General features: G+C 52.3%; 3 protein-coding genes across 3 annotated transcripts in view; 1 reads left to right on the top strand and 2 right to left on the bottom strand.

The window, feature by feature from the left end:
- The window catches only part of Crocc2 (ciliary rootlet coiled-coil, rootletin family member 2), a 57,782-nt gene extending 37,197 nt beyond the window's left edge, over window positions 1-20,585 (bottom strand). The window contains exons 1-9 of the mRNA XM_027397655.2: window positions 20,508-20,585; window positions 9,809-9,959; window positions 8,783-8,922; window positions 6,504-6,610; window positions 4,932-5,073; window positions 1,377-1,480; window positions 631-828; window positions 192-288; window positions 30-119 (exon numbers count right to left, since the gene is read on the bottom strand). Coding sequence (XP_027253456.1) covers window positions 30-119; window positions 192-288; window positions 631-828; window positions 1,377-1,480; window positions 4,932-5,073; window positions 6,504-6,610; window positions 8,783-8,922; window positions 9,809-9,959; window positions 20,508-20,585 — 1,107 coding nt within the window. The remainder of the gene's footprint in view (window positions 1-29; window positions 120-191; window positions 289-630; window positions 829-1,376; window positions 1,481-4,931; window positions 5,074-6,503; window positions 6,611-8,782; window positions 8,923-9,808; window positions 9,960-20,507) is intronic.
- Window positions 20,586-28,519: 7,934 nt separating this feature from the next.
- Mab21l4 (mab-21 like 4) lies at window positions 28,520-37,243 on the top strand. The gene is made up of 5 exons (XM_035439293.1): window positions 28,520-29,036; window positions 32,261-32,486; window positions 34,776-34,929; window positions 36,022-36,378; window positions 37,151-37,243. The coding sequence occupies exons 1-5, from the start codon at window positions 28,520-28,522 to the stop codon at window positions 37,241-37,243; spliced, it is 1,347 nt and encodes a 448-aa protein (XP_035295184.1).
- A 7,811-nt stretch (window positions 37,244-45,054) lies between these two features.
- On the bottom strand, window positions 45,055-54,815 carry Agxt (alanine--glyoxylate and serine--pyruvate aminotransferase). Its single transcript, XM_027397650.2, has 11 exons — window positions 54,585-54,815; window positions 54,300-54,492; window positions 52,930-52,994; window positions 52,290-52,390; window positions 51,062-51,132; window positions 50,011-50,095; window positions 49,001-49,096; window positions 48,276-48,345; window positions 45,994-46,089; window positions 45,566-45,694; window positions 45,055-45,162 (listed from the first exon to the last, which is right to left on the bottom strand). Exons 1-11 carry the CDS (start codon window positions 54,813-54,815, stop codon window positions 45,055-45,057), a joined length of 1,245 nt encoding a protein of 414 aa, XP_027253451.1.
- Window positions 54,816-69,738: the final 14,923 nt, after the last annotated feature.

Below are 69,738 nucleotides of genomic sequence, written 5' to 3'. Positions count from 1 at the left end.
AAACAAAAACAAAAACCAAAAACCCATACCTCCTTGATGCTGGCCAGAACACGGTGTAGGGCTTCAACCTCATCCCTCAGTTCATCTACCGCCACCTGGCCCCCACTGCGCCGGGATTTCTGTGGACAGAGAGGCCTTAGCCAAGCAGACGCGCACCCATGGGAAAGCACCCCATTTCCCAGCCCACAAACCAGTCTCTGGATGTCTGCCTTGAGGGCCAGGATGGATCTCTCTCCTTCTTCCTTCTGATCAGAGAGCTTCTGTACTAACAGTGTCTGCTCTGAAAGTCTGGAGAGAGACCAGGGTGATGATGAGACGCCCTGTGGGTGCTGTGGGTCCATCAGGACTCCTCCCGATGGTAGCCTCCCTGTAGTGCTAAGACGACACCCCAGTCCATGTCCCAACTGCCTGCTTTCTCTGCTGTACAATTCTGATAACTCCCGCTGTCTATCCTGGGAATAAAACAACAATTCTAAGCTCAGCTGTCATGGTTCACGCTCTCCAACTCAGATCTGCAGCCCCATGTCAGAATTCTGGGTGTGATCACCCAGAAAAGGAAACTGCTCCCTCCATCTCAAGTCCATGCCTCTTGGGCATCCTTGCACTAGCCAGCCAGAGCCCATGGCCCACCTGGCTTGTAGCTCCACCTTCTCAGCAGCCCAGTGGCTCTGCAGCTGCAGCATTTCCCTGGCCTGCTCCCTCAGCCGCTGCTCCAGGTCACTGGTCATGCTGCTGGCTGTCAGCCGCTGGTGGGAGTCGAGGCTCAGGCAGGCTACATGCAAGCGCTGGGCTGTCCGGGCCATGTCGGCCTGAACATCAGTGAGACCCCTGGGATACAAAAGCAATACCTGGGCTGAGCATCATGACCCTGCTGTGTGACCTTGAGGCCCAGGATGCTGTCTGCTAGACCTCAGAGGGAGAGGCAGGTCTCATGAACAACTCCCATTTTTAGGAGAAGCCCTACTGTATGCTATGAATTGGCTTCTATGTCAGAACGGCATGGCGAGGGTAGAGCCAAGGAAGATAGATCAGGGATGGCCCTGACCAGAAATGGTGACTCTGAGTAAGACACTGACTTCTGGGCCTTCGTTTCCTCCTGTGTAAATGGGGATGCAATTACATCGCGCCACTGGACATGACTAGGCCAGATCCCCATGAGGTGTCCGGAAAGGACTGGATGGATTCCTGAAACTTTATGAAGGACAGTGTCCACCTGTCACACACGTGCCTGTGCCCTGCCCTCCTTCCACCATTTCTTCCCCTCCCCCTCTCCTCTCCAGCTATCCACCTTCTCAGGACCAGAGCCAGCATGACTGCAGCCCGGGGGGAACCTCGGCCTACCACTCAGGCGCCACGAGGTGGGCACTTGTGCTTACCTCTCGGTGGCTGCCCGAAGCTCAGCCAGGTGTGTCTGCAGAGCCTTGGCCTGTCTCCACAGGGGGAGGATGTCCCTGGGCTCTCTCAGGCCCGACCTTTGGGTCTGATAACAAGAGGCTTTGTTTATTCAGGCACATCGCTCTGTCTCCTACCACCCCACCATGGGCTGGAAGGGGAACCTGTGCCACCTGTTAAGTATCCAAGTCTCATAGCCATCCCAGGGGCCTCCCAATCCCACGTGGGAGACACTGCCCTGCCCTCCAAGAGAGGACGGTTCCCAGATCCTGCCATGGCAGCAGGGAGTACTGTCCCACAGGAGGCAGGGCTGCTGAGAACAGAAGGGTTCTCCAAGGAACCGGTGCTGCCCTCTGAGGGAGGGGCTCCTCCTCTGTCCCCTCAGGGCATGGGAGGTCTAATGCTGGGGGCTCTACAAGATGTCCAGGACCCCCAGGGTAGTGTAGCTAGTAGCAGCAGGGGTTATCAGAGAAGCCAGGCAGGGGAAGGGGGCTGGTGATGGTGAAGTGACACTGGCGATCATAGCATGTGCCCAGCCTTTAGGGAACAGTGACACTGCCCATCATAGTATGTGCCCAGCCTTTAGGGACCAGTGGGGCCCAGAGGGCTCTTGGGGGTCTATGTGTTACCCTCCTGTCATCATACCCCACTGTGTCCTGTATGCTGACTTCTGGGACCCACAGGGTTGCAGGTACCAATTGCTTCCCTTTAGCTCCCTGCCAGTCCCTGAAGGATTAGGTCCACCCAAGGCTCTTCAGCATGGCTTTCAGAGGGACACACTCTCCTTATGCCTGTCTAAAAGCCACACCTCTTCCTGTATGAGGCCATTCCTGACTCTTCAGCAGACCCTGCGTCTGAGCCCTTTGTGGCCCTGATCCCAGGACCACGTTTCTATACACCTTGGGGTAGAGCAGGGGACACTCGATTGCTCTCTGTCACATCCCAGGGATGAAACAGCTTGGCTCCTGCCTCATGGGAGCATGAAATTCTAAGACTTTTCCCTTCTTGACAAGGCTGAGTGGGCTAGCACAGGGAGAGCCTGCAGCCAGGACGTGGTGCAGGACAGGAACCCAGCTCCATGCACCATTTTCCTAAAAGGGGCAACTTGAGCATCAATTTCTTTCCTCTGGGAGCTGAGCAATGCCCAAAGTGGGGGTCTTCTCAAACATGGTGGATATCCCAAAGCTGCACCCAACACAATGAAGGCGAGCGGGCTAGAGCGTGAGCAAGAACACATCTGACACGCCACAAGCACACACTCATACATTCATCCTACTCTCATATACCAACACTCACACAGAGCCACAGACATGCAGATTCACATTGCACACAAATTCAGACCCACACAAACACCACACTCCAACACACTATACTCACACAGCCCATACACACACCACTCTCATTCACCACAATAGACTCCACGTGCACACATACCACACATACACAATACACTTATATCTTCACATATACAAGCTTACACATACCACACGCCATACACACAGGCTCACACACCACTCACATCATATTTACAGGCTTGTACACCACACACACACAACACACACACACACACACACACACACACACACACACAGACACACACACACTGTCTTGCAGAGAAACTGCCTGCCTGGAATGTTAGAGCTGAACAAAAGAAACAGCTCTTCCCCGTGCCAGGAACCATGGTGAAACGTCATGAGTCTAAACACACACAACCTAGGCTTTCACAAACACAGAGGCTGAAAGCCCGCTGCACTATGGCTCAAGACTGCTGGAGCCTCTGGGCACCCATCAAAAGCAGCTGAAAATACTTTAAGGAAAAAAGCCCGCATTCACCCCAGTTTCAAAGAATTTTCACAAAGTTCCAAGGAAAATAATCAGCTCCCTGTTAAAGTATAAAATATACCAGTGACACAAGGTGACAATGCAGGAAGATTAGGAGTCAGCAGAAACAACGGGGCAACGGCAGGCGGTGGAGCATCAGACACCAAGCGCAAGACAGCCGCTTGGGATGCATGCTAACGAGGGATGTAGAGTATTTGGAAAAGACTCCATTCATTCTCCTAAAGACGAAAAACCTGATATTTGTTACTTAAGAGGAGGAGTCAGCGTCCAAGGCAATTAGATGTCAGAAGGAATAGTGACGAGCAAGATCACCCATCTGAAGAAATTAGCCTGGCTCAGGGTAAAACTCAGAATGGTTCTGAGCACTAGAGATGGTCTAAGATTGGCACAGACACCTCGTTGGCATGAGAGGAGGGGAGATGGGCATAGGTAACCCTGAAAAGGTTAAGGGTCCTTCTAGTCGTAAGGAAGGCTAGATGCTGGAGAAGCCTTAAGCAGGATAAACAGGACGAACCCACACTGGGCTGTGTCATAGGAAGCTGTAGCCCGCCAAAGCCAAGAGGTGGGAGAAGTAGCCAGAGCACGGAGACCAACAGCCTCGTGTCGAGTTAGGGTCAGGGGAGACCATAGCCTCGTTGGCAGCAGCAAAGAGCCCGGAAGCAGAGTCCTTCACAGGCCTGAGAGGAAGGACCTGACCCATAATGAGCAAAGCCAAGGTGACTGTCTAGCATTGTTTGGAGGAAGGCACTCAGGTGGGTGGCATGGGCCACACCCAGATGCATAATGTGGACAGGGCAATGGCTGCCATTTGCTTCAGCAAACCTGTGTCCAGATCTCCTGGGACGACAAACCTGACTCTCTGGTGACACTCTGGTAACAGTGCACCCTCCTCACACCTTAGCTGGCACTGATACCCTCCTTTCTCCTGCAGAAGTGTTGACAACAGGGGTGCCCACTGTAGCTGCTGCCAGGAATGACTGTGGGGCTTTGGGGGAAAGGGTGAGGGGGCAGGGAGCAAGGGCAAGTGGCCTCTGTGGTTGCCTTTCCCGACCTCTGAGGGAAGAAGGGCAGTGATGGCCTCTCTGAGACGGATTTGTTTGAAGGGACATATGTGGGCCCAGGCCCTCCCTCAGCTCCTGCCTTCATAAGGAGAGAGCATACTCTTCAAGCGACTTCAGAAGGGAAATCTTGCCACTGGTGTGTGCTAGACCCTTGGATGTGCGTTCTGACCCTTTGGAGCAGGGCTGCCGAGGGACTACTTTAGCTTCAGTTGTGTAGTGTCGCCTCTTCAAGGCCACAACCTTCTCAGGAGGTCCCACATCTATTGACAGATCAGCAGACCAGACCCGGACATCTCCCAAGGCCTGTGACATTACTCCCCGATACTACACTTGAGTGGACAAGACTGTGGCTCTCTAGTGGTCTCCGGCCAGGAGCTTAAGAACAGCTGTGCAACCCAGGTTTTTGAGTAACCTCTCTGTGCGGCCAACAGTGTCACAAGAACCATCCAGTCTCCTTTCCCTCATGACACAGACTGTCGTGCCCAAGCAAAATGGATGGTGAGGCCTCCCACCAGGAGGGCTTGCATGAAGCCAACATCTCCCTTGCTGATCCTTGCTGCCCACCTACCACCATCGGCTGCAGGCACCGAAATAGACAGGGTGTGGGGGCACCTCCCTCTTGGACCATTGACATACCTCCTGCAGCTCTAGCTTGCCCTGCAGGCGGAGCAAGCTGTGTGCTGTCCTGGCCAGCTCCCTGGCCAGCGTGTCATTGGCCTTCTGCATGTGCTCCAGCTGTCCCCGGAGGAGAGTGTTTACTTGGGAGAGGCCCATGCTCCTAGATGGACAAAAGCCACAACTTCATGTGTGGTGACTTCCTATAAAAGCACGATGGGGCAGGGGGCTAAACCAAGGGTCTAAATGGTGCCCCGAGACTTCTGAACTCGGCTCAGGTGCATGGCCCCCAGCTGCTCTCCCAAGCAGCAGGACCACCTGCAATGAGCCTCACGTGGAGCCAGCATCAGAAGGATTCTCCCCAGGACCAGCTCAGCATCGTCTTTGCTCCAAGCTGTCCCTCTCCCTTAGCCACTCCTCTGCCTGTAAGAAATTTACAGGGCACAAGAGGCTCAAAGGGAGCCTTGGAGGAGCAGGCTAGCAGGAGCTGGGCACCTCTGGGAGATGCTAGTCCTCCTGTCAGCTCTTCGGGCATCAGGCTTCCCTGGGGCTCTTCTTCCCCCTAAAATGGGTTTTCAAAATGCTCTTCAGCATTTTCTTCCTTCGCCAGATTCCTGGAGGATAAGCCAACCACAGGATGTTAGTGATGGCGAGATGGGCTCGAGTGGAGCTCCAGGGTGGTTTCTGGGACTGGGGTGTGGTCCAATCTTCCCAAGAATGAACAAAAAGGCCTGTTGACATCAGAGAGGTTTGAAGCCAAAAGTTCTGGAGTTGTGGTTGGGGTGGTAAGGGGAGCTAGAGAAGGGTATCCAGGATTGCGTGTGCCAATGGCTCATGGTTGACTGTGGTAACCCACCAACAGTGATGGCCAGGCATCCTGGCATCACACTTGGGATGGGGTCAGGGAACCCTTGGCAATGGCTGTGCCTTGGGAGGCTGCCCATGGGCCATAACCTATTCAGGAGGGGGGTGAGCAGATTCTCCCTCAGATGACATGGATGCTGCCATGTCCAGGGTATGGGAATATATACTGAGGAGTGTGGGCGGAGGACAAGGCCATCTCCAATGCCAGCTGTCACTTGTCAGTGGCCTCTCCTAGGTCCCCTGACCCCAACGCCAGGATATTATGACTTCCAGCCGCTCTGATGTCTTTGCCTCCTGTACTCAGGGGTGAAGATACTCACTATTGAGGAGACTAGGAGGAGTCTCACTCACCCAGCAGTGACGGGAGCTCTCAGCTCTGTATTGTCTGTCCCTTGGCCTGTGACACAGGGAAGGGGAGGGAATCTGCTTCCCACCCTGCAGACTGCCTTTCTCTCCCTTCTCACTTTACCTGGCTCCGAGGGATGAGAAATTGTATGTGAGGATATGGGAGTGGTCTCCAATGGGAAGCGAGGGAGAGCAGCATGGTACCCAGCTCTGCTTGCTACTGGCCCTTTCTTCCCAGGATCCCTGTGCCATTTTTTACAGACAATGTTAACCCAGAATAGCTTTGATGGGCTGGCCAATGGCTGCAAGGCATAGCGGGATCTGCCCCCACTAGGATGATGACTGCACCCCTGCCACCCCAACAGCCTGTCCATTGGGTCTCACCTCTGCTGTGAGACCTCCAGCCGGCCGAGTGCCTCCTCCAAGTCCATGCTATGCTCCAGCTCTGACTTCCGAAGCCGGGCCTCAGTGGTGTCCAGGCGGGCCTGCAGCTAGGAAGGAGTGTGAGCCCTGGTCCACCTCTCTCTAGTCTTTGACATAATGCCTGCTCTGGGCAGAAGCAGGATACAGGGGCCCCCAGGGCCTGTTCATACCCTGCTTCTCTGTCTAGTTCAGAGTGGGGGGCATGCTGACTGAGCAGATGATGCTTGGTCCTAGTAGGCCTGGGAAGACTATGGGAGTGGTGGGACCAGCAGGAGGCAGGGCTCTGGGGGTCCCTGGAGACACTTCACCGCTGGTGGCTGGAGCAGGGATAGCTGAAAAGCAGGCTCTGCCATGCCTCCGTGGGGCATGAATCTGGACCCTTCTGGCCTGATCTATTTTCCAAGTTGCACCTCCCCTCTCAACCTTCATCCTTAGCAGGTGGGGACTAACTCACATGGTGCCAAGTCCCCTTGCTATGAACACAGAGCATTATCCCAAGGGGTTAGGAAAGGAGGCTGGGGACATCGTGGGTGTCAGGAAAGCACCCCCAAGGCCTACCGCCCACAGCCACTCAGCCGTTACTATGGTGTGGATCTGAACCCAGAGCCTAGGAAATCACAGGGTCACGGAAGTTCCAGGAGAAAGACACAGAGAGCAGGGCGATGGGATGGGACACGGGAGTGGCTGATGGACAAGGGCCTGATTCTCAGCCACCAGCAGTGTGACAGTTGGGATCAGAGGACTCCAATGATGAGGGATTGTAGCGTCATGTGGGGAGGACATGCTGGACACCCTTCACCCGGGTCCACCTGTGTGCTGGGAGTGGTTTGGGGCAGGGTCTTCTGGCACCCCCATCTAGCTGGCTGTGAGCTGAGCTCTGACTCATAGCTTACTAGTTTACTACTCTTTGGAAGGACTTCTGCAGCTTCTATTCCCTGAAGTCAATTCCCAGTATCTCCCGCCCTGTGCTAGGAAGATCTTTACCCCCAGAATGCACCAGGGCAGAGGCTCACAGGAAGAGCAGCCTCATGGAGCTCCTGAGCCAGACCAAGATAAGGGGGTCCTCACGGTCTTTCTTAGATGGACTCTTGGGGTGGGGGCTGCAGAAAAGAGCATCTCCCATATGGAGTAGTTTTGTGGAAAGAGCACCAGAGAACTAGGGACTCTTGGCAGGTGGGCGCTTTAGGGCTAACGTGGTTGTACTAGGAGGCGTGATCAAGCATGGGCAAGCCTGTGGTTTTTCACAGGTTTCTGATTACATGTCCTAGGAAGAGAATATCAGGGCCAGGCTTGGGACTGGGCATGGTTGTAGGGTAGTGGTTCTCAACCTTTCAAATGCTGAGAACCTCTAATTCAGTTCCTCATGTTGTGGTGACCTCCAACCATAAACTATTTCATTGGTATTTCATAATTGTAATTTTGTTACTGTTATGAATCATAATGTAAATATATGATATCCAATGTCTCTGATATGTGACCCCCAAGAGGGTCACAAGACTCATGGCATTAGAGGAACACTGGCCAGAGCCGAGCCTTAATTTCCTCATCTGTCCTGCCATTCAGAGCTCAGGCTGGGTCCATAGATGGCCTGGTGGTTGATGCGGGGGGTCAGAGGTCCACTACATGGCTATTCTCCATTATTCTGTCCCTAGCTTGCCCAGTTCTGCTTCTGACGCTCATGACTTGGAGAGGATAGATAATGCAAGGGCTCCTGCCTGGAAAATGCCTTCACTTTTCTGCCTGGGTTCCTCTGTCTTCATGGAAAAGGCACTCCCTAGCCCACAGGGATCTCCCTGAAACCTCTGGCTGAAGCCTGTATCTCAGAGGTCACCCTCACTTCTCCTGTTCTAAGGTCTGGCAATAAGTAGGTACTTAGGAGAAAGGGCCGGGACTTGGAGCCAGGTGTTTGCCCACAGGCTCTGCCCGGGGTCCAGGGCAGTCCGCCCTGGTTTTATCCTCTGTTCAGAAGCTAGCTTTGTGATTATGATTGACAAGGACCAACAGGTCTTCACTGACCAGATGGTCATCGCTGACCATCCTGGAGCAGATGGGAGACAAACATTTGAAGGGGACATCTTCTGCTTCACACCTTTTACATCTAGTCTTGATTTTTCTATCTGTTGCCCGGTGTCCCAAGACTGGCTGATGGCCCTGCAATTATGATTGCCAGTCCTGGGAGATGATCCCTAATAAGGGTGAGGCTGTGAGCACTGGCCTGCAGGTACCAGCTGCACACTCACCCTCTGGCTGACCATGTGACACTTGTTAACCAGCTCCTCCCGCTCAGCATCTGCCTGAGCCAACAGGTCCTCCAACCGGGCCAGCTCTTCTTGCAGGAGTTCACTCTCCTCCTGTGTATGGGTTGTAGTAGCTGGCAGCCCTGTGGTAAGCAGAGTATCCAGATCAGGCCAGGGCCCTACCCAAACATCGTACTGCTAGGCCTGTAGCAACAGGAGAGGGCTTCCATAAGGAACGTCACTTCCTCTCCTGTTACTGAGCGCCCTCCTACCCTTGTTGCCTTTGGTAAACCTTGTTAACCCCATTAGACTCATGACCAGGCCAAGCCCCTGCAATTAAAGCATGCATGGAGTTACCACCTGTCGTATCTGGGTCCTGAGCAGTTGTGGAGCTGCTGCTTTGGGGTAGGAGGACCCTGCCCACAGTAAGGATGCTTTTCCAAATTGCAGTGGTGTTTCTCTGTCCTTCCTATGCACCCAACATAGCCTGGGGCCGCCAGAAGATTAGACAGGCTCTTACAACACAAAGGAGCCATCAAGACCCCTGCAGAAGGGAGTCATGAGCTGAACTGGGGTCAGGGAGCCTGACTCCTATTTGGTCTCCATGTGGGGATGGATTCCTTGGAGCCTGTTCCTGCAGTGCGATGATAAAAATAAGCTACGTACATAGGGTTGGATGAAGAGCAAAGAAAGTTCATGATGTCTGTGCTTAACCTAAACTGAAAGTGTCAACCTTTAGGATTTTTCACTCCGATGGGGGGGGGGGGAAGAAGGTGGATAAAATCAAGACACAATGGCATAACGGTGTCACAACACAGAGGTCAGCTCTGTAGATCATTGATAACAGTCTCGTAGCTATCTGCATGACTACTGGGGACCCAATGAGAAGACTGTGGTTGGGAAAAATGGGGCTAGGAGAGTCTGGGATGGGCAGCAAGGGCCACAGACACTCTTAATGGTGTGGCTCCCTGAGACAAGATTCCAGTGTGCTGTTCTGAACCCCGACCTGAGCAGCCTTAGCACCCTCACCTGGGAGTGGCTCCTCCGCCAGGCTGCCCGACACAATCTCTCGGATACGGGCTGGCACAGGAGTGGGTAAGGCCCGCTGGCCTTCTCCACGCACCGTCAGTGCCCGGTCCCCCCGGCTGGCCATGGGGCTCAGAATGGTATCTTCCAGCTTCTGAAAAACACCCCAGAGCGCTGGTTCTTACAGGCCCCGGACAACCTGCAGGCACCTCACACAAGCTCTCTGGTGTCAATGGGGGCCACCACATGGTCACTTCAATGCTGCAAAGAGTCCTGGAAATAGCAAAGTGGGGCTAGGCTGGTCACTCAAGCCACATGCCTTAAGTCTCCCCACCTGTGGGGTGGGACTGTGAAAAAATGGTGATTTGGGAGGATTCCTGGCCAAGGTCAGCACAGCTCACCTCTAAGCCCTTTCCAACGCTAAGCAGGCTAGGCTAAGTCCCCGGCTGACTCAAACTAGAAAGCATGAGGCTTGTGATTGGCTGACCACAAGTGTGTGGTGCCCTTTTCCAGCTATCTAAGCAGCTTGCTGGTTGCTCTTTTCGGATTAGACCCCTCTCCTGTGTTCAGCACTCTAGTGTTGCAATATCAGAGCCAACAGAAAGCTCATTCCGAATGGTTTCTTTGTCCATGCTGTGGTCTTTATCATGAGTAACATAGGCTGGGCTGGCTGAATGAGTTACGGACAAGACCCCAGGCTTCTAAATTTAGCAAAGGTAGAAGCAGCTGCATCAAACGGTACCAGGAGCCAAGAGCCCTAGCACCTGAAGCTATGAGCTGTCACATAACGCCAGGCTTGACAGCGGAAGTGTTGGAGAGAGCAACTGAGGGCAGAAACTGAGAAATTAAGAAAGGTAACAAGAAAGCTAAAACTCTGTGAAGAGTCAAAGGGAAGAGCCTAGACTATGGGGATTGCAAGGCCCTGGAGAATTTGGGAGAGCTACTGAGGGTTCTAGAGGCAAGGCTGGGTACCTAGAGCTGAGGACAGGGACAGGTGCTCTGAGCCCAGAGCAGTCGACCTCTGTCTCAAGCACCTAAAGCTATAATAGAGCTGCTGCCTATGACAGCTTGGAACCATAAGCCTCTTGGTCCCAAGGCTTAGTGCTGTGGGCCTCTGGCTTTGGAAATTCAGGTTGTAAACCTCTGAAACTCAAGGTCACCAACACCAGGGGAACAGCTCTTGCCTACCCAGAATCCCTACTTAGAGAAGGTCTTTGGGCTCTCAGATTCTTAGCCACAAGTTGTTGGGGTGGAGTAACATGTTTGGGGGAAGGAATGGACCTGGGACTGAGACTTAGTCAGGACCTGTAGGCAGACTTGTTCTGTGTCAGCTGGAAACTTGCAGGTATTGGACGGGCAGACAGTACGATGGGGATTAAGAAGGGCCCCCCTGCCCTGTGCATGAAGGATGTTTGAATGAAAGGCTAATGACCAGTGATTGATGCCAGGGCCCCATTTCCAGAGCTTCCCAGCCATAGCTCTGCCTGCTGTCCTCCACAGTGGGACTCCCCAGAACCCTTCCCGCCTAGAGTCCCTTCAGGGGACACTCAGTAGCCTCCTGACTTCCATTTTCCAGTGCTCACTGATGACATTGTCTAGTCTGGGGCTCTCCTGGTTCTGACTTTCAGGCCTGTGCTTGTGGGGAGGCCCAGCTTCTCCAAGCCCCTCCCCTCCACCTTCCTTACCCATTTCACCTCTTGACTGTGGCCAGGCCTCTTTCTACTCTGAATCCTGAATGCCTCTGTGGAGATAAACCACGGCGGCTTTCACCTAGTCCTCCCAAATATACTGATGCACCCCCTTCTTTCCGAGACAGAGTTTCTCTGTGTAGTCCTGACAGTCCTGGAACTCACTCTGTAGACCAAGCTGGCCTTGACCACAGAGATGCGCCTGCCTCTGCCTCCTGAGCGCTGGGATTAAAACCCTGTGCCTCTGCTCAGCTGATTCCCCTCTTAGGCTAGCCAGATTGGAGTCACCTGAATGTCCAGGCTCTCCACAGCCCCGGACAGGGCCTGTTCTGGTCCCCCAGGAACCCTGCAAAGGTGAGATGCTGCAAATGAGTGAGCTCAGGGCCTGGTTAGCCTGCCCCTTCAGGCTGGGCAAAGACTGACATTCCTAAGGTTTTGCACTTCCTCCCCTAGGTGGTCTTGGGAAGGTGCCTTCACTTCACTTTCCTCCAGAGGACCTCCCAGTCTTGTTCTGAGTGGGCGGTAAACAGTCTTCCTTGGGTGCAGCAGCTCCATTGGTGAGGAGCAGAGCTCTGCTGGCTCCTTCCTCCCAAGACCACCAAGGCCTCTCTCTCCTGCTTTTCTGAGAGTTATGGTTGGAAGTGCCCAGCCATGGCTGCCCTGTTTTGCACAGGGAATCCTAAGGCCTAGTGGGGTAGCAAACATCACCCCACGCCCCCAGATTAAAGACGTGATGCTGGCTCCATTCAGAGGTTCCCTCCAGGCCGGAAGGACCCTGCCTCCCTCCCTCCTCTCCCTGGAGCATCAGCGGCGCCACCCGCTAACGGGAAAGCAGCAGCGCAGCACAAACTTGACTCATTCCTAACGTTTACAGAGGGTCACTTATTAGCCGGGACGTCCCGAGAGGCGCTGGGGGCGTAATAGGTTCCAGCTGTGGCCGGGTGCCTGCGATGGGTCGACGCCCAGCCAGAGCAGGAGGGGTGCGGAGGGGGAGCGGGAGGGGCGCGTCCCTGGCAGCCCGCCCTCCCCTCCCGCCTCCGGTCCCCAGTGCGCGGGAGGATTGCAAGCGAGGGCTGCCCCGCCTCCACGCAAATGGCGCGGGGGAGGGGCGCGGGGCTCTGCTACTTCGTGCAAGGAGGTCTGTGCTGACCCGGGCTTGGATCCCCTGGGATCTTACCCGGGACCGCCTCCTTCCCCATCCCCAAGTCTGGCCCATAGTGGGGAGTGGGGCTAGGGTTGTTTACAGCACATGTCCCACAGGCTTTGCCCATGTTGCCATCAGTGGCCCCCAGCCCGGGGGTGGGGGGTCACCATCATCTCCAGGGCCAGGATCTTTCCTATCCACTCTGGTTATGGGGAAGGTTATAGCCAGCGAATGGGGGACCTGCATAGCCTCTTGGGGGGAACCTCACATTGTGGGAAGGGACACCAAGGCTTGACAAAGGGGACTTCCATGGTCACTTTACTAAAAGACCTCCGACTGAGATGACCTGGGCCATGTTTGTTCCTACCTATTCCTCAGCTCAACCTATGCCAAAGACCCCAGGGGGCAACTGTTTGAGACTCAGTGGGGACAAACGTCGTTGCCTCCGATTCTTCTGTGGCAGTATGGAGGGAGTCCCATCTAGGGGACTGGCCTCTTTACCTCACTCTCTGGGTCACAGCAGGACTCCCTTCTAAGAGAAATGATAGGGGTCCCCACTGTGCCATCAGTGTGAGGTAACCATGGATGCATCTTATGGAGTATGAAACACAGGGCCTTATTATAGGCCATCCTGTGTTCCAGAGCCCCAGGGGTTGTTGAGTGAAGGATGGGGTTCAGGGCTGGAAAGGAGACAGACAGAGCAAGAGGAAGACCTGGTACCAGCTGCCTAATAGGTCTTCTGCACCCCGATAATAGGTCAAACTCTGCCCACCACCCCCTGGCCCCACGGGAATGGAAACTGCTCCAACCCTTCCTTGTTAACTGGCCTCCCTGTCGTCCTGCGGCCTAGGAACCCCACACTGCACTTTTGCCCTTGCCTGGAGACTGACTGGAATGGGGAGTTCTGGGGGTGGGGTATGTTTCCTTCCCGATTGGGGCGCAGCAGTTGTGGATGGGGAGGTTGCGGTCAGGGGCAGGGCTCCAGTCCTCAGTGTGGGGCCGTATCCAGGAAAGGCGCCTATTCCAAGGATGGGCTCCAGCTTGGGGCCCTGCCCTGTCCTCCTACCCTGCCCCACAGGCATGACCCTTCTACCTGCGCTCCTTCCGGATTTGGGATGGTGATCACCCTGAGGGGGATCCAGGCAACGTCCAAGTACAACCCACTGGTAAGGGGGGGGGGGCGCAGGGGAGCCCAGACGCTGAGGGGCGTGGCCTGGTCAGCTCTGCGCTGCTGTCTAGATTGGGCAGGAGGAAGAGTCAAGTGTGTCCCCTGCAGGGGGCTTCTTGCGTAGGATTTGGGTGGCCTCTCATTGCTGCTTCAAAGAGTGGGGGCAGAATAGAGCAGGGACAGGCACTCCAAGTGGTCCCAGAGGGTAACCCAACATTCTCCTTCCAGGCTGCAGGTAGAAGAGTAACAAACAAGACAAAGCAAGACAAAAACAAACAGAACCCATTAAACTCTCTAGGGGTGTAATTGAGGAGGTGGTTTCCGGTTTCCCAGCCTAACCAGAACCAAGCAGGGATGGCAAAGGCAGAGTGTGGAGCTCCCACTACCCCCAATCTCCCCCTGGGTGGACTCCCTGAGGTCCTCTTACAGTGCCAGCAGCACCAGCCCACTCCCTGAAGGCCTGCAGGGTCTTCCTGAGGCAGGGATGGTGTGACAGGTCAGGAAGCAGAAATGGCAAAGATCACGAGCTGATTCACGGCACCATGCTCATGACTGTGGCCACAGACAGGTGGGCAGTCTAGGTGCTAGTCCCCATTGGAGAGCAGAATGGATTTTAAAAGGAACTTGGCTGCTTCGGGTATGGAGAAAGGAAGGGCTCAGCCATATCTTTCAAATAAAGAACTCAGCTGCAAGCAGGGGGTCTCCAAATCTCCATTTAAAGTCTCCCAGGGAGAAAGCAAAGCCAGTGTAACTTGATACTGTCTCAGACCCTAACCTAGGCAGCAGGCAGGCCAGGGCAGGGTGACAGAGGCGGAGCAAAGAGAGAGAGCTCAGTCAGTGCAGGGGTGGCTAGGCCTGCGGCTAATGTCTGGATGCTGAGCTCCAACAGTGTCCCCGTGTGGTCACATTCAGTATTGCAGAAGGGCGGCAGGGCCTGCCCAACTTCAGGAACCGAGACTGGCTTGGGCTGGGTGGGGAGGGTGCAGAATGGATCCAACATAATGGACAGTAAGAGAACCCGTGACAGTGTGAGTAGAGGCAGGTCACATGGGTTGCAGTTTCTTAGCACTGTCCACTGTCCAGGAGCAGCTGTTAGAAAATCAGTTATCATGACTTGGAAACTCTGCCCTTCTCCCTCTGTGTGGGAGAGCCTGGGCCAGGCAAGTTTAGGACTGCTGAGAGGGTCTGTGTTAGGACTGAGACTCAACCCTGGGTTGAGTCTGGTGGGGCTAGTTTTCCGGATATCCAGGTCCCTGGACAATCCCCTGCCTTACATGCACCTGGTTGGATGTCCATGGACCCTCCTGCATCCCCTTGGTGAGCTGGCCTGGCCAATCACAGGCCCAGCTGTAGCCTCAGAGCACTTTGGCCTCCTGCAGAGGGTTTGGTGGGTACTACTGGAGTCGATAGACCTGCTAACACCTACTTCTGTGTCTGACAGGCCGGCTTTACATGTGCTTTGATTGACACCCTCACCCTCATCCCCACCCTCTACTGTACCTGCCAAGCTGGGGTATGGGCGTTGCCCCTGGAGCAGAAGCATCTAAAGTCATGAGGGGGCTAGATGTTGGAGCAGCGGATGAAGATGAATGAAGGGGACAGCTTATCCATCAACCCCTAGCACAATGCTTGGCATCCAAACAGGCTCAGACAGGTTCCCAACACAAGTAATTGAAAGCTGTGTCGGAATGGCCGAAGGTATGAATCACTAACTCCAAAATGACTCAGAGCAGGGAACGCTCGGCAGGCTGAAAGATGCTGTCTGTCTTGTCTGCTCCTATGTCCCGACACCCACACAGGCCTCCTGGGGGAAGGTGGCGGGCCTGCAAAGCAGTGCACACAAGGGCCCAGGATAAAGAGCAAGGGGTGAGGAGTGGAGAGAGAGGAGGAAGCAGAGAGAGGGGATGGCTAGACAGAGGGGGTGGGATGCTCTGCTGAGGAGGGAGGGGCCTGTCTCTGGACCACGGGTAAGAAAAGTCTGAGTAGAAGATGTGGTCGGTCTGGTCAGTGTCGCTGCTGTCTGGACTTGTGGCCCTGGAGACAGAGATAGTCAGCGTGTCCTTCCCTGGTTGGCATGTGGTTAGCACTGTGACCAGGCCGTACTTGGGCCACTGCCAGCTCCTGTCCTTGGTGAGCCTATACTCCTGGGACCTCACACCCTTGATTTTTAGAATGAAAAGTGACTTTGAAAGGGGAGTGTGAGGGGGTGGGGGGTTCCCTGGGGAGCTCCAGGATGACAAATCCAGATAAGAGCTCTGGATCTTTCTGCCCACCCCCAAGAGATCTGGTGAGCCAGTGCTCCAGTCGCCGGGATGTAATCAGTAGTATTTACACAGGAAGCACCCATGAAAACCCCAGCGGGGGACTTGGTGTGGATGCAGGGCTGGGACAAGCATGCACCCCAGCGGGGTACTGTAGCCCTACCTGGCATCACACCTCTGTGGATTTCCCCAAATCAGGAGGGTGGTGCCTGAGTGTTGTGAGCTATTTTGGGGAAACCTCAGATTTAGCTTGTCAGCCAGAGGGCAGAGGCAACCTACAATGGTGATGGCGTCTGAAGAGTTTTATCCTGTGAGACTGGGCCCTGGCACTACGGATGTTAGACCAGGTGGGTCCAGAGGGTTGAAGAATCGGTTGTGGTCAGCAGTTGAGTGAGTGAAAACAGTTCCTCCATCTAAAGTCTTGCTTTAAGCACATGCACTCACAGTAAAATAGTGGAGTTGTTATGATAAAGCTCATGGGGACCTTGGCGCATTCCATGACAGACGAGGGTGACCAAGGCGGGGGGGGGGCGGGCAAACATGCCAGGCAGACAGAGATTAGTGAGAAGTTTTATTAGAAAGGGAAAGGCGGGGAAGGAAAGAGAAAAGAGGTAAAGAGACATAGAGAACAGAAGAGAAGAGGGAGACAGGAAAAGTTTTATCTGCTCCAGGGGAACAGAGAGTGGGAAGAGAGCATAAGTGGGCAGGGGTCTTTCTTTTGATGGGGTCCTTTGCACTTGTGTGCAGATTATGCAACCATGGAACCCTGGGCTGACCAGGATACTGCCTGAGTACATTCTGCCAGGTGAAGGGGCAGGCCAGCATAATGCCTGAATCCTTGCAGGAGTCACTGAAAAATAAGGCAGGCTCATGTAGAGTTAGAGCTGGAGCCCACAGTTCTTCTAGAACAGACTCCACAAACACGAAACCAGAGACCCAGAGGGATGAGCCTGCATCCTGTTGATGCTCACAGTGGTGAAGCAGCTCAGTGGTCCATGGAGGAATGACTTGGTGAGTGATGCATGGTCCATCCACAGGAAGACCTGTCACTCAGACATGCTATGACATGGGAGGACCTTGAGGACACTGTGCTAAGTGAAATAAGCCCTCAGATGGTTCCATCCAAAAACTCAGATACCCAGAGACAGAGAGCAAGCTGGTGGCTGCCAAGGGCTGGAAGAATTGGTGTTTAATGAGGATGACAATTTGAGAAGATGAAACCATTTTGGAGCTGGATGGTGAGAAAATGCCTTTATAAGACTGGCCTGTCGTGGTGTAAAGGTGATGCTGCCAGGATTGACAGCCTGGATCTAAGCTCCGGAATCCACATTACAGAAGGAGAGAACTGACTTCCAAGTTATCCTCTAACGTCGACACTCACAACAGGGCATGTGTACATTTCTCTCCACATATAAAATAAAAATAAAAACAAAAAAAATATAAATTTTTTTAAAGACCAGCCTGTATGCAAGTCTGTGGGGGTATTGTCTGGATTAATGATTGAGGTGGGAGGGCCCAGTGCATTGAGGGTAGTGCTACCCCTGGACAGGTGGCCCTGGATTGTATAAGAAACTAGGCTTGAGCAAGCCAGTAAGGCCCCCATGGCCTCCGCATCCGTTCCTGCCTCCAGCTGGGTTCCTCCTTGACTTCCCAGGATGATGGACCACAGGCTGCAGATGAAATAAACCCTTTCCTCCCTAGGTTGTTTTTGATCATGGCGTTTTATCACAGTGATAGAAACCCTAAGACAAGAGCCATAAATTACCAGCCAAGGAGAGGAAGGAACAAGTGCTGCTCAGGGAGACCCACTCTTGCCAGCACGGTTTCATACTTAAACACGATGTCCTAAGTGGCTGCTTCCCCTGCTTCAGGTCCTATGATCTCAAAAGGACAGACACATATGAGCCACCAGCCTTGTTCACCTCCTATTGCTGTGGTGAGGCTGGACCATGTATAGGAACCGTGGTCATTTAGCTCATGGAGCTGGAGGCAGTACCTCTGCGGGGCACTGGTGAAGTATCTGGCTATCTCCCAACATGGCAAATGCCATTGTGATGGATGTATGTGTGAAAGAAAAGAGTATATGGTGTATAGAAGGAGCCAGAGAACACAGGAGCCAGATTTGCTCCTTTTTTTTTTTTAATAACAACTCATCCTGGATGGAAGTGGGGGCCAGAAAGAAGCCACCAATCCCTTCTGGGGCCAGTGCCCTATGACCTAAACACTTTCCACTCCTCATTACCGTCACCCCCTAGACTTCCAGCTCGTGAACCCTTTGGGGGCACATTCAAACCGCACCCAAACCATAGCAACAGCTTCTGCCAATAAATATGAAAATTTATAATGGACAAGTTCCCAGAAAACTAGAACTTAACCCAAAAGAAACAGTTGGAAAAGTTCTATGCCATTAAAGCAACCAAGTCAAGGGTGGGGATCATCCCACCCTACTTCCCATTTGTCTTAGGCATGCTATCAGTTCTGGGTCTGAGAGGACTCAGGGAGCTCCATCTCCTGGTGCACAAGGAGCCCCCCATTTCATGTGTAATTTTAGGGGTCTTTGAACTCACCGAGCCAACGTGTTCCCCCATCCCATACTCAGGACCAAGCTCAGGGCTCTTAACTCTGGTCCTTGTCTCCAGTTCTAGCTCTCAAGAGGCCTGTGGGCTGGGTGCTCAGGGGCACCGTGCAGGGGGGAGGTGTGCAGATGAGGCAAGGGAAAGGGAACTAACTCTGGCTGGAGGAAGAGGCATGCCAAGGAGCTCTTCCCAGCACAGGAAGCAGGTTTATGTCAAAGGCTATGCTCCTGGTTATGTGGGCGGCTTCCCCCACTCCAGCTCTGCCCTTCTCTGGGTCCCACAGTACCCCGTATGCAGCCAGAGGAGCTGGAGGTCCCTAGAGTCCTGCCGCTGGTCTCCTATGCCTATCTGGGTATCTCATGGCGCCTTCCTGCTGCATGCTCACCTGATGTAATTGCACAGAGATCTCAATCACAGCTGTGCAAATAGCAGGTGTGGCCGGGCAGACAGAACAGCCTCACCAGGCTCTGTATGACTCTCGGGTGACAGCTTCCCAGGGACAGAGGGGTTAGGTGCAGGCAGAAGCCCCCAGAACCCAAGCCTAGAGAAGTTTGCATCACTCTTGGTTTCTCCCTCAAGTCCACCGGCAAACACACAGCCACTCACTCCCACCCTCAAGCCTCCGAGGAGACAATGAGGTCCTTACAGGGTGATGCTCAGATGTGATTTTGTGAGATGACCACTTTTTCTGAACACACTGTCAGCCTTGCTCTTAGAACTCAGCCTGAGATCGCATCAGGTAGAGCTCACAGAGTGGCCTCTAGGGAAAGTCTCCACCCAGGACAATCTCTTGTCTTGTTGCATTAACTGACTTATTTTTAAAATTACATTTATTTATTTGTGCGTGGTGTTGGAGTCTCTCTCTCTCTCTCTCTCTCTCTCTCTCTCTCTCTCTCTCTCTGTGTGTGTGTGTGTGTGTGTGTGTGTGTGTGTGTGTGTGTGTGCATGCCATAGTGTGGAGGTCAGAAGACAAATTTTGGGATTTGGATCTCTTCACCCTGTGACTCTCCCAGATCACACTCGGGTCATCAGACTTGATGGCAACTGTCTTCACCCACTGAGCCATCTGTTCCATGCCAACTGGCTTTAATACTCTGTTTGTGTCATGATCTGTCCTGTGTGGGCACATCTGTGTGCCTATGTGTGCTACCGTGTCATTTACCCACTTGGCACCATCTGTGCAGTTACTCCTTTCAGGGGACCTGACGTATTGTTTACCTAGGACCACGTCAACCCCCTGCAGCATGGCTTTGAGGGACTGAGAGCTGGTTAATGAACACTCTGAGTCAGCAGGTCCATCTGGGGTGCACTGAGATCCCCAGGGCATGGTGGGGACGGCCTGGCTGGGGTGGCTGGATGATGACAGTCAGGGGAAGCAGGATAGGGAGGCTTAGGATGAGGGACAGCAGGGTTGGTAAGTTGGTGAGCTTTGAGGAATGGGAGGTGGTGAGGAGGAGTGGGATGTATGGATGGGTGATTCCATCAGTACTGTTTCACAAGTTCCATGGAATTTGTGCAGCTTTCAGAGTGGGTATTGTGGACATCCCCAAATTGAAGTTCCCCTTCCATCTCAGACCTAACTGTGCCCATACCTGGCTATCAGAACAGTGGGACCCCTGTCTCCCCACCACCACCACCACCACCACCACCTTGTTGTACAGGCTGCAAGCCCAGGGCTCCAGAGGGGCCGGCCTTCTGAGCTGCTTGGCTGGTCCAGAGGTCTGCACTTGCTGGCTCATGTTTACGCCTGAGCACATGCGCAAGAAGAACATGCTTCTTGGAGGCACAGCAGCACTCCCTGCAGCATCCTGAGTGCTCTCAGGACCTGCTCTCCAGGGGTCACAGAGGGCAGCCACTTCACTGACCTGAATCACGGTGGCCAGTCCCAGCTGAGACTGCTCCGTGGAGTCCCCATCTTCAGGATTGCTGGATGTGGCGCTCATCCTGGGCAGGAGCACAGAATCTCAGATAAGCAGGGTGTGGGCTCCTCAACTGCCCAGTACCGTCCTCTTCCTCGTCCTCTGTGTGCCTCTCTCTACCTGTGTGCAGTACCTGGGGCCACTATGCTGGTTCTGCCCTGTTAATTCACTTGTTCCAGGGTGCCCAGCTGCCCCACCTTGATTGTGGAGACCACACGCCAAACAAGGCCGTGAGTGTTGCTGCGGCAACCAGGACGCTGAGGGCTGGGTTTCCCTGGAAATAGGAGTAAAGGCTTGTTGTGAGGACTAAGGAACACTGTTGGCCGAAGCTGTTTCCCTGGAGACCTGGAGTGAAGCTGACCTGAGGGAGGCCTCTTCCTAGAGCCCCTATTTACTGTCTAGAGAGACTGTTTGCTTGCTGACCACACCCAAAGGTGCAGACCACAAGCCCATTCTCCGAGATTCAGGGTCACAACAGACTTAGTTAATGTGGCAAAGAACTTTATGACCAGTAGTGAGATGCGTGTCATGGCTATCTAAGGATCAGGAAGGGACTAAGGTGGCTTCATCTTCTACATCCTTCCCTGTTGGAGCCTGGCAGGTTACCTGCTCTGCAGCGTTTTCTGCCTAGGCCGTATAGAATTGCATCTCTCCCCAGTCATCCCGTTGGCACCGGTCTGGTTTGTACTCTTATCAGTACAGATTCTCAACCTACTTCCGAAGCCTTCTGAACTCAGCTGCAGCCTCTTTCTGTTCATCTATTCTGTAACCTATATATATATGCATGCAGATATAGAGATATATTTACTGCATGCTATGTGATGTCAAAGTTGATATTAGTAATTAAAATTAGAATAAAAGAATCTGCCCTCACCTTGGGCCAGGTGATCAAGGAAGGCGGGATTATTTAAAAATTACGTTATTGAAACTGCTAACCCTGTGTACTTACTGCTATTCAATAAAATTTGACATGGAAATCACAAATGTGTTCATCTACTTTTCTGGCATAGCATGCTCATGACAAAGGGGCGACCTCAGAGTGTCCTAGGGATAGGAGGGCTGGTTTGGGGGGGGGGCACCTGTTCCCTACTCAGGCCTACGGTCTGACCCCATAGTCAATCTCTGGATCCCAGGATGCACTCTACTAGCTGACAACCACCTTGGTCCATCGTCCTGTGGGTTGTCTGAAAGGCCCTTGACATTGCTCACCAATTCACCCCTCCTGGCCATGTACAGGAACCTAAGACCCTGTCTTTGCATCTACCCTGGATACTGGAGTTAGCTTGGGCTCTATGTGTTCCATGTGCACAGGAGCCTAAGACCCTGTCTTTGCAGCTACCCTGGATGCTGGGGTTAGCCTGGACTCTATGTGGTCCATGTGTACAGGAGCCTAAGATCCCATCTTTGCAGCTACCCTGGATGCTGGAGTTAGCTTGGGCTCTATGTGTTCCATGTGCACAGGAGCCTAAGACCCTGTCTTTGCAGCTACCCTGGATGCTGGGGTTAGCCTGGGCTCTATGTGTTCCATGTGCACAGGAGCCTAAGATCCCATCTTTGCAGCTACCCTGGATACTGGGGTTGGCCTGGGCTCTATGTAGTCCATGAATGCAGCTTCTGGTCCAGGCCTATTGATAACAAGAATTTCATGGCAAACCCAGAGCATGTTCTATAACGAGCCCTGCTAGATTGGCCATTGAGGATAGTGGGTCTCAGGAGGACCTTGTCTCTCATCCTAACAGACTAAACTGTTGGGCCCAGATCCCTGAGCCTCCTGTCCTGAAGTCTGAGAAGCAAGTTCCATCCTAGGTGTCAAGGACATGCTCTGTCCCTACTGTCCATCTTCTCAGCATGTGCTCCCGTCTGTGGTCGTCTGTCCGGCGGGCTGTTCAATACTTCTGTATTCAGAGGGAGACTCCTTTTCAGAGGGGCGTTTGTCACCATTCCCTCCTCTGTACCTGGAACCTCACCGAAAACAGCCCCAGGACATTGAAAACCCTGGATTTCCAGTTCCTAGGAGGGCAGCTCATAGCTCTTTTGTACTGAAGGTGAGCGTCACCATGGCTGGCCTCGGGCATGAATAGGCACAGACACACTGGTGATAGTGGGAGCTTAGCCGTGGTACAGTGAGTAGGGGTGTGGTGAGTCAGAGTGAGTACAGTGCCCAGGGCACTTGCCTGCCAGAACCCAGAGGGCATGCACTTTGGAGAGCAAAGGGACTGCCACCCAGGTCAGCCCAGCCTCGGCTGCCCTCAAGAGTCACTCCTTATGAGCAATGGCTGCCACCTCTGTACCCGTGAGTTCAGCACGTGTGCAGTCCACCCTGTCTTCAGGGCACAGAGTCACCAAAGGGACAGAGATGGCCACAGACAGCAAGTCAGATTCCAGAGCGATTCTGGCCAGACAGGCTCTCCTGGGGCTGTGAGGCCGCGGCCAGGACGTGGCCTACCTTTGTGCTCCCCACCCTCTTCACCACACAGGAGTTGTCCCTAGCATGAACCGTGCTTGGAGGATGTCAGAGCCCAACAGGACCAGGCATCAGAGCTGCTTCTGAGACTGAATGACACCATCCTCATTCCTGGTTGTTGAGTGAGGCGGAGAGGCCAGGGCAGGGTTGGGGTGAGGCTGTGGGCACCCAGCCACCACACAGAAGGTACACACAGGACCCTTCATGAGGACTTCTATGTCCCTTTCCTACTCCAGGAAGGTTTGGGTCAGGGATAGCAGATGATGGCATTCATAGGAGCAGTGGATGGCATAAAAAAGAGAGGCCAACAGTGTCTGAGGGATCTAGATGAGGAGGACCTGAGGGGTTCCCTGGGCACAGGAGAACCTCACTGTCTATGCCCTCAGTGCTCACCTTGCCTGTTCAGAGGACAGTTGTTGGATGGTCCTGGACAATGACTGCCAGTGTGGGTGGCTCAGAGACCCGGCCCTCATCTCCCATTCTCAAGGAATGGAGAACACTGACTACCAAGACACACCAGGAAGAGACTGGGAGGGCAGTCTGCCCTCAGTGACAGGAGAGGGTGTGGGGCTGCCGGTCATTCGCAGCTTAGTAAGGACCACAGCATACAGAAATGAGGAAAGTCCAGTGCACCGGATCTGGCTGTGATTTCTGGAAACAGCCATGCCAGCATGAACGTCAACAATAACAGACAAACTTCATCAACATTAAAGCGTTTCAGACCTAAGGATGATACTAAGAAAGAGAAAAGACAGCTCCCAGAATCCTATGTGAGAAAATACTTGCAAATCACCCATCTGATAGAGGAACAAAATTTAGAATGTATAAAAATTTCCAAACACTCAGCAACACAACACAATTGAAAGACGAGCCAAGAATGGGAATAGACACGTCTCTTGGGCATCTACAAAGGGCCAATAAGGCTACAAAAATGTTTGACCTTACTAATTGTTAGGGGGAAACTGCACCGATGAACGTCACACCCTTTAGGGTGGCTACTGCTAAGAAAGCAGAAAAGTATGTTGACGAAGACGAAGATTAACCGGAGGCCTCGGATGCTGCTGGAATGTGAAACGGTGAAGCTGTTTGAGAACAGCCTGGTACTTCCTCAGAAATCAAACGCATGCCATGTGATCCAGCAATTCCACGTCTGGGTGTGTACCCAGAAGAACAGAAAACAGAGATGGAGAGATCTGGCTGCCACGTTCCTAGCAACCGAGTGTCTGCTGGTGGGTGCATAGATAGGTGACATTTGCCTGTCCATACAGTAGTAGATGACGGCTCAGTGTTCAGCAGGAGGGACGTCCTGACCAGTGTGGTGCCAGGGACAGACGTCCTGACAGGTGCGGTGCCAGGGACGGACCTGGGGACATCAGGCTGAGTGCAGTAAGTCAGACAGTCACAACAAGACAGGAGTGTGCAGTTCCATCTGTATGAAGTTCCTAGAGCTGTAAGATCTGCAGACAGAGGCAACCATTCTCCCCTTTCGCTGCTGACGCTGGGGAGGAGTGAGTGGGAGGAGTGGAGTGCGAAGGGGGGGGGGAAGGGGGGGAGGCGCAGCTAGTTAGTGTCTGTCTCAAGGTGACACAATTTCTGTGTGAGAAGACAAGAGTCTAGCCAGGCACGACAATGCACACCTAGCACTCAGGAGACAGAAGCAGGTGGATTTCTGTGAGTTCAAGGGTAGCCTGGTTTGCATAGTGAATTCTAGGCCAGTCAGGGATACATAGTGAGACTCTGTATCAAAAAATAAACAAATAAATAAATAAATAAATAAATAAATAAACCAAAGAAAAGTGAAGTTCTGAAGGTGGATGGCAGTAGTGACAGCCACACAGTGTGAACATTTTAATGCCACTTTAATACATACCTTAATGTGGTTAAAATAATAAATGCTATGCTTATTTATTCAATAAATCCCTATGCAACCCCTAAACCCAAACCCAACAACAACAAAAATCTTTCTTGTGAACATGGAGATAAAGGGAGACCTAGCAGAGATTGCACCCCAAGATTCTGAACCCAGAACTGACCAGCTACCAGTCTGTCCTGGGCTGACCAGATGGCCCTGGGACAGGCAGAGTGGCCTTGTGTACCCTGTGTGTTGTGCTGACCCACACTTGTGCTTCCTTGGTCTGACAGAGTTCCCCAATACTCCTTTTCACACTTAATCTGGTGCCCCTCCCTATCTTTTGTGTCCCATGCTCCACTGAACAGGTGACACAGACCCCACACCCCCTCTTGCTCAATCTGTGGGTCGTGACCCCGGGGGAGGGGGTCAAACAAATGACCCTTTCAGAGGAGTCACACATCAGATATCCTGCGTATCAGACACTTACATTATGATTCATAACAGAAGCAAAATTACAGTTATGAAGTAGCGATGAAAATAATTTTATGGTTGGGGTCACCACAGCATAAGGAACTGTATTAAAGGGTCATGGCATTAGGAAGGTTGAGAACCACTGTCCTTGTGTGACTGTAGACATCTGGCTTATCTTGAGATACAGCTTGGTGATAAGCACAGGGCATCCTGCTCAGCTCTGCTCTTGGCTGGGTGGCCACCTATAGCCACTGTGGTGTGGCTAGGGTTTCCTAGGCCTGCCTCCATGCTGGAGTGCATCCTGTTGGCTCCGTCATCCACTCCAGGTTACTATTGTCCCCCAGGCCACCCCCAGCTCTTTGTCTGCAGCTTCTGCACTTCCTGAGGAGAACTAGCCTCAGATGCTTGCTTACCCCACAGATGATAAACCTGGAGTTCTCCTAAGCACCCTTAGGTGGGCTGTGGGGCTGGTGTGTGAGCCAAAAATGGCTTCAGATGCTATGGGCTTTAGGTCACTAAGTTGTAGACAGTCACCTCTCTTGTTTTGATCCTCCTCAGTGGGCACTCCACTCATGGGGTGGGGGCAGACTGAGCAAATAAAACACATGTCTTTCCCACCATCCCATAACTTTCCCTGAAAGTTAAGAGTGGCCATGCAGGCTGTGAATGCAGGGCACAGATAGCTGGGTCCTGGTGTGGTGGTATGCGTCACAGGAGGGGAGAGGCAGCCAGATGGCAAGGAGCATAGGCAGACCTTGCTCAATGAGTAGCTGGGTCTCCTGAGTGACTTTAGGGGACTTCTGCGAGGTTGTGTGGAGACTCCAGGCTTTTCAAGTCCACTGTGACAGGCTGACAACTGGTCACTTGTAGTGCCAGAGCGTGTATGTGGCCCTCACAAGGAAAGCACGAGGACTGGGGACTTCATTTGGTGGCCTTGGATGCCACCTCAATATTTCTCATAAGAGAGAGACTGGAGGCCGAGGAACACGGGGTAGGAGCTCCAGAGGATGGGGGCAGAGGCAGCGTGATGACAGCTAGATCCATAAGAAGCCCACGATGCCTCTTGGAGCCTTCTGAGGGAGCTCAGCCATTACTGTGGCCCAGGGCTTCCAGCCTGTGTGCCCTGGAAGCCAGGTCTGCTATGGAGAGCTGGTAGCCAGGGAACTCACAATGACTCTGGACAACAGCCACGCAGAGTCTGCAGCCTTGTGTGAAATGCTGAGGCGGTGTGGAGCTTGCACCTCACACTGAGATCCATTTCAGGCACTCCATTCAGACTGGAATGTCCCCTTCCTGCCAGCCCCCCCCAACGCACTTGAGAGTCCCCGAGGTACAGAATCAGTGTACCTGTCCCTGGGCTACACTGGGAGGTTGAATCAATCGATACGTTTGTGATTGGTCCAAGTCACCAAGGCCTTGTGACACCCATGGGCTCTGACCACTCCGATTCACTGTCCCCTCCATTTCCCCTATTTTACGTATTACCACTCTGGGTCTGCAGGGTGGTAGGCTTGGGTCCTTCCTGTGGGTCCCTTCAAAGTCAAACAATGCCACCAGCTCCATCTTCCTCTCTCTGCTGCTCCCTCTGGTGTCCTTAGACAGAAGCAGAGTCCAGGCCAAGCTCTCCCCTGGTTGCTTCTCACAGCACTGTCCATTCTGTGGACTGACATCAAGACCAGATGTGGCACACACAGAGCCAGAGGGTGACACTGCCCCAGCCACAGGAACTCACTATGGTTTTTACCACCCTCCAGAGAGACCATGTAAGGAAGGACAGAGTTCTGGCCCGCTGGGCACTCCAGGTCACAGAGGGGAGGGGCGGCAGAGAGGATGAAAGCCACACCTTACTTGGGGTGGCTTGGTCTCCTGGGTGACTTGAAGGGACTTCTGTGAAGTTGTGCAGAAAAGCTGGGAGAGTCCAGGTCTGAGCAGGAAGGAGCTGCATGGCCTGGCTGCTCACCCTGGCTCAGCAGGGCCCAAGGCTCACAGACCACAGTGCTACGGGTGAGCTGTGGGAAGGGCAGAGGCGGCACTCTGGAACCTGGGCAACTTTGGAGAGAGTGAGCCGTGTGCTGGGCAGCCCAATAGACAGCTGACCAGGCTGGAGGGAAGCCTGTCTCTGTCATGGAGGCTGACAGAGGCCTGCCTACAGGTTGCAACCCCCCCCCCCCCGGAGGCTCTGAGCAGCCACTCCAAGAAGGGTGGTCTTTCCTATTCTATTGCTTGGTAGCTCTGACTTAGTGCAGGTGGCTGGGGTCTGAGGCCGTGCGTGGTATGGCTGTGGAGACGGCATCTCTCTGACACCCGTGGGGTTGTCACCTTGTTGGCTGTTTGCAGACTAGAAGCTGAGCTGCCTCTGCAGTGGGGCTCCTCTGAGGGCCAAGGGTCGCTAGGGGCGGCTCCCTCCTGCCAGTCTGGACTTGCACAACACTGAGCAGGGAGGAGGCAGTGGGCAGGGCATGGGCAGGTGGCTTGTAGGGTAAGACTTTCCAGCCATGAGGCGGAGCCAGAGGCTGCTTCTCCTAGAAGGCAGCAGCTCCTGGCCAGGTGTGTGCTAGCTCCTCTCAGGGAGCCTGGAAGGCAACTATATGGATGGTGAATGGAGGAGGATTGATTTATACTGGTGTCTGGGGAACGCTTAGGAGATACTGCTCAGGTCTGGCCTGAGGCTTATTCCTCTGCAAGCTGCCTTAGAGAGGCCTGGGCCCACACAGGTCTGGCAGCCATTGCCTTCCCGTCTGAAGCATGGGAAGGGAGGCTGGGCAAGGGCGGCCCATTTCACAGAGGCACTGTGAGTAGCTTTTGGGCTGGGGCGGGGTGTGAAGTGTTGTATACACACACCCTCCTCCAGGTTGGGTCATTATGTTTTGAAGTAAGATTGAGGAGGGAGGAGAGTGGTAAGCAGCTGGGCCTCCACCTCCCTGGACAGCCCCCTGTGATACTCTTAATTGTTAGGTACTGACTCACCTCACTTCAAAGGCCTTGGCCTGGGTTCAGCTATTTAACCTGCTGCACGGAGCCTGTCACTCTGGAACTCTGCCCATGGGGAGCTGAGCTCTGCCTGCAGACCTGCTCTTCACCTAGGCAGGTACCTCTTCCTCCTAGCCAGTCCACACCAGCTGAAGAGCAGTCCCCAAGGGCCACCAGGGCCCTGCTGCCTACTGCTCAGGGATGCCGGCCCCCTGTCTCTTTGCTCCAGACATGACCGAGCAGCTGTCCTTGTGGCATCACTACCTGCTGGCCATCCAGTCACGGGAGTCACCCCGTGTCCAGGACTACCAGAGAGCGGAGAACATTCTGCTCACCGTGCTGGAGCGTGCCCACACCTTGGACCCCCGTTTCCTTGTTGACTATTCCCGAGACCTCGAAGCCTTCCAGTTTGCCCTGCGCTCCTCCGAGGATCCTCTGGACGTGGAGGTGCCTCTGGGGGTGGATGCTGAGGCTCTCCTGGTTGAGGAGTCAGAAGCCACTGAGCCAGGAGATGGCCCTGCACTCTGTCGCCTGGGTGTCCTCAAGGAAACATCTGGCCTGAAGCCATGGATGACTGATGACGTCTTCAGTGTCTCCTCAGAGGGCAGAGACAAGTGCTGTAGTGGCCACATTGTACCCAGTAAAGTCCTGTGTGTCCTTAAAGATCTTCTGGTGGCTGCTATTGTTCACTGCAAGCACCACAGCCTCATTCCACCAGGTAACAGCATGGGGAGTGGAGGGCACTCTGCACTTAAGTGCAGTGTGTGTGTGTGTGTGTGTGTGTGTGTGTGTGTGTGTGTGTGTGTGTTTTCCCTTGCGTGTGAGTGCAGTGTGAGTTGTCATTTGTGTTGGGGGCCCCTGTGAACCAGAAGACTTACTGTGGCCCCTGAGCACCCAGCATGTCTGAGAAAGCGGGTTGTTAGTCACGTGTTTCTGCACGGTGATTTGCTGAAGACATTTTAATGGATGTCGCTTTTATAAACGTCTGGAAGTTTAGAGCAAGCCTGCTGTTCTGTTGGCCAGCTTGTTGCATAGGGTCTCTGGCAGGGTCCTGGAAAGTCAGGCTGTTACCTGATGCAGTCTGTGGTGGTGACGCTTTACACCTGCCCCCACTTCAGCCACAGTCTCAATCCGTCAGACTGTGTGTGAACATGGCAACGCCTGAGTCTGAGTCAGGATGTAAACACATGTTAGTGTGCACACATATGCGTATGGGGATGTGAGCAGACATGAGTGTGCGTGTGAATACATACATGTGAATGCATGCTTCCATATACACAGGCATGTGTACACCCCTGTTTCAATTTATGACTCAGTCGATAGCTTGGAGACCCAGATGGCTGTGAGACTGGGTATTTTCAAATATGCCAGGGGCCCAGCCTCAGTCTCTCACTGGACATCTTGCTTAAGTAATCTGGGGTGTTGGAGCCCCAGATGGGTGGGGCTCCCAGCAAGACCAGAAGCAGCCAGTCTCTTTACACAAAGGTGGCTTGAAGGGTAGGTACAGCCTGTGATGAGCAAGGACATTGGGGACCTAAGTGACGATGCTCACCCTTGGGTTCAGGTATAGGGCGTTAGGTGGCTAGGGCACTGGAGGCCAAAACGGAGTGTCCTGTTTCCTTGGGAGGAGACGGACACATGATGGTGGTAGTTGCTACTTTCTCATATGTTTGTCTTCCCAAGTCAACTTCCTGGTATTTGAACTGTGTCATCAGTGAGTGGGGTAGGTGTCTCTCCTAGAGGGCAGTAACATTCCTGAGATCCTTAGTGTGTGGAGTCCTGGTCTGGCTGCATGTCCAGGGACCTTAGATCCTGGGATAGTGGACTGCTGTTTCTTCTCATGCTTCCTAGGGCTCTGGGGAAGGGTGTTTAGCAGAGCCACAGCTAGACATCTAGGTCGAAGTCTGGGCTGCAGGATTCAGGAAGCCCTTGGGCTCTTAGACTTCCAACACCAGGAGGTCAGCTTCTGTGGACAGTCACTCCCAGACCTGCCAGGCCAGGTGTCCTGGAGCAGAAGACTGACCTTTGGGTAGCTAGAGACTGTCATTAAGTGTCTGGTGTTTTGTAGCGCCTCCAGCATCTTACCTGGTCATCTCTTGAACCGTCTAATTCAGCAGGACCACTTCTGCCTTCTTGGTTGTCCTAATATAGCCAGTGCCAGCTGGCCCTGGCTTCTGCAGGCCCACTATTTTGCTGAAGCACAGACCCATGGGGCAACTAGGAGACTTCCAAGTTACGGGCCATCAAAGACCATCCAAACCTCTAGCCCCCACCTTGCATACTCTGGTTGCCTCCTAGCTGAGAAAGGAGACCACCCCTTTACCCCCACCCCCCGCCCTGTCTAGGCCCATTCCTGCTGCCATGGCTGAGCTGGGCCCATGGGAAATTCCAGGCATTGCTTCCAACACATTCCTTAAAAGGGAAGCTATTGCTGGTGACAGGGTTCAGGTATCCACTCCTGGAACCGGTGAGACCAGCCAGGTCTGGCTTAGAGGTAGCCTAGTGAGAACAGGTGTGGCTGGCTGTCTTCCAGGCTGCCATTTCACAAATAAAAATGTGTAACTAGAGGAATACAAGCAGACATTTGAACGATGAACTGAGAGCATCCCCTCCCGATTCATGGGGAAACTGAGGCTCCTGTGGGATGGAGAATTCCAGAGGCTGCCTCAGAGTTCTCCTGCAGATGGTGGCAACTGAAAAGATACATTAGAAGGCCAGGTCTTTCCATGCAATGGAGGCCCTGGTACAAGGCTTGTGTTCGGGAACAGCTTCCGGAGGGTTGACTGCTCTGGCCTCTGACCCAAGCCCCTAAATAGACGTGGGAGGATAGTGCTGGGGTAGGGGGGGGAAATGGTGTGGTCTCTTGGCCATAATGTGTCATTCATGAGGTGATGGAGGTAGCCAATCTCTGGAGTGGTAAGCAGACATAGACCTGGTTGTACAGAGTGTTCAGGCTTATCCTGGATTTCTGGGTCATGGCAGCCTGGAAATGGGGTCATCCAGTACCTCCTCCCAGGATGCCAGGGTCTTTCCCAACACCGACAGTTCTCTCCCACAAACCTGATCCTAAGCTGTTCCTGGCCTTTGCTGCCCAGGCCAGCCCGTATGGTATGAGGACCAGCATGCATGCGTGCATAGGGTGGCTCTGAGCTGATATGTCAGGCAGGCTCTTAGTGTAGGGGGATGAGGTGAGCACAAGCTCACCAGCTCATTAGGAGAGGTCCAGCCTGGGGACGATCCCCCCAGCTTTGTTTCTTCTCGTGTGGGCTGGGCTATCATGTCTGTTCTTCCTGGCTACAACTGGCCAGAAGAGGGATATGAATCACTATAGGTGACACCATAGTTAAGGCTGTCCTTTAGAGTTGTCAGTGTCTAGGAGTACAAAGTCCCTGGAATGGGGTGCTGTACCCAAGAGCATCCCACTGATCTTCATTCAAGATTGAAAAGGTTCAAAACGAAGCAATGTAAATCACAGCCATCCAGAAAAGAGCTGCAGGCTCGGAGCTGCCCAGGGTGTCAGGGGAACCTCAGCAGCCCAGCTCTTCACACTCCAGCTTAAGCACCATCTATGTCCAGTGTTTTCCCCTGGGACCTGCTCTTTCTCCTGGCTTTAGTCTGGACACTGAATGGAGCTGATCATGGGCAGAGTTGGAGGCAGGTCCACAGGTCTAGGAGGTGTGGGCAGCAGGCTCAGGCAGCGAGACCGAGGGAGGGACCCAGCAGAGAGAAGGCTCATGAAGGAGGCTGTTGTTATGAAGGAAGCCGTGACATCGCTCAGCTGGCATTGCTCCATGAAAGGGGTTGTGCAACTGTTCAACATGGATAGGCAGGAAGGGGAGCAGAAGATAAGGGGAAGGACAGACATGACAGCAGGTGGGTGTCCCAGACCAACCAGGGTTAGGCCCTGAAGAGGGGAGCTAGATTGATGGCAGGTTGTTGCAGGTTCACTGAATGCTGCTAGCCTGAAGGAAGGGCAGCTGCACCTGTCCCTGCTGGTGTCCAGTGGCTGGAGGAAGATCTGCTTCAACGTTGTGCCTGTGGTGAGGAAGAAGCACAGGGTGCCTGCCTTGGAGGGGGCCCAACTGAAGCCTGGATTCCCTGAGGGCATCTTGAGAAGAATCGCCAGCCACGGGGTGGACCTGGTGCCAGCTAATGCCCAGCACTGGAGGTAGATGCCACTCTGGACCTTTGGGTCCTGAGGGAAGGGGGAAACACCTTGATGCTCCCTGAGCCCCATACAGGAGGCTCTGAGGGGTTCTCGCCTGCTTCTGGCCTGTGGGCATCTGTGCCATGCTAAGGTTACTAGAATACAGTAGTAGTCTTGGGAGGAATTCTAGCGTTAACAATTCACAGAGAGCGCCAGGGAGGGCTGGGCCATCTTCTGCACAGGAGATGGCCAGTAGCATAATGCTATGACGAGATAAGCACTGTGGAAGGTGGTGTGGGAGAGGCCCCTTCAGCAACAGCCAGGTAAACACTAGCAGAGAGGTTGTCTAAGGTCCCCACACAGCAAGGATGCTCACACAGCAAGGATGCTCACACAGTGAGGATGCTCACACAGCAAGGATGCTCACACAGTGAGGATGCTCACACAGTGAGGATGATCACACAGAGAGGATGCTCACACAGTGAGGATGCTCACACAGTGAGGATGCTCACACAGTGAGGATGATCACACAGTGAGGATGATCACACAGTGAGGATGCTCACACAGTGAGGATGCTCACACAGTGAGGATGCTCACACAGTGAGGATGCTCACACAGTGAGAGGATGATCACACAGTGAGGATGCTCACACAGAGAGGATGATCACACAGTGAGGATGATCACACAGAGAGGATGCTCACACAGAGAGGATGCTCACACAGTGAGGATGCTCACACAGTGAGGATGATCACACAGTGAGGATGCTCACACAGTGAGGATGCTCACACAGTGAGAGGATGATCACACAGTGAGGATGATCACACAGAGAGGATGCTCACACAGTGAGGATGCTCACACAGCGAGGATGCTCACACAGTGAGGATGCTCACACAGTGAGGATGCTCACACAGTGAGGATGATCACACAGTGAGGATGATCACACAGTGAGGATGCTCACACAGCGAGGATGCTCACACAGTGAGGATGCTCACACAGAGAGGATCCTCACACAGTGAGGATGATCACACAGTGAGGATGCTCACACAGTGAGGATGCTCACACAGCGAGGATGCTCACACAGTGAGGATGCTCACACCAATGAAAGTAACTTGGGCTTGTTAATACCTCTCACTCGGGGTGGCCTTGCCAGATTTACAGAGTACCTCAAAGAATGTTCCTCCACCTGAGGTGTTTAGTTATAGATGTGTCCCCTCATCTGCCAGCTCCTATCTCCAACCCTGGCTTCTTTGAGTCCCTTGAAGCCTGTGGGTTCAGTGATGGCCACCTGCTACCAAGTCAGTGTCCATGAGAAGGTGAAGGGGACAGAAGCTGAGCCAGTAAGACTCAGGGCCTGGGGCCCATCCAAGCCTCACACCGCTGGCATCCACATACAGTGATTCTACCGGGAGACTTACAAAACACATGCCCAAGGTGCTGCCACCTTAGAACTGAATTATTTCTTCTAAGTGACATTTATAAGTTGCTGTGACATTCTGAAGCCTTCGAAGAGCTCTGTGGGCCCTATACCCTGCACCCTTGTTGGCCTATTCATTCAGAACAGGGCCCATGCTCAGGAACCACCAGCTTACAAAGACAGGTAAAAGGTGGGGCTGAGTAGAACCACCTTACATAAAGAAGAGAACATGGAGCCGGGTGTTGGTGGTGCACGCCTTTAATTCCAGCACTCGGGTGGCAGAGGCAGGTGGATCTCTGTGAGTTTGAGACCAGCCAAGCCTCCAAAGCCACAGAGAAACCCTGTCTCAAAAAATCAGAGAGAGAGAGAGAGAGAGAGAGAACATGGCCTTTCTGTTGCCCCACCTCTGCCTACCCTTTAGGACTGAGACTCACAGGGTGTGGAGGCCCTACCCTATGACGGTCTGGCAAGCACAGAAGTGAGAGCCTGTGGTGAGCTGTGCCCTGTGCTAAGGGTCATAGATGAGACTCCTCCACACGTTATCCACCCTCTGGCTCCCATGGAGGGGAGCGGCAGGCTTTGGTTTCCCTAATGAGCCCTAGAATAGAACCCACACCCTCTGCCAGCCTGGGGCCCCACCAACCACCAGTCTAAATAAAGGGTGGGCTGGCTGAGGTCTCCCCTTGACCCTGCCATCTTTGATGGGGAGTCTGAACCCCAGGTGTTCAAGCTAGCAAAGAGAGTCAACTGCTGAGAGACAGGGCCTGGAGCCACAGAACGGCCACAGTTAAGGTGTGGCCCTCGAGAGGTTCTAGTGTTGGGGAACAGCAGCCTGGACTTTTTCTTTCTGGTGGGACACAGGGCACTGGGCACTGACAGGCGGGTCTGGCTTTCAGGATCTCCACTGGCTACCTGCTCAGTCGCCTGCTTGGTGCATTAGGCTCCTTCCCTGGCCACCGCCTGGACAGCCTGTCCATCCTCGACCGGGTGAACCTGGAGAGCTGGCGAGGTGGCAGCCAGAGCCCTGGCCTAACTTTTGACCACCTGAAGGTATGCATGGTAGCTCACCACAGGCCGTGCTCTGTTGCTTACATTGGTGGTTAGATGACATAGGGCAGTGTGACCTGGCAGGTGTGTGCTTCACAGCAGCTCCCATGGTAAGCAGCCACAGGTATTGAGAGGATTCCAGGTTCACCTGAGGAAGAGATCACAGCTCTCGAGGTCTTGTAGACATGGCTGTGGAGTGGTGACATACCACATTAGGCTGGCCTTGGCCTAGACTGGCGATGTGGGAGGCCTTGGGAGCCAGGAACATGACTGGGTTGGGCCATATAGGGCTGGGCCTCTCCCCAGCAGGAGTCCTCCCTGTATCTATGAACAATCCTGGCCAGACTCCCCTATGGACTGGAGCCACCTGGGTACCTGTGGGAGCACTGGCTCCCTTCCTGTCCTCCCTGGGGCAGGACATGATAGAGAGGGCTTCCTGCTTGGTCCAGGTGTTAGGGTCAGGTGAGTTGATGTGTCATCAGACACTGGCTCTAGGGAAGACCCCCTGTGTGGACTGAGGCCATTAACTGCTTTCTCACAACCCTGTCTGAGGTGGGGATCCAGTTTCCAGTGGTCATCGGGGTCTGATACCCAGAGGGTCCTAGATGGACTGAGGTGGTGGGGAAGGGAGGGGGTCTGAGGACACAGAAATGCAGTTGGGTAACGGATAGGGGGATAGGGGCGGGTATCTATTGAGAGCCTTGGAGCAGAAAGGAGTAGAAGGACTTCTAATGCCCTGGGGCAGGCCCTTTGTGTTGGCCGACAGAGAATGAGCTCTGTTGATGGAGGGGCATGAAGAAAGCCTCAAGGATGGAGGAAGCCTCAGATAACCCTGAGGAGTTCTGAAGTTCAGACTGGGTCTCAGCGGAGGGTGGAAAGAGAGGCCTAGAGGGGAGAGGGAGGGGCAGAGAAGGAATGGGAGCCCCAGGAGTTGCTAGGTGGCAGATATAAGAGGGCTCAGCACCCGGAGAGGTGGGGGGAGGGTTGGTGGGTGTAAGCTAGTGCAGGGCTAGTGCACGGGGTGCACGGGCAGGTGGTGGTGGGGAACTGTTCCAGCCACCCGTTGACAGGTAGGTCTGACTCTGTGTCCTGCAGACGGTGCTGCTGTGGGCCTCTGTGCTCTTCCCAGCACCCGAGGACTGGGCAGACCTTCAGGGTTCCGTGTACCGCCTGCTGGTGGTGCTGCTCTGCTGCCTGGCTACCAGGAACCTGCCCCACTTCCTGTACCCGGAGCACAACTTGCTGCAAGACAGTGGCCTGGACCTCGGCGTCATCTACCAACGTGTGGAACACTTCGCCAGCCAGCCTGAAGAGTCCTTACGAATCCATGTCACCCACCTGGGCCACAGCCGTCCACCACGCATTGACAATGGAGTCAAGGCACTCCTGCAGCTACCCGCCAGTGACCCTACCTACTGGACCACTGCCTACTTTGATTTTCTGCTAGATAAGGTGGGTGCAACTGTTTTAGGAGGGAGTGGCTAGAGCCCTGGTCCTGAACTCTGGCCACTCCCTCCCAGGTCAGGAACTCAAGGATGGCTGGGGTAAAACCAGACCTTTGGGGGTAAAGCCAGTCCTCTGGGGCAAAGCCAGGCCTCTGGATGGCTGAGGGTCAGATGAAACATAGAATGCAACCTCAAGAAAGGCCCCAAGGGTGTAAGACTGTTCTCTGGAAACCACGACAGAGTGCCTGAGATTGCCCCTCAGTGTTCCACAGAATTAACCCAAACCACACAGCAAATGCCCAGAACCCTTCTCTACTTTGGGGCTTTGAATTTCCCTGGTCCTCCTGGGGTCCAATTCCTGGACTTGGCATTCTGATGGTCACACCCTTTGGGACCTTATGTTCTCTGGTCTGCTGTCTAGAGGTGTCTACCAGCTGTCCCTTCCACACCTATAGAGCCCATTGCTCCTCTACAAAGGCAGGAGCTCAACCACCCAACCCCAAATATTGCCTCCAATGCATGCCTGACATTTCTTGGTCAGCATGTGCATGGAAGGAGCCTTCAGCCAGAATTATTGGGGCCTCCTCGGGGTCATGCCTGTGTCAGAGATACACTATGGGAGGCAGGGCTGTTGGAAGAGGAATGCTAGGCTGGTCCTAGGCTGGTCCACCTGCAGGGGTGACAGACCAGGTGGATGCTTGCTGATAGGGTGGTCAGGGAGGACATTGGAGACAGGTGTAGCCTGGCTGTCTGTGACCGTCTGTCCCTGCCCACTACAGTTCCAGGTCTTTAACATCCAGGATAAGGACAGAATCTCAGCCATGCAGAACATCTTCCAGAAGACCAAGACCATGGGAAGTGACAGCAGCTGAGCTGGGATGGGAGGCCCCATCTCTACCAACCTGCAGAGCTCCCTGGAACTTCTGGGAAAGGAATGGGGATCAGGGAAATCTCTTGGAGTGACTGGTGGGGGGACTTAGTCCCTAAGGACTCCTGTTCAAGGGATGGCCATGAGAGTCCAAGTAGCTGGCACCATGGTCTTGAGGCAGCCGCCATGTTCCAGACTAGGAGTGAGGTGGCTGGTTGTATGCTTCCCAGGGACCCATTGATCCATCCATTTGACAGTTGGGACAGGTATAGACATGAGGCAGTGTGGGTGTTTGCTCTGCTTATGCTCCACACTAACCCTGGGGGGTTGAAACACTGTGTGTTCAGTGTTGAGCACATTAATGCCCCAGTGTACCCTGTGGAGAGGGTCCCCCACTTTCTGTATCTCTCAGTGCAAATATAGACTCCTAAGACTATGAAAGGTTTGTGTGCAAAGATGGTTTCATTTCAAAACTTCTCCACTCTCAGGTAGAGACTGTCCCCCTGGACAAATGTTCAGAAGGAACTGAAGCCAGAAGAGGGAATTCCACAGCTCCCCTTCCCCCTACTTCTCTGTCACTGGAGCAGTGTCCCCTGTTCCTAGAATCCTGTGATTCACATCTCATTAGCTTGAAGCAGCTTCCCTGGAGCCTGGGACCTCTGGGCTCAGAGACATCTCTTCTCCATTGTCTTTGGCACTTGCTGACATTTACCCCTTGGCTTCAGAACTGTGGACTGCATTCCAGGCTCTGAGGAGAGAACCCATGTCCCATGTGTGTGCAGGTCATCCTGTGTCCCGGTGTCTGCCAAGGACTGACAGCATGTGTCAGAGTAACTACACAATGAGCAAGTGCCCAGGGTCCCTGAAGGTTGTGGGACCAGGGTCTGAGCTATCATCAGCACAAGGGAAATGCTGTGTTGTCTCAAGAGTGGAACTTAAATAGACCCAAGCCCATCCTGGTCACTTCCTCGGTGATAAATATAATCACAATGATGACATTTAACAGAGACAAGAGCTGTGAGTGCAGGAAAGGCCAAGGGGACACTAAATTTTGTTTTAGACAGGGTCTTACTATGTATCCCTGGCCTGCCTGGAACTCTCTAAATAGACCAGGCTATCCTCAGACTCTTAGAGATGTCTGTCTCTTTCTCCTGAGTGCAGGGATTAAAGGTGTGCACCACCATGCCCAGATAAAACTTTGTGTGTGTGTGTGTGTGTGTGTGTGTGTGTGTGTGACATGGCTCATGTGTGGAGGTCAGAGAACACCCTGTAGGAGTTGATTCCTTTCTTTTCCTAAATGTGTCAGTCCAGGGACTGAACTCAGGACTCTACCCACTCAGCCATCTTATCAGTCCTCAAGGGGATATTTTGAAACCATCCCTACTCCACTGCCCTTTAAACAGTCTACCCAAACGCACCACATGAGGGTGCAGGAGCAGATTGTAGCACTCCTTAAAGTGTACCACAACCACCCCAGTAAGAACAGGTGGACTGTGGAGAGTGCTGGGGTTACAGAAACTTTGCCAAATAGTGATTTGTTACGAAGACACTGTGCAAGACATATGATCTATGGTAGAACAGGATAACAGGGCCTCTGGAACTTGCTCTGTAGGCACAAATAAGGGACCCACATCCTCTCCGGTCCCATTAGAAGGGGGACTAGAAGCAGTGTGTCTTCTTGGAAGGGGACAGTGTAAGTTCTAGATCTGTCCAAAGCTACCCCCTCCCCCGCTCTGGGCATGAGGCAGGCCTTGGGAGACATGCTACAGAAGGGTTCCGTGCTGATGATACTGTGCAGACCAGGGCCAGGAAGGATCGCTGGCAAGTTCTTCAGTGCCTCACACTGGTGTCCAACTTTTGACATTGCAACATGACGTTATTGTCTACAAACGAGCTGGGATACATGCGTAGCTATTCTGGGACCCATGCCGTCTTTGGGCCACAGCTGGATGTGCCTGTAGGCTTATAAAATGCACTCATTCTATAATTCAAATGGGGAATCATTGTACCATCTTAAGGTCTGCCACACAGGCAAAGCCCTGGCGCTCAGAGGTCCAACATAGGCTGGGACTTTGTCCTGCCTGCCTTGGAACTTGGTGACCTCTTTGGATCTTGAAGACTATATGCACCTCACCTAGGACTGTCCCATCAACTAAGTGACTGGGGTAATTATCACTTCTGAGTGGGACCAGCACAGAAGTGGTTTCTACAGCAAGTTTATGTCATGGTATGACCATAGTGCCAATGATATTATGTAGATCCCTGCAAGCCCCAGAATAGGAGCTGAGGCCCTGGAGCAAGGGAGTGTCATGCATAACAAATGAGCCCCGTGATACCATGTGATCCCATTCCCACAGCCACAGGGCCCCATGTGTGTTGGCAGGGGTGGATGATGACGGTGGCAGTGCAGTATGGATCTAGAGGACAATGGATTCAGTGTATCTGGGACCAGTCAAACAGGGTGAGGGACAGATAAGTTAAAAGAACAGTGTTTTGGACCTTCCTGTCATCACACTTGGTGACCAGGCCTCCCTCTCAGCTCATTCTGGCCTTGGTGACTTCCCTGGGGAGTTGGAGTCCTGGAAGGCAGCAGGCAGGAATGGTCCTCCCAGAAATAGAGCCTCAAACATTAGAATTATCCCTTAATTGTGAGACAAGAGGCCCATGGGAAACACACAGGTGTAAGACAGGAAATTACAAAGAGAAGGTGGCTGCAAATGACATACAAAGTGATTTCTGAGCCCAGAAGTACTGAAGTTAAACAGTCTCCACAATCCACGAGGACCCTCGGGGATGTGTGGTCACTTGGAGACACGAACGCCCCACTCTCAGTACCTAATGGGAAATAAATCAACAGGTACTCAGAGGACTAGAAGAAGTCTGTCACCAGCCAGCCTGAGCTGGAGAAGGCCACCCTGCTCAACAAGACCAGGGTCTAGTGCATTTACAGGGAGCTATAATCCATAGACAATATGCTTTCTGACCTCAACAAACACAAATCAAAACCGAAAACGAAGTGGAAATTCAGAATTTCCTCCAAATATTTGTAAATTATACAATGTAAATCAAAATATTCTATGGTTTCAAGAATGAGTCCCAGGAAAAAATATCATAAAATATTTTGACTTGTGTGATAATGAGAACACTGCCCATCAAAGCTTGGCGATGAAGCCGACACAGTGCTCAGAGAGAAAACTACTTTGAAACACCTAGAAGAGAAGCTATGCTTCAAAGTCAACCTCTTAAGCTTCCAACATAGGGAGCAAGAAACCAAGAATAATCCCCAAAGATATGGACAAGCAGTACTTGTCAATCAAGAATTTATCAAAAATTTCAAAGGAGGGCCAGTGAAAAGGCTCAGTAGGCCGGAGTGTCTACTGCCATATATGTTGACCTGAGTTCAATTCCCGGGATCCTCATAGTAGAAGGAGAAAACCAACTCCTGCCAGTTGTCCTCTGGCCTTTACACACTGTGGCATATGTATAAACACACACACACACACACACACACACACACACACACACACACGGAACGGGGGGGGGGATAAGAATGTAAAAATTTAAAATGAGTAAATTAAAACCAAAAGAGGTCAAATAAGAAGGATAATGGAGTAGAAATTAACAGAGGACAGACAACAGAGAAAAAGCAACACAAGCAAACACTGGTGTGTTGGAAAGACTGATAAAGACAATACTTTCCAGCAAGGCTGATGAACAGGAAAAAAGGAGAAAATGTAAGTCACCAATACAGAGGATGATGAAAGAGAAGTCACCACAAATTTCATAGACACAGTAAGTCCGTAAAGGGACACTGTGAGTTACTTCATCCTAGCACATTTAACAGCTGATGAGAAACAAACATGCCATGGATAGCACAATTATCAAAACTAATGCAAGAAGATAACATCTGAAGAGCCCCACATCTGGTCAGCTCTCAGGAAGCTGAGACAAGAAGATTGTGAATTTGAGGCCAACTTGAGGGACATAAGGAGACCCTGTCTCAAATGGAAGGAGAAAGGAAGGAGAGAAGGGAGGGAGGGAAGGAGGGAAGGCGGGAGGGAGGAAGGAAGGGAAGGAGGAAGGAAGGGAGGAAGGAAGGGAGGGAGAGAGGGAAGGAGGGAGGGAGGAAGGGAAGGAGGAACAGAAGGACTCATACGAGTTGAAAATTTTTTTTTCTCATAAAGAAAGTTTCCATCTTTAAGTCCTGTGTTGTTGAATTCTAGCAAACACATAAGAGAAAGAAAGTATCTCTAGTTCTAGATAAGCTTTATCCAAAAATAAAGGAGAAGAAAGTGATATTTAAATCATAAGCTTAGTACGTAAGAATACCATACAGTAGCAAAGGATGGATGAGCGCGCCATGCATGCCAACAGCACACTCAGCAAACTGAAGTAGACAGGAACTACAGAAAACCTGCATTGACACCATTCATAAAATGAACACACACACACACACACACACACACACACACACACACACACACACACACTCAATAGATAAGAATTTTAAAATTCAAACATTAAACACTTTCTCTAAGATTGAAATTCTCCTAACCATGTTTTTTTTTTTTTTTTTTTTTTTTTTTTTTTTTTTTTTTTGTATTGGGTTTAAAAGAAAGTGAAGAGTATACATATTCGGAAAGATGTCTAAATGTCATCATTCATAGGCAACTTGATTATCTACCTACTTAAAATCCAAACAAATCTATAAAGAACTCTAATATTAGAACTAGTTTGTGGTGTTTCTAAGATTCCTACTGTCCTTAACTCAATAGCTGGTAAATTTCAATGAAAATCCCCAAGAAGCTATTCTGTAGAAACAGACAAAATAAACCCAAGATTCCAAAGGTTTTAGAATAGAAAACACACACACACACACACACTCTCTCTCTCTCTCTTGATTGCTTCATATTCAGACTTACTGGTGGTTGCAAATTTTGAGATAAGGTAGATTGATGACTTAGGACCAAAAAAGCAGCCAGAATGGAACAGATGCCAGAAACCAATCCACAAATACGTAGTCAATGATCTTTTCCAAGTTGGCATGTCAATTGAATGGAGAAACCAAGGTTTGTTTAACAAGTGTACCGTTAGGACAACTGGATACTGCTATGGATAAAATGCACTTTGTCCCATGTCCACACCATGAAACAAATAACAGACCTCTGTTATAACTTTAAAAGAAAAGACAGGAATATTCATAACAGCTTCCAAGTAGGAAAGACTTCTGCAATAAGATACAAACATCTCAGATCACAGAAAGAAAACTCAGAGGACTTTACCGAAATTAAACAGACCTGCTCTTTGGAGCCATCTGTAGGAAAATGAATAGGTGAGCCACAGAGCAAGAAACCCTTGGTACACAAAATCGGATTGGGTTGAGAATACATTTTCTAAAAAATCTATTATGGAGCTGGAGAGATGGCTCGATAGATAAAATGCTATCCCCAAGCAAGCATGAGGACCTAAGTGTGCATCCCCAGCACCTGTGTAAAAGCTGGGTACAGCTGTGCACACCAGTCATCCTAACACCAGGTGAAGAAAGGTGCTGAACAACAAACCTAGGTCCAGTGAGAGACCCTGTCCCAAAAACTAAGGTGGAAAAACACTGGTGGAAGACATTCCAAAATTTACCTCTGGCCTTCAGCCTTCATATGCACCTGCATAGCAAGTGCACCCTAGCACACACACACACACACACACACACACACACACACACACACACACACACACACACACACAGAGAGAGAGAGAGAGAGAGAGAGAGAGAGAGAGAGAGAGAGAGAGAGAGAGAGAGAGAGAGAGAGAGAGAGAGAGACTCAAGGGCTTTTACAAACCAGCATCCCAAAGAGGAAAAATTCATATATTGAGCAGAATATTTGAACCAACACTTCTCTAAAGAAGGCTTGCAAGTGTCAGTGGCATATGAAAAGATAACAGACATTGTCAACCACCGAGGGAGGGGACATTCTAATGCAGTTAGTTTGACAGCAGCTAGAACAAAAGGATCCAGCTCCCTGGGCAAGGATGTGGAAAGTCCGAAGCTCTTAGGCACAGTATCTCCTAGCGAAGGCAGCCTGTAACTGGAATCCTTGTCATTTACTCAAAATCACTGAAAGCACATAGTCACACGAAGCCTTGGATCTGGAGGTTGTGTCAGTTGTGTTTATCAAAGCCCCAAACTGAAAATGAATCAGGTGTTAGCCCATCACCCGCAGGTAAAGGGACAGAATTTCTTCAGGGGATCATGCAGGCAAGGACAGTCAGGCTCACGGGTGCAGGAAGGTCCAAGGTGCTGGGCAGGCTTTCATCAGAGGATGTGTATGCTGTGTAGTGACACAGCTGATCTGCTGGACCAGAGCCGGAGGGGTTTCCACAGGGTGATTCCTGGGTGTGTTCTCAGCCAAAGCACGTGTGTACCTCAGTCTCTGCCTCTCAGGAGATCAAATCAAGAGAGGTCTGCTCTCTGGACAAAGGCCAGGTCCAAGTGACCACATGGCCCTGGGCATTCTGGGCCCTGAACTACCCAGAATCCTCTCCGAGAACCCCCTTCTTGCTCTGTTCCAGGACCCCATGTGACACCGATCACAGCTCTGCTGTGACTGTGTCTGTGTCTCTCTCAAGACTGTCCCTTCTGGTCACCAGGAGCCACAGAGCAGCAGCCTCTGTTGGCTCAGGAACCTACCCCAGAACACAACTGTGACCCCAGAACACAACTGTGACCCCAGAACACAACTGTGACCAGTTGTACAAGGGGCGTGGACATAGACAAGTCAACAACTCTCTGTTAGGAGGTGCATTCCTATTAATAACCTGGTAAGAGGGGCCTCTCCAGCCTTGGTAAGAGGGGGGCTCTCCAGCCTTGGTAAGAGGGGGCCTTTCCAGCCTTGGTAAGAGGGGGCCTCTCCAGTCTTGGTAAGAGGGGGCCTCTCCAGTCTTGTTAAGAGGGGCCTTTCCAGCCTTGGTAAGAGGGGGCCTCTCCAGTCTTGGTAAGAGGGGCCTCTCCAGTCTTGGTAAGAGGGGGCCTCTCCAGTCTTGGTAAGAGGGGGCCTCTCCAGTCTTGGTAAGGAGGGGTGCTCTCCAGTCTTGGTAAGAGGGGGCCTCTCCAGCCTTGGTAAGAGGGAGGCTCTGAGTATAGCTGCCCAGTGTGTTCCAGGTCTGAGTGTTCTGGACAACTGGACCAGAAGTGAGGTTTGGGGGGCAAGCAGAGCAGGGAACTGGGGCTCATGGTCCTCTCAGGGGAATATGACAATCAGAGTGGAGGCCCACACAATCAGATGTGGGCCTTCAGGGTCATGAACTCGGGTTCTAGTCATGTGTTTGTGGGTGCTGTCTTTTTGAGTGGGGTTCTTGTAGATTCATTTAAAGACAGCGTTATGAGAGTGTGTTTGGGGACTGAGTGACATCTGGAAACGGAAGACAGTATTCCTGGCCCCGGGAAAGGATCTGTGTGCAGGCTCTAGAACAAGGGGCTCTCCTCATAGGGCCACTGAGGCCATGCAGGCAGCTAAAGGGCCCCACTTGGCTCTTCACCACCCAGTTTGACACAGTCAGAGGAGATGCCCGACCAGCACTTTATTGAATATTCCCAAAGGCCAGTGGCCTGTGGATTGCAGTGTTTTCGGAAGGTGATTACGGTCCTGTGTTCACAAGGTCCCAGCTGTGGGAAGACGGGCAGCTTCACCCTGCTCCTTCCCGCCTCATCAGGCTGCATCAGCAGCTTTGATGTCCCCAAGCACAGTGGCCTTGCACTGTCTTTTGGTTCCTGCTATATTCCCAGTCCCTTCAGAAGGGCATAGTCTGCTGGAAGGATGCTCACAACTTGTTCTTAGGACAATGTTGCAGGGCCTCTCTCAGGGCCTTGGCCACGCGGTCCACATTCTCCGTGGTGGCATTGTAGCCCAGCAGGCCAATCCGCAGTACCTGGTGGGCATGGAGCAGGCAGATGTTAGCCTCTGTTTGCAGCCCCTTTCCTAATCGGAGCTCATCAGGGTAGGGTTCATTTGCCACATGAGATCACCATCCATATGGTATGCAGGAGGGAAGTGACCTCATGCATGCTGCACAGGGGCTAGAGCCAGCTTTCCCTCTGTACCCAAAACACAGAGAAAGCTGAGGAATGTAGCCGGATGGTCACTCGGCACTCAGAGTGGACCTGGTGAAGCTGACGTGTGACCTTCCTAGTGTGTGGAGAAGGCTGAGGATATTCTACCCGAGGTGATGGTGCTATTCTGGGCCCTGCAGTGACCCGGCACAGGTGGGGATTCAATGTCGGGTCTCTAGTGCCTCCGACCACAAAGCCCTGGTGGTCCAGAAGCATCCTCACCTTCTCCTCAGAGGGCCCAAGGCCACCAGCGATTTCAATGTGGAAGTGGTCCAGCACATAACTGACGATGTCCCTCCAGTTGTAGCCAGCAGGCACCATCACGGTGGTGACTGTGGGTAGCCGGAGTGCCTGCAAGAAGTGCCAGGTTCAGCCATATAGGCTAGGACCCTTCACATCCTTCAGGGGCTTTCATATCCTCTATGATGACACTCAGGTTGCTTGACCTGTGCTGGTCTTTAGAGTCCAAAGGAAGGGCCAGAAACTTGCCACTTGCCTGGTGGCCACAGCAGGGTTCCCCCAGCTTCAGGAGGCTCAAAGTTCCACTGTGACATGGCACTTGATCTCGCCAATTGAGTATAGCCTCCCCCTCCCCATTGGACTAGTGCCTGGGTCAATCAGCAGACACCCCCTTCCTGTGGGCTCCTCACCGGGTCCTTCACAAAGAGCTGCAGGCCCAATTCCTGCAGGCGCTGGTGCAGATACGCTGTAGCCTCCCTGTGCTGCTGCCAGGAATTCTCCAGGCCCTGTGGGGGGAAGGTGGCCATGAGCAGCAGGCAGGGTGGGAGCCCTTCCTTGAGTTGGTAGGGCTCACAAAACTCCGTGGTCTAGGTGGACTGGGGCAACTTCTGGAACCCCAGACACTGAGGAGACAAGAGGGTTTATGCTGGGCCAACTTGAGGAAAGAGGATATTTTCTGTGTCTGGGAGGGAGAGAGGTGGGTACCAGCCTCCAGTGGGTACCCAGTGGTTGCCACTGGGGGAGGCTGGGATTGCTGGCTACATGGGTGTGGTGTTATCAGTCAGGCCCTATTCATTCTGACCCTGGGCCTCAAGAAAATGTGAGGCATGACCGCTAGTAACTGGTCTTCCCTACTCTAGCCCCACAATGACTTCCAGGCCATATCATGCCCATCAGCAACTGCTCTCCGCCAGCTGCTAGGGCTGCTCATCTTCATAGCGCACTGATCCACGGGTAAATGCCTCCAGAGCCCACTCAGCTTCCTCTTTTCCCATACTCTTCCTTCTTCCATTTTAGGGGCTCAGTATGTAGCCCAGGCTAGCCACAAACTCTTGATCCTGAATCAACCTCTAGAGTACTGGGATTACAGGTAGGTACCACCAGGCGTGGCTCCCTGTGACTTCTTCCTCTCCTTGTCTTAGCCCATGCTCCACGGGGATGTACCCCCAGTTCAGAGCCCTAGCCAGGGTGTAGGTGGCCATTTAGATCACACATTTAGGTCACCACATCTCCAACCCATTCCTCATGCAGCAATTTTATGAGTGATCCTAAAAACACAAACATGGGAGCCTCAGCCCAGGGGCTCATCCTGGCCTCTGTGGCTGGCAGTGGTCTAATGAGGGACATCAGAACCCAGAGGAATGTGACCAGACTTTGGTTGTTTTTTTCTGTCAGGTGACCTACACAACTAACTGGGCCTGTAGCCACACTTCACCTCCATTTCCTAGGACTGGACTTTGCACTGGATACACGCACTGACCTAGTAACACCCAGCTGGCCTGGAACATACCTGCAGAGTGCAAAACCCTTCTCTCTCTCTCTCTCTCTCTCTCTCTCTCTCTCTCTCTCTCTCTTGTTTTTGTTTTTATTTTTTCGAGACAGGGTTTCTCTGTGTAGCTCTGGAGCCTATCCTGACACTCGCTCTGGAGACCAGGCTGGCCTCGAACTCATAGAGATCCGCCTGCCTCTACTAGGACTAAAGGAGTGTACCACCAACGCCCGGCGCCAACCCCTTTTTGACTCTGGTGAGTGCTGTAAGTGTGAGTGGCCAAGTGTGACCCCAAGGCTTGGGTGGAAACTAACTCGGCTAGCAATTCAGGAGCCACAAGTGGTGTTGGCTTGGGTCTGATGGTAAGGTTTATCATGAAACCTAAGGTAACAGGCCATGGTGGTGTATGCTTGTAATCCCAGAACTTGGGAGGCAGATGCAGGAGAATCGGGAAGTCAAGGCTAGCCTGGAACTCAGATACACAGCAAATTTGAGGCTAGCCTGGGCTACATGAGATTTTGTCTTTAAAAAAAAAATGTCAGAGTATCCTTTTCTTGCTCCATCTGCCTCTCTGGCCCATGTGATACCTCAGATATGTTAAGATGGAGTAAATGTAGGCCCTGACCTTAAACTTAGATTTTCTAGCTTTCAAAAACTATCAGCCAAATAAATCCAACTATAAATCACTTTGCCTGTGGCTTTCTGTTAGAACAACACAATCTAGGATAGCCATTGATTTACCAACCGTGGCTGCTTATACGCCATCCCTAAGACCCCTCTCACCATGCCTACCTCTCAGAGGCCCCACTCTATTTGGGGGAAGCCTCCCTCTTTTAGCCTCCCCTGTGCTCTGCTCGGTAACTGAAGGGTCAGTTAAGAGTGCCTCTGTATGTCCTGGGCTCTGTCCTCCCAGTCCGCCCACAGTTAACGCTCTACCCTCCTCATTGAAGCCGTTTCTTCCCTGGCCCTTGTGGGGAAGAGCACCATCTTTCCAGTTACTCCACAGCTCATCCTACTGGGAAGCCTGGGCCTGTTGGTAGACAGCTTCATTGCTGTGTCTGAACCCTCCGGTCTCCTTTCTCCAGAGCAACCTGAGGGTGTCATGGGAAAAGGAGAACCCCACAGGACCCAGTCTGAGGTACACTCAGGTCAGAGGGGCTTCCTTCTCCTCCCCTTCTCCCTGGGCTGAAGTCCCTCTATTACCTGCTCTGAAATGAGCGCCAGGCTCTCCCTCAGGCAGTATAAGCTGGTGACGGGCGTGGTATGGTGAATTCTGGAAAACAAAAAAAGAGCCTGGTCCAGTGTCATAGAAGGGACAGGGTCAGGAGCTGACTGTCCCACCCCAGCAGCTCAGGCTGTATGGCAGAAGCCAACCATTTCCCAGGGACACTTTCCTGCTTCTGAGTCACAGGGTGCCAGGGAGGGAAGGCCTACATAGGGCCTGGCAGCATGTAGGGGAAGGGAAAGGGGGAAAGTACAGAGTTGATCCCCTTCCTACCAAGACGCCATGTTCCTGTGAAGCTGGCACTGGACACTTTGTACCCACTAGTCCAGAGACCATTCTGGCTCCCTGTCTTGTATTTAATATGAAACCTCCTGGGATTGTGACCAAGACGGCCTGTGGAATCTTTGGTTAACCTTCCAAGAGGCCTGGAATGGGAGGGTATAACGGAGCCAGGTACAGAAAGTTGATGGAGAACAAGGATTATGGAAATGGTAGTGGTGGTGTTTATTGGACCAGAGCCTCTGGGCCAGGTGACAAGTGAGGCCTCAATCTAATGGCTAGCATGGAGGCTCCAATTAGAGCACTGAGGCTCAACCACACAGAGGCATGAGATGAGGCTGATAAGAGGCTGGATGCGCTAGGGTGGGGGCGTTGAGGGGTCAGCCACCCTACCACCCTCATCCCTGGCCCTGCCAACACTCACATTCTGGTCTTGCCCTCGCAGCCCCACAGCTTGGCCAAATATGTGATGTCTGTGTAGAAGGAGACCGGCTTTGTCTTCCGAGAGTAGACCTTGTGTCTGGGCAAGAGAAACCCATCTGAGTACTTGTCCCTGGTTTTGGGGCCGTCCTGTGCCACAGGGGTGCAGGGGCAGAAAGCCTATGCTGGTGCTCACAGGACCTTGTGAGCGTGTTCAGGCTGCCAACCCTCTGAGATCTTAATGGATGTGACAGTCACATTGGTATCTAAGTCCACTGCTCCACCAGGCTTAGTCTCTTCATTTCTGCCCACAGGTTTGTCCTGCCTCATTTCTTGGGGAAACTGAGGCCCAGGCTTGAGTTGCACACTGCTTTTCCAGGTGGGATTCCCCGACCCTTCGCCTCTCTGCTGATGACCTTCCTTTCTTACTATACAGCTCTCAGCCCCCTCTTTCCCTATGGTACCACTGGTGTCTGACATTACAGACAGGAAGAATGCCTGACCATACCAACATCAACTTGTTTGGGTTGGGGCCCAAGGGATGGTTGCAGCTGATGGTCAGTACCCACTGAGGTCTCTCTCCATGACCCTGTCTCTCCCTCCAACTCCCACTGGCCTGGCTTAGGATCTAGAAGCCAGGAGCCTGAGATGATGGTGGCTTGTGCCTGTCTCTGGCAGGTTCTGTGCCAACTCCTGGAAGCTGAGCTGGGGTTGAAGGGTGGGTGCTGAGCTCTGAGCATCCAGACACATTGGATCAATCACCCCTTAGCATGACAGTGGGAGCCTCCAGAATGCCAACCTCTGGTCCTGCCCACAGCCTGGGCCCTGGCATGTGTTCGCCCCCCACCCACTACCACTACACTACAAGCCAGCTTTGGAGCACATCTTGGCTTTCAGGACATCCCAGCAGGGAGAGCATGAGAGGTTTCAACATGGAGCCTTTCCCTCCCTCTCTCCAAGAGCCAACTGCACCCATCTGCATCCATGCCCCAGGGTGAGGTGTGGATCACTCACTTGGCCTTGTCACTGAAGGAGATAAGGGAAATCCCTGGTGGGGCATTCAGGACCTTCTGGGAGCCAGAGTACAAGACGTCGATGCCTAGAAGGGGATGGAAAAGGGGGTGGCTGGGATCCCACAGAGGAATTGATCAAAGAGGTGTATTTGTCCAGTCCAGACATGTCCTGTGACTGGGGGACCAAGATTTCACTGATATGTGGAAACCAGGAGGTGTATGGGAGAACCCTGCTTTCAGATCTTGTCACTGTTTCATCACACTTAACAACCTCAGGCCGAAGCCTCTTAGCTTGGCTTCTCTAACCCTGTGAACAGCCAGGCCTGGGCAGTACAGCTTGGTGTTTGAAGATCCCCCCCCACACACACACCTGCTCACTGGAGTGGCTGCATCTGATACACAGGGCCCACCTCTCCTCCTCATGTCTGCTCCCACTGCAGCTGGAGTCCCTCCCAAGAACCCCCAGAGTAGCAGCTGCCTCCTGCTGCTTGCTCACACCCTAATCTGATGGCCTGGCAGAAACTCAGGCTGTCGATTCACTTTGGAGTCTGTGTGCCCCAGAGCTGTGATGTACATGTGACGTGCCCCCAAGGGCTTATGTGTTGAAAAGTTGGTCCTTGGTGTGGAATGGAAGGGTTGGGGCCTCTAAGAGGTCGGGCCTATTGGGAAGTGATTGGGTCACTGCCTGTCCTCGGGAATCCACCCTGCCTAGTTCTCAGGAAAGGGCTGTTATGAAAAAGTCTTCCCTTCCTGGTCGCTGGCTTCTCATCCCACCCTGTGATCCTTTCCCCTTGTTTATTGTGTTGCTATCTTCCGTGAGGTGATGCAGCCAGGACCCATGCCAGAGACCCTGCCATGCATGCTGTGTGGACTCTCTGCCTAGCAAACTTCAAGCTACATAACTTCTTTTGCCAGGGCCTGTGGAGACGGTGGTAAACCTAGTTATGGTCTGGTGGTGGGCCAGGAACAGTCGTCCTGAGCCTCCTGTAGCTTCAGGGCTTGCTAGTGTGTGTGACCTGGAATATGGGGATGGGTATAGGGCATGATCTTACCTTGCTGGTCCATGTAGATGGGAACCCCACCCAGTGATGCCACGGAGTCCACCAGGAGTAGGCACTGGTACCTGGAGGAGCCATGGGTATTGAGACAACACAGAGAAGCAGGAGGGATCCTGGGAGTTCAGATTTCAACCTGGCCTGGATGTCTGGTAGGAGTGGGGGAGGGGCTTGAAAGTCTTTGGAAGGGCAGCTAGGAAGCAGAAGGGGGTCCCTCTCACTTTCTACACAGGGTCCCCTCCCTGAGGCAGCTTCTTGAAACCAGAAGCAGCTATAGGGTTGGGCAGGTATCTCTACTGGGGCCTGGGTGGGTGGGTCATGACCCAGATGGTTCTGAGGCAGGACTTCTCAAAGAGAGATAAGGGTCAACCTAAGTAAACAACCAGGGTTGTGAGTGCCAAGAGCCAGCATGGGCCCCAGTAACCTGGCAGCACAAAGGTCTGGGCCTTCCTCTATCAATAGCTACACACCTGACCGTGTGCCACAGATACGCAGCCTTTAGAGGCCAGAGTCCAGCTCGAGTAAAAGTGAGTATGTTAATCCTCTTCTACCTAGGTTTCCTCATAGAACCGTGAAGGCACAGCCATGGGCAGGGCTTGGGCCCCATTGTCTAGTTAGGTTTCATGCGCAAACAGGGCTCTGTCTGAGGGGCTCTTTCAGTGAGGACCCTGCCCATATGAATGCGGCATCCCTGAGGACCATGGTAGCCCTGCCATAGTAACCCTCTGTGGCTATGGAGAGGTCCTCTTCTGTCCTGTGGTCAACTCTACAGACAATACTGCTGGCTTCCAGAGGGGCTACCATGTCCTGGAGCAGTTCTCCTGTAAACCTCTGTGTGGGGGTGGGGAAGGTGTGCAGGCAAGGGGCAGCTCTGGTGCCTGGGGACCCTGAGTGAGGTGAGAGCAGGCTTTGAGATGCACACAGTGGGCAGCGCCAGCCCATGCTGGCCCTGGGTCTCCAAGGTCAGTACCACTGTGGTGGCATCTGGCTAGAGGGTACTTGGTCCTACTCCAGCCCCTGAATCCTCAGCAAATAAAAGCTGACCACACGCATTCAGCTTGGAGCAAACCCTCCCATGTCGTGGGACAGCGGCAGGAAGAAAGGTGAAAGGACATTTGGGATGGATGCCTTGCCATTGTCAGCGCTTGCAGCTCCCTGCCAGCATTGTCCAGCCAAGTTGCAGGCTTTGCTCTGCCCTGGTACTGCCACCCCAGTTCAGACTCACCTGTGGCAGAGCTCCCCAAAGCCATCAAGGGGTTGCATCACACCAGTGGATGACTCCCCGTGGGTCAGGAACAGCAGGACTGGTTTGTGCCGAGCCAGGCCCTGAGGGACAGAGGTGACAGCTGTGAGCAGACGTGATGGGGACCTCTGCCTGGATCAACCAGCCCCTTACAGAGGGACATTGGCGTGTGAGGGCAGGGTCAGGATCGTCCACATACACTCAGCTCCCTCCCAAATGGAATAGGTCAACTTAGAAAGCAAGAATGTGATAGGCCTCACCCCCTTTCCGTCAGTGCGTACTGATGGAGGGACCTGGGTGGAAGGTTTGCTAACAAGAAAGAGTGGCCAGCATCCTGTCCGGACTGTAGGCTGAGACTGGCCTGACCCCACAGGGAGGGGCTGGCACCTGGAGTTTAGTAACAAGTTGTGCCTCCCTGGGTCCACACAGCCTGCAGCCGCACCGGCCCTGCCCATAGGGCTGCACCTCAGACTCCATTTCATTTTCACATAGAGGTAGGCTTCCCACCTGCTCTTAGGTACTGGCTCCTCTCCTATGGCCAGGTCTAGTCACTAAGACAGAGCGGGCCACAAGCCTCAGCATCAGGGCCCGCCCCTTCCAGAAATGACTCAGTTCCCAGTACCTCTTCCACCTCCTGCAACGTGTAGTGTTCTCCAGGTTCCTTGACCATCTGGTGCACACGGGCTCCTGAGGACGGGGCAGAATGGGTAGAGAATAAGAAACAGGGTGGGGCACCCCATTCCTGTTGGCTCCCTGGTGGCTGTGCCACAGAGGAGGCTGGAGCAAGCGCTTTAAGGGGGCTGCTTTTCTAATGGATGCAGTGCTGTCCTGGCCTCCAGGGCTTTGAGAAGCTCCTCCTCAGGCTATGGTACCTGAGGCTCCTGGTGGCCTCTGCGCATAGATAGCATCTATAGAGGTCACTTTGAGCACCGCAGGTGGTATGGGTCCCACCTAACCCAAGTGTAGTTCACAGACAGCTCCCACTGTTTGACAGAGGCTGAATGAAGAGTAAGAAGATGAAGCAGGGCTCCACCTTGTGGGTCTGGTGACACCGGGAACCAAACAGCTGCCCTGCTTCTTGTCTCTGAGTCCCATGACATATGTACCTGCTCACTGCCAGGGTCCTAGCAGGGGAGGGACCTGAGCCACCCAAGACTCGGTGAAGGGCAAAGAGAAGCCTGGTGTCCCCCTAAGGCCCTCCCTAGCCCTGTCCTACTCTGGTTACTTTTGAAAATGATGGTCTAGGGGCTGGAGAGATGGCTCAACGGTTAAGAGCACCGGCTGCTCTTCCAGAGGACCTGGGTTCAACTCCCAGCATCTACATGGCAGCTCACAACTGTCTGTAACTCTAGTTCCAGAGGATCTGATACCCTCACACAGAAATACATGAGGGCAAAACACAAAAGCACATTTTAAAAAAGAGAAGGAAAGAAAGAAGATGATGACCTAACAGCAACTGGTGGGAGCTCCCCACCCGCTGGGCTCTCTGGCCGTCCAGCAACACTGTGGCCATGCACTTGGGATGCATGCAGGCCATTTGCAGAGGCCGGGTCTACCAGGACGTCTGGGAGCATGCCTGCCCTCTTCCATCTCAGACTACGGAGGGAGAACTGTTCCTAGTCCACGTTTTACAGATCAACAAGGCTATGAGATTTGGGGAGGGAGTCAGTCTCTAAAATTCCAGTCTTCCTGAGGCACCCCCCCCAGAGAGTTTCTGGGGCTCAGACCAGGGTGGGGGTCTTCTGCAGCACTTTTTCCATGAATTCCAGAAACAATCATATTCTAACTCTGGAAGGCCAGTCTGCTGTCATTTGCTGGGGCAGAGAGAACACCCGGATGCCTGCCTGGAGGAAGCATCACCTGGGCGTTAGGGCTACAGGAGGGAGTGTGCAGAGGGATGGCACAGGCCTGATCTGTTGGAGATAGCTTCTAGATTCCCCCAGGAAGCCGCTCGGGTAATAACAGGATATCATAGACCACTCTCTCCCTTACCAATGCGCTCAGCAATCTCTGCAGCCCGCATTCCCCAGATGCCATTGGCTCCAACTAGAAAAGAGTCCCCAGGCTCTAGGAGGTTGAAAAGGGCAGTCTCCATGGCGCAGTGTCCTGAGCCGCTGACAACCAGTGTCAGGGGGTTCCTGGTCTGGAACACATACTGGATACCTTGCTTGATCTCATCCATGATCTAGACAGTGGACACACAGGTGAGACACTTTCCTTTGCCTGTCACCAACTGATCACCGCCCCTAAACAGAGGCTGTTGCCACCAAGGCCTACCTGAAACATCTCTTTTTGCATGTGGCCGATCATCCTCAGCCCTCCAGCTGCCAACACGCGTGGAGCCAGGTTGGAGGGCCCTGGACCCAACAGGAGCCGCTTAGGAACTGACAGGGGTTTGCTCAGGGCCTCTGGCGGTGGCACCAGCAGCTGGTGAGAGCCCATGGTCCGTACCCAACCTGCTGCTCTGGCATCCAGAGTCACACTGGTCTTTGTCAACATCCGGAACATTTCCCAGCTAGCTCTGCGCTGAACTCAGAGGTGAGGCCTGGTTGATGAGTCCCTGTTGCTCCTGCCCTTTTATTGTCAACTTAACCCTGATCGATGTTTGTCCTTCAGGATGGACAGGACAGTGGAGGTGTTGGACCTTCTGTAGGGGGCAGGGAACCTCTGGTGTCCTGCCAAAGAATAGCACTGTGACATCATACCCTGCTCCCTGGGTCCCCACGCAACCCAGTCAGGGATCTGAAGGTTTCTTCAAGAGTCAGAGAGGAAGTGCCTGTAGGACCAAAATATTGCAATCACTCACCTGAGCAGTGGTTCCCATGGTGGCCAGGGTGGGTGTGGCTGCATTCCAATATAACTTCATGCATTTGGAGCTGCCTGCATGTGCATGGTGTAGGACCACCCTCTGCAGCATGGGTTAGCCTCTCCCTAGTATTATCAGTCAGCAATAGCGCCTCAGATGGGTGGGGTTTGTGAGCTCCCATTCCATTCATGCAGGGATTTTGGCAGGCTTAAAAAAGAAAGAGAGAAAAGAGCACTTGAAGTTGGGTATGGAAAAATGGAGCAGGTAAGGGAAAAATTGAATTGGAGGGGAGAGGAAGAGTGGGTTTGGTCAAAGCACATTACACACATGTAGGAAATTCTCAAGTAATAAAAAAGGATTGTTCCTTAAGTGAGAAAAATCAATCAGTAAGTCTTTTAAGAAGACTTCAAAGACAAAACATCATATGTTTTTGTTTTATATGTTAGTAACTAAAAATGGTGCATTGCAGACATATATTTATACCGGTGGGCAAGTCTATCCACTGAATCTCAGAAGTTAGATAGGAAGAGAAAAAAAAGCAACTATTTACAGATTTTTACAATGTACTAACTACAATGTTTTGTTCATATTCTGCCTTCCAGTGAAGGAATATCTTTGTCAAGGACGTGCATGCGTGCGTGCGTGCGTGCGTGCGTGCGTGCGTTTGTGTGTGTGTGTTTATTTCATTCACAAAAACAGGATATGGGGCCCAGAGACTGTAGCTTGTAGGATCTGGTGCCCTCCTCTGGCCTGCAGACATACATGCAGGCAGAACACTGTACACATAATAAATAAATAAATCTTAAAAAAAAAATATCCCCTTCATTCAGTTACCCATATGACTATGCCCTCACACAGGTCATACTCATATCCACACACTAACTCTCACAGTCATGCTCACACACAGACTCACACAAGTCACACTCACAGAACTCACATTCACACACACACACACACACACACACACACACACACCTCTCACACAGAGAGACTCATATACATTCCACATACACAAATTCTCACACTCTTACATATGTGCTAACTCACATACACTGAGTCTCACACTCATGCACTTGCACAGCCACACATCAGCTCTCTCTCACACAGGAGCACATTAATGTCTATGTTCACAGCAGCTCTTGCACACTCGCCAATTCAAACCCCTTCTTCCACTCACACACCTGATGGCTCACCTGCTGCAGACAAGCTGAACTCTGACCTTTTAGACATAGGGAGCGCACTTCCCACATCCCCCGTCAGAGATCTCTTGAGTCAAGTTCACACTCATAACCAATCAGCTCTAGAATAGCTCTCTGCTTGCCAGGTCAACATTCAGGAAGAATAAATGAAAGCTGGGGGCCTGGCAGTGGTTGTGCACACCTTTAATCCTAGCCGTCGGGAGGCAAAGGCCAGCCTGGTCTACAGAGCGAGTACCAGGATAGACTCCAAAGCTAAAAAAAAAAAAAAAAGAACCCTGCTTAAACAAAAACAAGAACAATAGAAACCAAAAGAAGAAGGAGGAGGAGGAGGAGGAGGAGGAGGAGGAGGAGGAGGAGGAGAAGGAGAAGAAGAAGAAGAAGAAGAAAGAGGGGGAGGAGAAAGAAAGGAAGAAAGAAAGAAAAAAGAAAAAAGGAAAGAAAACACTGGTTCCTAACGAATGGGGAGTCAGCCTAAACTGAGGGTCCTGGGAAGTATAGAGGCTATATAATCCCCCCTCCCTGCTTTGGTGAGGCCCTGCCCCTGTATCCCAGCATGATGGGAGGCAGGATGTGGACCAGGTTTGCTGACAGCAGTGGTTATTTCTTCATGGTGCTTAGGGGCCCGGCGGTAGCCTCATAGGACCCAAGGCCCCTCTGATGGGAAACCCTGGGCTTTGACAGCTGAGGTCACATGCATCCAAACACAACAGGAGCCAGCACAGTGTCCGGGAAACAGGGGTGCCCCAGGGACCTGCTCCTGAGCTGGACAGAGATCAGGATACAAGGCTGACTCATCAGGCGTCAGGGTCATGCTATGGTCAGTCTGCCCAAGCCTCTGTCCAAGCTTCCAAACCCCAGGTCATCCCCTTCCTTCATCCCAAGTGTACTCAAGCCATCATCACCAAGCCCCTAGACTTGGTGTTATAACCAAGAACCTTCTGACTTCGGAGCAGCCCCTGCTTGCTAAGGGACAGCACCCTCCTCACTCAGCTCAACTCCTCCTGTAGCCTCCTTGCCTCTGAGCCTCCTCTTTCCTCCAGTGCTCCTCCCCTGGTCCAGCAAACCCTAATCCCAGAGATTTTTCTAGCTTGTCTTTTGCTAGCTCTTTGGGGTCTTGGGTGGCTTTGTCCCTTTCATTCCTTCACATTCTCCTCTGCTCATCTAGCAAGTACTCCTGGGCTCCTGCATAGGGTGGGTGGTCTTTCTGCCTGGGACGCGTGCCCCTTTCTTGGCTCTGCTCCCTCTTGGAATCTTGGGAACTGTCCTTTCCTGGAACTTCTCCATGCTTTTGGATACCCTTCATCAGGCCAAGGGTACCTCCTTCAGGCCATGTGTGTAAATGGGATACCATGCATTTACCACCTGCTCCTTCCTACCAGGACCCCCTCACACATGCCATGCAGCTCTGTGTGTCCAGTATGGCTCATGGGACATACAGGAAATGAAGGGCCACTCTGAGGGGTGTGGGTGCAGTTCCCCTTCAGCCAGGAGGGTATGCACTTTGTTCATGGCTGAAGCAGGCTCACCTGTGCCTCCAAAGCCAGGAGCCAGAGGAGCTGTCGCAACCCCAGGAGGGTGTTGTCACAGGCTTCACAGTGATTGGGAGCTGGGGCACTGACAACAGCAAACATCAGGGCAGGTGACGACCTCGGTTTCCCTGGAGATAAGGGCCACTTGGTCCTGGCAGCTCCAACTTCCACGTCAAGCTGGAAGAAGTATCCTGGAGTTGATGTGTCTAATGGGAGCCAAAAGTGTGTCACAGATGGGCCTTGACTCCCGTGTGTCCAAGGATGGGTGTGTCACAGATGGGCCTTGACTTGCCGTGTGTCCAAGGATGGGTGTGCCATTTCCACATTAGAACCTGGGTGCCTGAGGGGTCCCCGTAGGGTCCTAGTTCTTTAAACAGAGTCCCCAATGGGATTGGGGAGCAGCCTTAGTCACTCCATACCATGATCTGAAACAGTGAAGCTGCTCTGGCCTGTGGGTCCAGAACTTGTCTACTAAAGTAGTCTGCTAGAGTGTGTCACTTAAGCTATGGCGTCATCTACTCCTGACGTAGTGTCTCTTACTTCCCTTCCGGGCTGCCCACTCCTGCCAATATCTCCAAGAGGCACTGTTCTGTGACATCCAGACCAGCGTCACAGACCACTGAGCCCAAAGAGTTTATCTCACTGACAATCTGTATAAATATATATCTGCAATTAACAATATTCAGTTGTCAACATTTAAAAACAAAAATATACGATATTTTGTCTTTAGAATCTTTTAAAGATTTATTGATTGATTTTTCTAATCTAAAGGAATGACTTTTATTCTTTGAGAATTTTATATGCTCAGGTAATGTGCTTTGATCAAATCCGTCTTCTTCTCTCCTCCTCCAATTTCTCCCTTATCCCCCCTCCAAACCCACAGTCTTAGCTGGAGGGGAGAACTCACTGTGCCTTCCAGCCAGCTGGCAGCTGAATAGCTCTGCAGAGGGTGAGGGTTCAAACCCAAGGTGCGCTCTTCAGGTTAGGATCTGTGTGGCAGATGCTGGTCTTTGCCAGGTGTGTGTCCCTCAGATTCAGTCCCACCAAACAGCCTCTGACCAGATTCACCAGTGGCCAATGTCCTAGTCACCTCTGGGGTTTGACAGTTTCCTCACCTGTGCCTTGTGCTCAGGACACAGGACACTCAGACATGAAAATGTGGGCACACATGCCAGACTCTGCCTGGGAGAGAGGACAGTGGATGTCCTGAAATCCAGGTGGAAAAAGAAAACACAGATCTTTTCTGAACTGTGGTGTCACATCCTGACTTAGGGTCCCAGGGTAAATGTCAGGGGCCCAAGGGTGTGGGACATGGGATGAGTTGGAAGGAGAGGAGGGAGGGGGAAATGATCTGAACACAGTAACCATATGTAAAGTTCTAAAAAGGATGAATAAAAACGGTTAAAAGACAACTTAACCCTTTAAAAGAGACTTGCGGTCTATCGTGACCCGTCTCCCTCCAGGCCCTATGGCTGCACTCTTTATTCAGGGCACTGTTCCCACCCATGCTCTCTTACCCTGCTATGCTGCCTTATACAAACCTTGCACTTTCTATCCACATCTGGATCGAGGCTCTGCCTTCAAAGGGGTGTCTTGGATCACAAGGCCAACACAGGTTGAGTAGGATCCAAGTCTCCTGGTCACATCACCCTGAAATGGTGCTTATTCCTCATGCCACCCTTGACAGCTTGATGGACTTTGGGGCCTCCCTCCCTGGGCAAGGAGTAGGGTCCTCCTAAACTTTGAAAGCGCGGGAGCTGGAATATTAGGGGTTTTCCAGGAGGCCACCAGAGTTCTTCTACCTGACCTTGCTGGTCCAGGCATGTTTTTGTGGGTGTGGCCTAGCCTCTCCGGGTAGTCTGACTTCCTAGAACTCAACCCTATCCTTAAGATCCTCCCAAATTCCCCACCTCAGGGTCTGTGAAAGGAGGCTCACTGTGAGCTGGGAGAGCGTGAGGGCTGGCCTTCTAGCTGTAGTGGTGTAGGGAGGGCCATGAAGGGTCACTTAAGTCCTCCAGTCTGAAAGCTGGACTCAGGGTCCTTAGCCCTAAAGCAGAAGATGACGCTCAAGCCCCAAAGGCTTCAATGGCCGAAGAGACGACAGATGATGGTTTTTGCTGGCTCTCTGAGTATGATCTCAGAGGCTTGAGCCCCACAAACCTAAGAGATCCTCACCTTGATCCCACAGGACCGCCTGTCACTCACCCTTTTCTGGCAGGTGACATAGACATAAACTGGAAGGTGGAATTTCCCATTGTACCTTTCCAGGCAGGTGGGCTTGCTAGCTCAGCCAGTTAGTCACGTCTAGAGCCTGCCCACACATACATGGGAGCCAGCATCCCAGTACTGCCCAGGAAATGGGCAAAGTCCACACCAGTCTTGGTAGTTATGGTTGTTGTGTCTCCTAAATACATGTTCTAGTCCTGACCCCTGATGTTTCTGATAGTGACTTTGTATTTAGGTTTTCACAGATGTGGTAAGATGGGCCATTAGGGGGCCTAATCCTATGACTGCTAACCATATAATAAAAGTGAACTACACACACACACACACACACACACACACACACACACACACACACAGCATCATGAAGTGACAACTCAGAAACCAGGTGAGGCAGCCACAGTCTGGGACAGTTACAGGCACAGAAAGTAAATGAAGCAGGAAAGACACCAGCCTAGAGGCTACAGAGATGGGCCTGCAGACACCTTGATCTTGGACAGCTTGACATTTGTCATCACAGCCACAGGGACTATCACTAAAGCCTGGCCTAGCTAGGGTTTTATCATCAGCACCTGCAGGCACTGAGTTCAAGTGCACTGTCACTCACCTGAGTGTCCATCCCAGCCTCCACCCTGCTGGGTCCTCAGGCCTCAGTGGCTGCTGTCCCTTGGGATTCCCTGCTTCATTTTGACTCCACAGCTCACATTTCGCTCCTCTGAGTGGCATCACTGTTGCTTTCCCAGCCTCTCGCTGTTCTTTTCCTTGAAAAACCCCCAAAGACTTTTGAAACTTGGAGACAAGGGACACAGAGGAGTGGGAACAATTCCTCATTCAAACTCTCACATTCCTCACAAACTACTGAGCCCTATGTCAATAACAAACCACAACAAAAATGTACAATGCCATATGGCTGCCTGCCAGCTAAGTGCAGGCTGAGTAACCTGGCAGGTGCTTGGCCACGCCCAGCCTTGCCTCGGGAGCAACTCGCCTCCCCTGGTTTCTGTGGAAAGGTCTCAAAACTTTTTGTGAGGCTGTGAAGGCTTCTCACCCTGAGGACTACCATCCTGGCCCTCCAGTCCTTCTGTGCCTGACCATTCGAAGCACGGAGAGACACTATCCAAGAGCCAGAGAATCAGGCCCACCGTCTTACCCTGCCCTGGGTCTACGTGGTGTATGTGTGCTGGGCAGTGCCTCAGGAGCTCGGTGTTGCCCAACAGCATCTGAGGGATTTTGAAAGATTGACAGATACCATTTGAGGCAGATGCTGAGGACCCATTGCCATCTGAGCTCGTTACCCTCTCCTGGGGTCTCTCGCTCCTCCTCCAGCCTTCCCTGAACTCTCCTGACCTTCCCTGAACCTTCCACAAACCTCCCAGACTCGTCTGGTCTCCTATGGGGTTTCTTGGACTATTTTCACTCTCTTTGGTCTCCCTGGGATACCCCCCATTCTTTTAGCCCCCTGGTTCCTTTCCAGACTCCCCGGGTCTCCCTGGGATTCCCCCACCATCCTTCTGGTTCCCTGGTCCCTTTCCAGGCTCTCCTGCTCGCCCTGGTCCTTACCTTCTGCTCGCCTCTGAACTTCCTTGGATCCCCTGGCCCTCCCTAGGTTCCTCTGAGATTCTTTTGATCCGCCCTGGGACCTCTGACCTTCCCTTGGACCCCATGACCGCCCCCAGGCTCTCTTGGGCTTCCCTTGAGATCCGCTGCCCCTCTTTCCGTTCTCCTAACTCTCCTAGGCTCCCTTGGTCCCAGTGCCGCCTTCCTCTGCGGCTTCAACGTTGTGCCCTTTCCTCGAAATAAGTCACAGATATGAAATGTCCCCCACAATTAAAAGGTGTGCGCGTCTGTTCTCACATCCACTTAAGTCCCGGAGAAATACTATGATTCCATGCCAGGAGACTACGGCCTCAACATAGCACCCACGTCAGCAGGGGCCCTGAGGTGGCCAGAGTGCCCAGTGCAGCATCACAAGACAGGGTGCTCAAAGGGATGCCCTGCGGATCGTGAGTCTCAGAAACCTGTGCCTGAGCTCACCCTACACAAAGAGCTATCGGCCAGAACTGTAGAAGATGGATGTGTGCTCCCCTCGGAAACAGCGACACCTAGTGGCCACACTGCAGCAACTGTGTGTCACACACCCGCTTCCTCACGGGCTATCAGCCTTCCTGCTCCTCCTTTTAAAGGCAAGGAGGGTTCCAGGCAAACGCATGAGGTGTAGAGCACAGATCTTTTAAAAGTCACTGTGACGCATGTAGGAAAGGAACAGTTTGAAGAGTTTGTTTTCCTCATGGTTTCAGCCCAAAGTCAGCTGGCTTGGTCTGTGTGAGGCAGAACATCCTAATCGCCAGCATGGAACAGAAGAACCTGCTCACACTGCATGATGGCTGAAGAAGTTGGGGGATGGACTGAGAGGGACCCAGGAAAAGACAAAGTCCCCGAGGAATGTGACCCTGTTGACCTCCAAAGGTTTCCATCATCCACCAATGGATTGATCCATTGATTATATCAGAGCTCATGATTCAAATCCCACTCAGTGACTGGGTCTAATAGTGAAGGCAAGCCTTCAACCCATGGGCATTTGTGACGTGAGGGAGGGACACAGAAAGGTCCAAAGAGGACCGGCACCTACGCCAGTCCTGCACACAGTGCCTTGGCCATGCCATGCTGTTGCAGATCCTGTAATGGACCTGCAAGAGGGTAACCTGGGAAGCTGGGTGCTGACCCTCTGCGTAAGGAATTCTGACCAGCGGCAGTGGCTTCTGGCAGGCGCAGTCTGCAAGCAGACAGATGTGCAAGGCAGTGACAGGTGACGTGGCTCCTGCTGGACAGAACGGGGAGCCTCACCTCACACTGACCCAGATGGGTTTGGCAAACGGGAACATCTGGAGCAGAGTAAGCTGGACAGAGAGGCAGTCATGTGGCCTTCACTCCTGGGGGCGGGGCAGCTGCGAGAGAGAGGAGCAAAGGGACAAGGGCAGCAGGCCGGGCTCTACACCTTCATGCTGAGGACTGTCAGGAGTAATTGGCAGAGGGAAAGGGCCTGCAGGGGCTTGTGCCTCCAGCAGAGTCACTCAGAGGAGCCCACATGGCTTTGGTGGGTTCAAACCCTGGGGGAGGTGCTGGTGGACCCAGCTGTGGCTTTTAGATGCTTCCTGCCCCTCACTGAGGTGGCTATGCTGCAGGTCTCCCAGAGCCCTCTCATTCAGTACTCTACCAGTCATCCTCACAGAAGCTAGAAGGGGCTGTCTAACATGGGAGTCATCCCCAGATCCACCTGGCCAGTGCTCACAGTTTACAGATTCTATGGGTGATGCCCAGATGGCCCCAGATAGATCCTTCTGGCTGGTCCTGCAGCATGACCAAAGCCCAGCGCCTCTTTGGCAATCTAGCCAGCTCCTGGGCACCACACAAGTGTGGCTGCTTCTGTCATCTTGGCATTCCCCTGCCCCTGACTAGGACACTAACCCTGTCACTTGCTAATCCATGTCCCTTGGCTAGCCTCAGCTTATTTTCCTGTAGAATAAGGGTTCGATTAGAGGTTGAGATATGCTTGGGGGTCCCCTTGTTCCACGGTGGAGAAACAGATGGCTTTCTTCCCTATATAGGATTTGACTCAGGCCTGCACTAAGTGAGCCAAGTCTCTGAAAAGAGAGGCGTTAGGTGGGACCTTCCTCAGACCAGTCCACCTGGCCCAGTGCAGCACACGTCCCTTAGTGTCTCCTGTAAGACCCTTGTCAACCTTTGACCTGAGACTCCAACCATTCACTGTTACAAACACCACAGAATTGGAGTACCACCCATCCTGTCCGCAGCCTCCACAAACCCTCCCTGTCTTGCCGTCATTGTTTTTCTCCTCGTGACACCTCCTTTGGGTTTTACTTAACTTTGCTGGGGAGGGGGGGGGCGTTATAACAAGCCCTAGACACTATTTCAGACTACATTCAAAAATGAGCATTCTTACAGATCCTTGATGAGGTCATCATCAGCTTCACAAACCTGAAGGCAATTACTTCCGGTCCTCTAAATGTCTGTCTGTCCACAGAGTTCCCCAACTGTCTACAAAGTATCTTTTGAAACCCGGGCTGGTAGACTCAGGATTCTGATGACGGTGGACTGCGTTACTGGACTTGGTCTCTTCTGCTGTGTGACACTGGAAAGCTTCTCTGCTTTTAGCTCTCAGGTCAGCAACTGGAACAGAGGTCCTGGCTCCCGAGCTCAGGGTGGGACTGGCCTCTGCACTTACAGCTGTCCTAGGAAGCAGAGAGAAAGGGATGGACTTACGCTCCTCCCTCCACTCACAATGCCTAGGTCCATTCAGGAAACGGTGCTACACACAGCGGGCTTGTCTCCCAACCCCAACCAATGCAGTGAAGACATGTCTGTTGGGGATTGTCTTGATTAGGTCGGCTTGGGAAGATCCACCCACTGTGGGTGACACCATTCCCTGAGCTGGGATCCTAGACTGTATATAAAGGAGAGAGAACTGTGCTCCGGAATTCTCCTCTCTTGACTTCTTGACGGTGAATGCAATGTGACCAGCTGCCTCAAGTTCCTGACACCAGGCCTTTCCACACTTGATGGACTGCAGTCTAGAACTGTGAGGTAAATGAACCTTCTCTGACATTGCTTTTCATGGGTGGGGTGGTTTGAATGTAATTGCCCCGCCCCCATAGGCTCATAAGGAGTGGCACTATGGTGTGGCCTTGTGGGAGTAGGTGTGGCTTTGTTGCAGGAAGTTGTGTGTTTCGGTTCACTTCCTGCTGCCTGAGGATCAAGATAAAGAGCTCTCAGCTCCTTCTCCAGCACCGTGTCTGTCTGCCTGCCACTGCTTCCCACCATGATGATAATAGGCTAAACCTCTGGTTTGTAAGGCAGCCCCAATTAAATGTTTTCCTTTATAAGGGTTGCTGTGGTCATGGTGTCTCTTCACAGCAAGTGAAACCCTAAGACACAGATGATTTCATTTCGAAGACACCTCATCTCCTCATCACAGACCTCTTGAGAAAACTGGATTAAAGGGCCTATCGCTGGCCCAAAATTTGGTCTTAGTATCCACAGTGGACTCTCACAGTATCCCTGTGCTCAACAAAGCTTGACTTAAGTCTGCTGGCTTCCGTTAGCTCAAATACTTGTTTGTTTCGGTTTTACCCGTCTCCCACATAACCTGTCTGAGGAAGGCTGTCTTCCTGCCACATGTTATCCGCCCCACTGGTGACAAGTGGGTGGGGGTTTCTGTCATCTCTACTTTGCAGTCACAACCAGCTCTTGTGCAGGGTGGATAAGAAGATTTCCTGAGCGTGGAGAGGCCCAAGAAAAGTTGGCAAATGGTCCCAACAATGATGTTGTCTGGGATAGGGGGCAAGTATGCCAGTGTGAATAGGAGAGGAGAGCCAGGCTGAGCCCATGGGTTTCATAATCTCTCTTTCTGCTTCAGTTTCCCCACTAGGGAGAGACATCCAGACATGAGGTGTCTACTTGAGTCAAAGCCTGAGATCTATAAAGCCCTCTGGCCCAGAGGAGGAATCAGCCCTGCCAAGCAGCAATTTACCACAATGCCTGGTCAAGAGCCAGGAAAGGGGCAAGTGTGTGGGTGAAGCTGGGATAGTGTTCCTGTCCTCCATTCTGCTGCCCTTGGCCCTGGCCTCCACAGCCAGTCTCCTCTCTCAGAGCCTCTAGCACCACCAGAGCCCACACCTCCCATCTCAGAGCTGGAAGCTCAGAGACTCAGCACCATGCAGAGGTTGAGCTTCAAGCCCATCAGCCAGTCTGAGGTCACGGGACCCAGCTAACCTTTATCTGGGAGGGTGTCCCTGCTGGCCTGCTAGAACCTCAGACAAGGCCTGTTGGCTGCCACAAAGCAGAAGCAGGGCCCCATGACACCTAAGAGAGACGTTGGCTTGGTCCATTTATAAAGGAATGACCACAAAACTCCCATGGGAAGCAGTGTTTTGGCATGTTCTAGACAAATCTGTGTGCCCTGTCTCCAAGTTCTGCAGGTCCTGCTCAGCCACACCTCATGGCTCCCAGAAGATGACCTCCAGCCCTCCACACAGGTGAAGACAGGGCAGGGCGGTGACCTTCCCAAAGGCATCCCGAGAATGGGGTAGAGGTCAGCTGGGAGGAGGGAGAAGGGGACAGCACTGGCTCTGGAAAGCGGTGATCAGTGACACCTGGAGAATGTTTTGTGAACCACAGTATCATGCACCGTGCGCCCTCAGACACCCTCCTGGGAAGCAAAACAGCAATTGATCCCTAAACTCCTTCCTCCAAGGTCAGCCGTTCTCCTGCCAAGATCTAAGAAAAGACTTGCCACTGGAAGCGGCTTCTGCTGGTGGTTTGGTTCTGCAGTGTCACCGTCTGACCTGTGAGGTTGTGTGCTGTGTTGGGGTGGGGGTGGCACCCAGGCCCTTTGATGGGCCCCAGAGGCTTCTTGGTTTACACACGGAGAGATCAAGGTGGGAGAGACAGAGCTCTTCCCAAAGCCAGGAAATGTCTGCAAGGGGGCAGGGCTCAGGTAGGCCCTTCCTGGGGGTTTTCCAGTGTGGGCTCTGAGGAAAATCACTGCCCGGCTCCATAAAGGGGCCGTAAAGGAGGGGGGCAAGCAGCTCAGCACAGATGGACCCTGAATTGCCAACATAGCCTTCCACCGGGCTGGTGTTGGAGGCCATTCTGATCAGTGACCACAAGAGACCCCCAGGGTACAATGAATCCCATGACAGCTGGGCCTCTGGGGACATCTGATGGAGTCTGATTCCTGTCTACAGATGAGGAGGCCAAGCCTGTGGGGAGGGATGCAACCAGCTTGTCCCCCACCCCCAGCAGCCTCCTCTTCTGCTATTAGTTGACACAACATGTGCATGCGTGACATTTATTTGTTGTTAGATTTATTCTGTCACTTACGGAATTCCATTGCCGTAGAGTATAACCTGCTTCCCACATGTTCACATGCCAAAACGTTCTGAAGGTTTCAAAACCATATACACATCACCAATTTAGTAAATGTTAAGGATGTCCTCATTTTTGCATTAGACCTCTCCTCACCACTGTTTTATCTTTTGTAATAAAGGAAACACTTGTCAGTTGCTGCAGTCACAAGCCAGTGTGGCACTGGCAAGAGGAAAGACAAATGGATCAATGGAGCAAAGTTTCGCAAACAGACGCAGCAAAATGGGCAGGCCCTTTGGGAGTGACGCTGTGAGAGGGAGAAAGACGGCTTCAGCGAGGGGGTCGAGCTTCGTCATGCCATGTGCGTCCATGGTTCTGACACTGAAGCTGAAAGATGGGTTTCCAGGAGATGACATTGAAGGGCATCTTTGTATACTCAGAGACCAACAGGTTTCTCTCTCTCTCTCTCTCTCTCTCTCTCTCTCTCTCTCTCTCTCACACACACACACACACACAAGAAAAAAAAAAGCACTGGTTTTAACTGTAAAAGAAGAAAGGTGAGCTTTAATAAACCAAAAACTCGTTCACCAAAAGCATCATTAATAGACTAGAAAAGCCACAGCCTGGACTGTCAGGATGCTCGGCAGGCAAAGGCACCTATCACCAAGCTTGATCCTCAGGATTCACATGGTGGAAGCAGAGAACTGACTCCTGGGAGTTATCCTCTGACTGTCACGTGTGTGCTATACATGCACAAGTGCATACACTCCGGGAGACATACAAAATAAATGTAAAAATGTAATAAAAGTTATTTAGAAACCACAAACTGGTAGAAATATTGATAGCCCAAGTAATTAGTGAATGCATTATTGTAGGGGAAGCTGTCGCCAGCCTACACATTATATCTAGAATTTGAATCTTACAATTCAGACATAAAAAGTCCAATGTCCAGGCAAGGTGGCACATGTCTTTAACTCAGGAGGCAGTGCTGCTCTGGCAAATTGCTGTGAGACTGCCCATGGCCATGCTTAGATAGTGAGACCCTGACTCAAAAAAAAAAAAAAAAAAAGAAGAAGAAAAGATGGGTATTCAACCTTATGTTTGTAATCGGCAAAATCTTGAGCAAGCCTTTCACCCAAAGAATATTCATGCACAAATGAAAAGATGTCTATGAAAGAGTTCTTAGTATTGTTGGCCACAAAAAGTCTCATCCTTCTTAGGAAACACACCTCCTAGAACACTGAAAATAATCCATACTGACAAAACCAGTGTGAATGTGGAGCGACTGGAACATTTTAGCAGGGCTTGGAAACGCTTGGATAAAACACTTGGATAGCCCACTGCAGCTCCTTCAAGTCAACCTTGACTGCTGCATCTGTGTCTACTGCCCAGTGACGTTCATAGCCACTGAAGACTGGAAGTAGCCTACAAACCCAGCAGAAGGACAGAGCAGCACACTGTGGGAAGCTGAGAACTGATTATACACAGGAGGAGGAAGACGCAAACCGCAGGTCAACAGCACCCCGGGTGAGCCCTGGATGTACAGGAGTGCCAGCAGCGTGATTCCATGTGAGATTCCACGGGAGCCGGGCCAGTGGTCACCTCCCAGTTGGGAACACACTGACTGGGACTGGAAAGAGGCCTCCTCTTGCTGTGCATTTCAGGGTTGATTAAATTCTGTGTATCTGAGCTTCCTATGCGCATAGCTTGCATCTCAAAAAAAGACCAAAGCCAGAAATAGGTCCTAGATCAAGCCCTCAACCTGAAACCATCTTTCCTCGAATCTTGGAGACTTTGCATTGTTAGAGATGTGTAATCAACTGCTGCATTGTCCTTGTGAAGCATGTCAGGTGAGTGCCGGCTGTTTGACTCACTACCCAGCTTGGCATGGGGAATTCATCCGTGTAGTGCGTTCATCTTGGCACTAGGTACATGAACACGCACTCTTCCTTTGCCCAGCCTTCTGCTGAGGGACTCCTTGCTGCTGTTTTATTTGGGGATGTTCAACAGCACAGCAATGAGCACCACTGAGCACACCTCAGCTCTCATGCTGAAGCAGGGTCACTGGGTCTTTGGGAAGCACAGCTTCACTCCTTGGTCCTTAGGTGTGTGGGATTCAGCCTTGGCCAGCAGCTTGTCACCTGGGCATGGTCAGGCTATGAGATAGCATCTCGTCGTTTTTTTTTATTTTGCTTAAAATTCTTATTATTATTTGTTACATTATTATCATTGTATTATTATTATTATATTATTATTATTTGTGTGTGCGTGCATACTCATGCCCACACACAGTGTTTGTGGAGGTCACAGGACAACTTGAAGAAGTCGGTTATGTCCTTCCGTTGTGTGAGTTCTGGGCATTAAACTGAGGTCATCAGGCTTGGTGACAAGCATGTCTACCTGCTGAGCCATCTCGCCAGCCCCTAATTCTGATTTTGGCTGAGCATTTTTTTGTGTTTTCCTGTTTACTGGCTGTTCACTTCCCTGTCACTCGCATCCTTGCCATTGTCTTTTCAGGTTGCTGCTGGCGTCTTTCCTGGTTGATGTAGTATTTGGTCCCTTTACTAGTGTGTCTGTTCTCTCGAACTTTCTAAGTAGCAATACTATTTCACTTGAAAACAGTCACTGCATTTCCTTCCTCTTGGTATTTAGAGCTACTACCTTCTTGTCTCACGTGGAGAAAGAGCACTGGGAAAACCCTGAATGTGGATAGTGAGAGCAGCCAGACCAATAGCTTAGTTTTAAATTATCAGAAATCCATTGTCATTTCAGCTCCATCCATCCATCGT

Source organism: Cricetulus griseus, chromosome 2, assembly GCF_003668045.3.
Source record: "Cricetulus griseus strain 17A/GY chromosome 2, alternate assembly CriGri-PICRH-1.0, whole genome shotgun sequence".
NCBI lineage: Eukaryota > Metazoa > Chordata > Mammalia > Rodentia > Cricetidae > Cricetulus > Cricetulus griseus.
This window is presented reverse-complemented; position numbering and strand designations above follow the sequence as displayed.

What these genes read in the sequence shown, in the direction of transcription:
- Mab21l4 (XM_035439293.1), top strand. Translation starts at nt 28,520, where the DNA reads ATGCCGGCCCCCTGTCTCTTTGCTCCAGACATGACCGAGCAGCTGTCC. An exon ending in TAACTTTTGACCACCTGAAG is followed by an intron (nt 34,930 to 36,021) that starts GTATGCATGGTA and finishes TGTGTCCTGCAG; the next exon opens with ACGGTGCTGCTGTGGGCCTC. An exon ending in TTGATTTTCTGCTAGATAAG is followed by an intron (nt 36,379 to 37,150) that starts GTGGGTGCAACT and finishes TGCCCACTACAG; the next exon opens with TTCCAGGTCTTTAACATCCA.
- Agxt (XM_027397650.2), bottom strand. Translation starts at nt 54,815, where the DNA reads ATGTTCCGGATGTTGACAAAGACCAGTGTGACTCTGGATGCCAGAGCA. An exon ending in TGCAAAAAGAGATGTTTCAG is followed by an intron (nt 54,493 to 54,584) that starts GTAGGCCTTGGT and finishes TCCACTGTCTAG; the next exon opens with ATCATGGATGAGATCAAGCA. An exon ending in AGAGATTGCTGAGCGCATTG is followed by an intron (nt 52,995 to 54,299) that starts GTAAGGGAGAGA and finishes CCCCGTCCTCAG; the next exon opens with GAGCCCGTGTGCACCAGATG.